This window comes from Saccostrea cucullata, unplaced genomic scaffold (assembly GCF_032062105.1).
Source record: "Saccostrea cucullata isolate Sc308-1 unplaced genomic scaffold, CSIRO_AGI_Scuc_v1 ctg5171, whole genome shotgun sequence".
Classification (NCBI taxonomy): Eukaryota; Metazoa; Mollusca; class Bivalvia; order Ostreida; family Ostreidae; genus Saccostrea; species Saccostrea cuccullata.
This window is the reverse complement of record NW_026936375.1, coordinates 7728-71439: the sequence shown is the minus strand read 5'-3', so window position 1 is coordinate 71439 and position 63712 is coordinate 7728. Positions and strand designations below refer to the sequence as shown.

Genomic DNA, 63712 nt, shown 5'->3' with positions numbered 1-63712 from the left:
GTAGCGTAGATATTAAATTCTTAAAATCATGACCCCCGGGGGTAGGGCGGGGCCCCAATAGGGAATCCAAGTTTTACATTGAAATATATAGAACAAATCTTTAAAAATCTTCTTCTCAAGAACCACGGGGCCAGGAAAGCTGAAACTTATGTGGAAGCATACTTGGGTAGTGTAGTTATTAAATTGTTAAAATCATGACCCCCGGGGGTAGGGCGGGGCCCCAACAGGGAATCCAAGTTTTACATAGAAATATATAAAACAAATCTTCAAAAATCTTCTTCTCAAGAACCACTGGGCCAGGAAAGCTGAAACTTATGTGAAAGCATCCTTGGGTAGCGTAGATATTAAATTGTTAAAATCATGACCCCCGGGGTTGGGCGGTGCCCCAATAGGGAATCCAAGTTTTACATAGAAATATATAGAACAAATCTTTAAAAATTTTCTTCTCAAGAACCACGGAGCCAGGAAAGCTGAAACTTATGTGGAAGCATACTTGGGTAGTGTAGATATTAAAAATTGTTAACATCATTACCCCTGGGGGTAGGGCGGGGCCACATTAAGGAATCCAAATTTTACATAGAAATATACAGTACAGGCAACGCGGATCCCGTATTAGACCGCGTCCCCTCCGCGGTGTATTAATCCTTTCCGCGTTACACCGTCGCGGGTTTTGATCGCGGTGCTACCTGAGACCGTGTTTACACCGCGGCGGGGCCCGCTACCATTATTCTTCAGCTTAGATGTTCTTACCTGTAAAGTATTGTCGATTTTTAATCGTGTCGAAATGAGGGGGGGGGGGGAGGATTACGATCACATTAATATTAACAGATTTATACCATTACATGGATTCTTTAAAAATTCATTTTTAAGTTTTATCAAATTGTTTAATAAAAAAAATCTTTCTTTTTTTTTTACCAAAGGTCACTCAAAATTAATTAATTCTCAAAAACGTCTGTTAACAGTAATACATGTACAGTATAGGATGAAATAAAGTCGAATAATTTATCGAATATATTAACTTAAAGTTTATTTTCAAAATCAATAATTCCATCCCAAATGATCTTCAAATTGCTAAAAAGGTATGATTAAGATTTAAAGAATGCTATGATATCGCTTCTCTTTATATGCACTGTAATCCGGCGTTCACAGCCCGTGCAGTTGCAGTTACATGTACATGTAGCTATGTGTTTATTTATCTGCGAGATTATATCAGTCATTTGGTTTCATTTAGAAAAGTACCGTTACTTCTGTATACATGTCTGTTATAAATAACAGCATGAAAAACGATGATAGATAGTGATACATAATTACGATTAAATTTTAACAAAACACGCCTAAGTGTAGGAATACCGTTGCTCCATTATTATGCGCTACACTGTAACACTATTAACTAAATATTTACGATTTTTTTTTTGTGGAGTGGGGGGGGGGGTTCTTGTTAATAAAATAATCACAGGTATTTCTATTCAGAATATCAATAATATCATAGCTAGTATTTGAATGTATTTCTATTTTCTGCTCTTTTCGAAAATTACTAAAATCATGTTTATGAACATAAACAAATTTCAGATTTCTCCGGTTCAAATAAAACACAAACACAAATATGGGCCCTTAAAATATTTGAACACACAACACAGAAATTAACTTATTTTAATCAGCAAGTTGCCATGCTTCAAGTTTTCAGATGTCTGTGTAACCGTTCGGTTTTCCTCAGGTAAGTTTGGTGTGGAGTGGAGCTTACTCGAAGCGGATGAGAAGCCCCGAGGGAACGACGCTGTCTAGTGTACATACTACCTATATACACAGGATGTTACCTGAGTGTATTACCTGTATGCGTTTTCCTAAGACATTGTAAAACGAAGCCGTTTTTTTTTTTCATGTGTAGCTCATGAATTGAAATGCATGAAATAAAGAATGTTTTTGTTGCAGACAGAATCCTTTATAAATTTTTTGTTTCAAATAAATATTTTCAATAATTCGACAATTTTGATATACTGTGTTTTTCTTAATCAAATTTTATAACAAAAATACATTTTATTTTACCACCAAAATTTGTTGTTGTAATCTGGCGACAAAAAGGGAAGTAATTCAAATTACATGTCATGTACATATGTTAAACGAAAGAAGAAAGTGGATCATAAACAAGTCTCTCGATAAATAACAATAAAACTTAGACAAATTCGACGAATGGTCAATAAACTGATAAATCAGCGGTAGTTTTATTCGCTAGACTTAAGAAATTGATATACTGATCAAAAAGGAGGAAAAACGATCATGCACGTGCCTTAAAATTGTGATTTTTTCTTCTCTCTATCTCCTCTCTCTCTCTCTCTCTCTTTCAATCTTCTAACTGGTACAGATATAAACAGACACGAAATAACATAGTAATGGATCATTATTTGATTTAATTAATATCAAATACTTCATTAATTTATTTTAATAGTTTTTTTTTTACTTTTATTCTTTTTATGCACTCCGTTTAAAAAAAAAAGCAACAATAATTTGACACAAATTCCAAGGCTAAGTCGTATCTGAAAATGATATCGATGAAATAATAATGAAACAATGAATCAAATGTGTTGTTGAATGGCTAGACAACGATGTGCACATCCAGCGAGCGTTACCCAAGGTATACTATAAGACCGGTGTGAAACCCCCAGGGCATGTCGTTTCCTGCTCAGGCACTGCTAATCCCTATACACAGGAAATGATCGCGGCTAATACTTAATACACAAAGAAACAGAATTTGTCAAAGAAAACAAAAATATATGAAGTTTTGCATTGAATATTTATTAATATAAACTATAATTTCGTCTGTGAAGTTTATCATTACACCTGCACATCCTATCTTATCTATTGAACACGAAAATCGAGAAATATTAAAATTAAAAAGAAATACATTGTATTAAAAAGTAAAACATGTTAATGTGAAGGTGATAAACGATATTTTTTCTTGATCTCTTGTATAAAGTTCACGTGCTCAAAGTTAACTCTCGTCATCGAATGCTTTCCGGTCATTTGACAATTTGAGAAAAATGCATGCATATTTATATAAAAGAGGGAAATACATTAAAGAAAATTAATTAATTAAATTAACTTAATTTGGGAACAGAACATAAACGATGAGAAATAAGGAAGAATAGAACTTTTTCTTGATATCTTGGATAAAGAAAATTTAAGTTCACGTGCCCACTACATGTAACTGCAAATGCTCGTCATCGGATGTTTTCCGGTAATTTGACACTTTAAGAAAAAGCCTGTACTTTTTATATACAATAAATCGAAATTAATTAATAAACAATATGAAGATGTACATTTTTTAAAAGATGTACATCTTTTTTTCAAATGAATGCTGAAAATCGTTCATCGAAACTTAAACAGTCTGAGTTCAACATTTATTACAGTTTGCATATAATATGAAGATTAAAAAAAAAACTAATTAAAATTTCTAGTATTTAATTTTGTTTCTTGATAGATTCTTAATAACACAAAATAATTAACCAATTGCGAAGACGTAAAAATTTATTAAAATTTTCTATTCAATTTCAAAGATTGATATGTAATTTTAGAAACAAAAATAAACTTATTTTTTCTTAGTTTAAATTCTATTCATAGCAAAATTTATGAATAAACACACGTTTTTTTTGTTTTTGTTTGTTTGTTTCTTTGTTTTTGTTTTTGTTTTTTTTTTTTGTTACAGGGAAAATTCGCAAATTACAATTCGGGGAGATAACTCCCGTTTGTTTACGATACTAATTGTCAGTAATTGATAGATGATTTAACCGCGGCGGGGACAGGTAAGTGATGAATTTCCCGCGGAGGGAACGCGGTTTACCTGTCTACCCGGCCAAATACCGCGTTGTGATTATACCGCGGCGGGGACGCGGGAAATACTGGATCCGCGTTGCCTGTACTGTATAGAACAAATCTTTAAAAATCCTCTTCTCAAGAACCACTGGGCCAGGAAAGCTGAAACTTATGTGGAAGCATACTTTGGTAGTGTAGATATTAAATTGTTAAAATCATGACCCCTGGGGGTAGGGCGGGGCCACAATAGGGAATCCAAATTTTACATAGAAATATATAGAACAAATCTTTAAAAATCTTCTTCTCAAGAACCACGGGGCCAGGAAAGCTGAAACTTATGTGGAAGCATACTTGGGTAGTGTAGATATTAAAAATTGTTAACATCATGACCCCTGGGGGTAGGGCGGGGCCACAATAAGGAATCCAAATTTTACATAGAAATATATAGAACAAATTTTTAAAAATCTTCTTCTCACGAACCACTGGGCCAGGAAAGCTGAAACTTATGTGGAAGCCTACTTGGGTAGTGTAGATATTAAAAATTGTTAACATCATGACCCCTGGGGGTAGGACGGGGCCACAATAAGGAATCCAAATTTTGCATAGAAATATATAGAACAAATCTTTAAAAATCTTCTTCTCAAGAACCACTGGGCCAGGAAAGCTGAAACTTATGTGGAAGCATACTTGGGTAGTGCAGATATTAAATTGTTAAAATCATGACCTCTGGGGGTAGGGCAGGTGGGGCCACAATAGGGAATCCAAGTTTTACACTGAAATATATACAACATATCTTTAAAAAATCTTCTTCTCAAGAACCACTGGGCCAGGAAAGCTGAAAGTTATGTGGAAGCATCCTGGGGTTAGACTAAGTGTAGATTCTAAGGTTTTTAAATCATAAAAGGGAAGGGGGTAGTGGGGCATGATAGGTATAGCAAGAGGGGGAATCTGGTAAAGAACTGCATCACCCAAGTTACTCAGGTGAGCGATGTGGCCCATGGGCCTCTTGTTTGATAATTAATTCCTTAAAAATCAGTTAACTTCCTGTTTCTTAGCTAATTAGAGCTCATTAATTAGAGTTGAAAATTATTTTTAGTAGATAGCCAAAAACTCCAATATCTCAGCTTTCATTTCATTCCTTTTTTTTCTCAATAATTCACTCATTAATTTTTTTAAAGTTTTGAAATCAATATACTATAGATGAATCTGTACAGAAATTTAGCCTAATTAAAATTCAATAAACTGTTAGGAAGAGTTATCTCCTATTTTTCATCCCTTAAGGACAAGAATGAATTTTTTGGCACTAGCATATGAAAGATAAATAAATATTTGACATTTTCTTCAATTTTCATTTTATTTCATTAACTTTTAATTGTCTTAAAGGTCTTACGCAAGGAAATAGCCAATCAAAATGAACTTAGTCAATTAAAGTTCCATACATATATAGAGACAATTTTTTTCCTTTTTTCATTTTTGGCATTACAGTATTAAATTTGGACTCATGTACTAGGAAAATCATATCTGTAGCAGAATTATCCCACTGAATTAAAAGGAACTCTTTTTTCAGGTACGCATGATGCAACTTCCTGGATGGTGTGTAGGCTATTTGTCAATATGTGAATCCCACATGCATTTCAGGGGTAGGTATGAATACTGTCGATTTTCTTTCTTCAAAGCCGCATAAGGCATATTTTTTCAGATCTCAAATTTTTGTTTAAGTATAAATCTTTATTGTCTCTTTCATGAATTTTCTGCTGAGAGTCTAATTAATTGAATAATTTAATTCAAGCTATATAGTAATATACTGAAAGGAAAAAGAAACGCATAATAGCATAAAAGCGAAAAATATTTAAGTATGTGGCCGAAAATTATGAAAATTGATCAGATGTGTATTTTGGTTACTGTGCACTAAAATCACTGGTCAAAATTACTCAACCATGAAATGTATGGTGTCACGTAGGAGAAGTGATAAAAAGCCAAATACACGTGCATGTTGATGATGACAATGTTGTGATCACATTTTGTAGTGCCAAGAGATGCATTAGAGTTATAAACATCGTTTTCCGATATTTGCAGTCAGTATAAATTTCTTGCAATCATGGTATGGCTGACGGAAGTTACATTGGGTCAAGTAATTGAGCTGCATAAGTGAATAAAAAGGCAACGACATGTTGCTGTGCAGTTTGTTTTTAACTTTTCAATTCAAAAAGTTTTTAGCTCACCTGAGCCGAAGGCTCAAGTGAGCTTTTCTGATCACATTTTGTCCGTCGTCCGTCCGTCTGTCCGTCCGTCCGTCTGTCTGTCCGTCTGTCCATCTGTAAACTTTTCACATTTTCGACTTCTTCTCAAGAACCACTAGGCCAATTTTGACCAAACTTGGTACAAAGCATCCTTGGGTGAAGGGGAATTTAAATTGTTAAAATTAAGGGACATATCCCCTCGCAAGGGGAGATAATCAAGAAAAGGCAAAAATAGGGTTGGGTCATTAAAAAATCTTCTTCTCAAGAACCACTGGGCCAGTAAAGCTGAATCTTATGTGGAAGCATCTTGGGGTAGTGTAGATTCTAAATTGTTCAAATCATGACCCCCGGGGGAAGGGCGGGGCCACAATGGGGAATCAAAGTTTTACATAGAAATATATAGGAAAAATCTTTGAAAATCTTCTTCTCAAGAACCACTGGGCCAGAAAAGCTGAAACTTATGTGGAAGCATCCTGGTATAATGTAGATTCTAAATTGTTCAAATCATGACCCCCGGGGGAAGGGCGGGGCCACAATGGGGAATCAAAGTTTTACATAGAAATATATAGGAAAAATCTTTGAAAATCTTCTTCTCAAGAACCACTGGGCCAGAAAAGCTGAAACTTATGTGGAAGCATCCTGGTATAATGTAGATTCTAAATTGTTCAAATAATGACCCCCGGGGGAAGGGTGGGGCCACAATGGGGAATCAAAGTTTTACATAGAAATATATAGGAAAAATCTTTGAAAGTCTTCTTCTCAAGAACCACTGGGCCAGAAAAAGTGAAGCTTATGTGGAAGCATTCTGGGGTAGTGTAAATTCTAAATTGTAGGAATCATGACCCCCAGGGGAAGGGCGGGGCCATTATAGGGAATCAAAGTTTCACATAGAAATATATAGGAAAAATCTTTGAAAATCTTCTTCTCAGGAACCACTGGGCCAAAAAAGCTGAAACATATGTGCCCATGGAAGGATCATGGGGTAGTGTAGATTTCAAAATGTATAAATTATGATCAGTGGGGTAGGGTGGGGATGCATTATGTATAACAAGGGGGAAATCTGGTAAAGAACAGAATGGTCAACGCTTCTCAGGTGAGCGATGTGGCCCATGGGCCTCTTGTTTTGGTTGTCAGAGAGTAACTAAAAAATTTCCCAATCAACCATGACGGTGACGTTGGCGCGTAGCAACGTCACATTAAGATAAGGCTTTTCATCATGCTACCTCGGTTATTGTCAAGTCATTATCACTGAAACCAATATTTTTACAGCAGGCAATCCTACTCATATTTTCATCCTAATACTGACAGAAACTCTCTGCTCTAATTTGATACGCAAGCTTGGTAACTTTACGTCGATTTTACTCTCACACACGCATCGTATGCGTATTGTTTTTAGCATGTTCACGCTGAGAAAATGTAGCCAGTGTTTGTAGATACTTCCTTACAAACATTCACATGTACCAAATCAGCTAGATTCTGTTAATTCTATCCTAAATCGAAAATACGTGGGATTCATTGGGCGGGGGGATTTGTTAGCTTTGGAATAATACAGCTACTCTCAACACTACTGGACGAAAAAAGTGCTGAGAATCCCAAATTTTACTGATAAAGTTTGATAATTACTGATATGGTGCTGTTGTTGCTGATAAATACTGATATTATATAAATATTGCATGTAGTTGAGTGTAACATTGAAAATTTTCACCCCAAGAAAACCATTGTCAACCGAGGCGCAGCCGAGGGGTGAAAATTTTCAATGTTACACTCAACTACATGAAATATTTATTATATTATACTGAATGTTTTATACAAATACATATTACAGTGAAACGTGCGCGCATAAATTCCGTGCAGTCGCTATTTTTTGTAATACCACCCGTCGTCAAGCAATGTTGACTGTTGCTACGCAAGAGGGCGTGGCTTCATTATTCAGCGGGTAGTAGTGTTTTTTATCAAATGTTTCTCGACGAATCAGATTCAAGTAATTTACATGAAAGTATAATATTTACTGTTATTATTACTGTTGTTGCTGATATTTTTAGCTCACCTGAGCCGAAGGCTCAAGTGAGCTTTTCTGATCACATTTTGTCCGTCCGTCCGTCCGTCTGTCCGTCTGTAAACTTTTCACATTTTCGACTTCTTCTCAAGAACCACTGGGCCAATTTTGACCAAACTTGGTACAAAGCATCCTTGGGTGAAGGGGAATTTAAATTGTTAAAAGGAAGGGCCATGTTCCCTCACAAGGGGAGATAATCAAGAAAAAACAAAAATAGGGTGGGGTCATTAAAAAATCTTCTTCTCAAGAACCACTGGGCCAGAAAAGCTGAAACTTATGTGGAAGCATCCTGGGGTAGTGTAGATTCTAAATTATTCAAATCCTGACCCCCAGTGGTTTGGCGGGGCCACAATAGGGAATCAAATTTTACATAGCAATATGTAGGAAAAATCTTGTAAAAATCTTCTTCTCAAAACAAGAACTACTGGGCCAGAAAAGCTGAAACTTATGTGGAAGCATCCTGGGGTAGTGTAGATTTTAAATTGTCCAAATGATGACCCGGGGGTACGATGGGGTCACAATAGGTATTACAAGGGGAGAATCTGGTTAAGAATAGCATGCTCAAAGTTTCTCAGGTGAGGGATGTGGCCGATGGGCTTCTTGTTTGTTGTTTCTGATAAATACTGATAATTATGTTCCCCAAACGAAGTTGGGGAACATATTGTTTTTACTCTGTTTCTTATTATTATTATTATTTTTCTTCTTCTTCTTCCTGGGTACTTTTTTGTCCGGGAATGATCTCGTAAACTATACATCCGACTAAGGTGAAATGTTTTTAGGGTCAGTAGACATGTTATGTAGATTTGCGGAACGAAGGTCATTTTGCGCGCACGTGCTTGCAAGAGCGTGCACGTGCAACATGTGTAATGACCGATTTAATTGATATAGGCGTAACTTTTTAAGTTTTTGATGAAATGCTTTGAAATTATAATATAAGGATATATTAGTAGCATAGACAATATGACATGGTCGAAATAGCAAGATCTCACGCGCATGCACGTGCGCTTTGCTCTGATTGGCTGAAACTAAAGTCTCAATATCTTTCTTGTTTTTTGACGAAATCCTTTGAAATTTTAAAAATAGCCATGCATTAGGATATCCTACAACATGATATATAGCAATTATCATGAAAACACGTGCATGCACGTGCGCTGCAATCTGATTGGCTTAAACTTTAAATAGCTATAACTCCCTTGATTTTCAACCAAACAGGATGGGATTTGGAACATTGATAGATATACTGGACTACTACAAGAAAATATGGTCACCATGCACATGCATACATGTGCATGTACGTGCACGCAATCTGATTGGCTGAAACTTTAAACAGCTACAACTCCCTTGGTTTTCAACCAAACGGGGTGGGATTTAGAACATAGATAGACGTAACGGACATCTACAAGAAGGTATGGTCACCATGCTAAAGTATGCACGTGCGTGCACGTGAAATGAGCAAAATAAAAAAAAACAATTGAATGAGCGTATCTTTTTAATACTTATAGATTAAATACTTTAATATTAAGTATATTAAAATATATAGATTGTGTAGACAAGATGATATGGTCATTACGCACATGCATTCACATGCGCACGCGTGCAATGCTAAAATTTGAATGAACTTTGTACACTTCTGGGTAAACGTTTTTAAGTCTCAAATGCATAGAGTTTGTCTAATTTAATGAAGCTTCCAGGGAATATGGCACCAAAAGGGAGTTGGGGAGCGTTTGGGGAACATCTGTAACGGTCCCCGTTACAATTAGCACTAGTTACTGTTGACTTTTACTGTTGAGTCTGATAAATACTGATAAATAGTGTTGAGGTACTGTCGTTGCTGAGAATTGCTGATAATTACTGTTGAGGTACTGTCGATGCTGATATTTACTGATAATTACTGTGGTCATTGTTTTTAACCTGGTAATTGGTTTAAAATAAAACAGAGGGCTATAAAAACCTTCAATTATTACTTTCTTTTACTTGAATTATCATGACAAAATTTTCATATTTCTTTAAATGTTCTGCTTGTGACAAAATTACATGACTGTATGTATGTATGCTGATCTCAATTTCTACTATTATCTTTGTGAAAATTTTGACAATAATCAAATGAATTATTAATGGTATGAATATATAGAAATAGAATTAATAAAAAAAAACTGAAGAAAAAAAAATGGAATTTTACTTTTGCATAAGATCTTCTTGAAAAATAATATGTAAATAAAAAGAAAATTATGCTATCTTATAAAAGATCCATCGCCGCCTTTCCCGACTCCAAGAAAATTATGTAGGGAGATCGATGATCTTTTTTTTCAATAATAAGAAAAAAAGTTCTTAATGGGTGGAAAAAAATTGGGATAAAAAAAGTTTCCTGCAGGTTCGAAAAGTTGGATTTGTTCCGTTTTCACTAGGTCAACTGGTCGAGTTTGGACAACATTTTGTTTTTGAAGGCCTTTTTTTCTCGAAAACAATTATATTTATCTTGTTAAATGTTCAGTTTTCTGGTCTCTTTTTGTCGAAATATTTGAAAATTTGCTCGAAAATTAGACATTTTATCCCTTTTAAAAAGTAACTAAGAGGTGAAAACAGGTTTGAATATGTTCAATCTGTGGGCACTGATTTTAATTAATAATTTATGTATTTATTCATTTATTTTAATGTTATGTAGACGTTTGTAGATCGTCCAAGAATTAAACTCCTCCACATGTACATATGTACAAGTACACACTGTATGCATGTGCAACCGGCAAATAGGGCGAGCTGATTAAAAATTAGAGGTTAAGAATCCCTAGTGCAAAGGTACATGTGTTTAGTTTGTCTCTTAAAATTTAAATACAAAATCATTTTTTATTTAATCAGTTTTGAAATGTCATTATTTTTTTTTATTAGATTTTATGGAATGGGAAATAAGAACTGAAATGAGACTTAATTTAATATGTTAGTATTAGTATATGATCAAATTGATCGATTTTAATTTTGCATGGTAAAGAGTTGAAAGGAAAACACCTTTAAATTGATTTCAATTGATCAGAAATCGGTGATCGACCTGTGATTTGGCTGTATTGTGTACATGTCTTCAGCCCCGGGGTAGAACGGGGTACAACTTGTATATTCCATGCAAATTGTAGTGGTCAGCGTAACAATGGCCACTAATTACCTATTGTTCTTCGTCTGCGGCTACCGGTTTTATCAATAAACAAACTACCTACACTGTACATGTACTCGCTACTTTGGAACAATCTTAAAGTTTATGGTCGCACGAAAAAAAAATCCGTAATATTGAATTTGATGACGAATAAAATTGGTAGAAAAAATATTTAGAATAGAACACTTTGGTACTATAATAATAATAAAAAAAAAGATATATACATGTACATCATGTACGTTGTACAGACTTATTTTAATTATTTATTCAATTCTCAAAGATCTACCTTTCTTCAGTATTTAATTTCATTTTTTAGTTTTACGCATATTTCTTCAATCAATCTATCAATCTTTTATTTGAATCTTTTTACCATTTTACATTAGTATACATAGACCATAAAAACGTATAAAATGTAGGTGATTTTATACATAACAGTAGGTCTAAAAGGCATGCGTGAATAAGAAACTAAACAAAAAATTTTTGTAGGTTGCTATAAATGCGAAGTAAGGGAATTTAGGCCGGGGAGTATATTTTGTTTATCAGATAAAAGAATATCCCGTTGGAGGTGGTCACATGTATTTTCAATTCTGAATCTCTGCTAACGATGGTTTGGGACCGGTAAATACATGAAATACGTAGACGAGAAATTGACTTCAATTTTTAATTAAAAAAAAAAGTGTGCAAAATATACAATCATATAAATATAAAGAGAAAGATTGTTTAGTGAAGCACTTTTTTATAATAATATTAGCATTAATTGTACACAATTCAGATGCAGGGAAACTCCACTTCGCTTTATCCGAGAGAAAAAAAACCTTAAATGTATGGATTTTGAATGTAAGAAACACAGAAACATGACGTTGTGTATCGCACTCATGAATAAATGTTACAATTACTTCAGCTCTGAATTTTGTATGGTTCATTGCAATTGATTCTCTAAAATAATTTTATTCATGCATAATCATAAAAAATTCGATAAGTATAATATTATAACTTGCATGACTTTTAAAACACACAACTAAAGAACAGACCTTGCCCTATCGGCTATCACTTAATTGTAAACAGTATTTCACCCCCTCCTTTTTGTGCTACAATCAAGTAAAATCATATAAATAAACACCAAGTCTGTACTGTTCGTTTATACAAAGGTCTCGGACAAAAATGGAATTAAAAAAAAAATTATAATCTCTGCACAAAATTCTAATTTTACAAAAGCGCAATTAACACACTGCTCAACGCGTTATCGGCTACTCGGTTGTTATCGGACACTCGGTGCAAGAAAAGCAATGTTTAGAAAATGTAGGTAATTTTAAAATTCATATTACAACGATAAATATGTATTTCAGCAAAAAAAGTTTGTGATCTATGACAGATAATTGATTATACTTTCAGCAGCAGAAAGCACAAACCAAATCACACTCTTTCAAAAGATCTACAACTCTTTCAAATGATATTTTACAAAAATTTCGGAATATGTCATCACATTTTTACTTCTGTAGAATTCAAAATTAGTTTATTCTATCAAACAAACTAATCTGTTTATTCTATGGACAATCAGATACCTTTAGATCAGCAAACTGAGATTAAAAATCCAAATTAAGGGTTAGTAAACAGTATTTTAAAATGTCTCGTTAGTTGAAAACATGTTATCGTCAACACGGTTGATGTTGCCGGATACTTCGGTTGTAAACGGGTGTATGTTGTCGGAAACTCAGGTTAAAAAGTTTCCTTTAGCTTCATAAATGGATTGGAAAAAGTCCATTATAATCTGCCAATTCTTGAAAACAGCAAACGTAATAGTTTGTTATGAATGTATATAAATAAAATTAATAATTTTAAATTTATAATAGAACTACTCATCTGCTCAATCATTATTCTTGTTTTCCATTCAAGAAAACCTCTTGGAAACCGCTTCAGGCGGTTTCAGACGTAAATATATTATGTTTAAAATTAATCATAACAATTTTGCTTTAATTAGACTTCCAATATACCAGATACGTTATTTAAAAAAAAAACAAGTTCAATTTCCCCCATGATACCCGGGGAACTAATTTTTTTTTTTGTCCAGTAATGTCAATTAATTATCACGTCACAGTTACACATATAGCAGGTATGGCTTAAGTAGGGGTGTACCGTATATGAAACAAGTGCCTGTGATTGTGACGTTAGGACTTATATTGCTCCGCAGAAGAACATTTAACATATTTTTTAGAAGCTTAAAATAAAATCACCCAGTTTATAGGACTTTTTTCTTGATCATGTGATCTTGTGTCAATCAGACAGCTGTCAACATTAAAGAAAAATAATAATTCTTAATTCTTTTTTTATATATACAATGTAACTTGGCTATTTAATAGATTAAAGAGACTATCCTTTAACAAAAAAGCATGGTCCAGAGAGAAAAAAAAATTAAAAAAAATAAAATAAAGGAAGCCGACTAGAATTTTATTGTGTTACATGTACAAACACTTTAATTTAAAAAAAATATATAACTCATTTTCCAACCGTTAAAAATACCTACTAGTATTTAGGAGCAAGGGGTGCTGGTTGCTTCACTTTAATTCCTCGTATGTTTAACTTTTTCTACAAACAGTTATTTGCGTTTTCAATTACAATCGGGGGGGGGGGGGGGGGGGGGGCAGAGATTTTTTGCTTCAGTATAAACATCCAATAGCAATGCAAAATCCATGTCACCCCCCCTCCCTCCATCCGAGCATTTAGCTCTATCTACACATTGAATTTGAGCACACTGTGGGATATGACCGTTCATCAGGGGGTTCTTATTCCTTCTTGGTACGTTAAACAACCTCCAATGTTTAAGAGATCCGTGTTTATGATTTTGTAATTTTTTAAAGTCAACCTCTTTTCTCCTCAAAATTTTGAATTCTATGTCGTATATTTTGGTCTAACTACCTACTAAGTATTTGGAAATTCATCTAACCACCCTTGAGTTTAAATTCTTTAATTGCTTTACATGTACCAGGTATATACCAAACTTATAAATGTATTCGTGTTTGAAAGCTTGTGAGTTTGATTCACGGCGGCGACTGACCTAAGTCGATAAAAATGGGTAGCAACTGTTCCTTTGCCATGCGCTGACAGCACCTTGATTGTATGTTGTTTAACGCCCTCTTGAGAATTTTCCAGTTATATGGAGACGCCATCATTCGCCGGCGGAGAGCTTCAAAATTTGTCATATTCTCAGCACTCAGGGCCATTGAGCAGTGAGGGATCTTTTTGTGCTAGTGCCTACTGCGACGTCCCAATGTGGGATACAAACCCGCGACGTAAGGATCGACTCCTTATACTTGGTGACTCTAGAACAGACACTTTGACCACTGCGCCACGCGGGCAACCTCGGTACCTTGAAATGAAATTTAAAACTTAAACCATATTTTTGAACAGGTCAAGATCATGCAGATTTCAGTGAGAAATGTCAAAAATGCACTCATTTTTTAAAAGTTATGTATTCTTAAAAGAGGCAAATTGTAGCCAAAAATTAGAATTTCGTGCCAGCAACTTTAAATATTTAGATTTCATAGGGATTTCTGTCGTTTCTTCGCATTTTTCCCTAATCTATGACAACCTGTGTTTCCGATAACCAAAACCGAGTTATCCGATAACAAAGTGCATTATTCAACCGTATTTCCGATAACGTACTAAAAGTTAAAATTGGGCAATTTTTGCTCTTTAATTACATATTCGCAAGATTCTGTGGAAGTCTTCTTGTGGACAATCATTAACGCAAGGTAAATATAAGGATTTGGAAGAAAAAAGCTATTTACAACAATGCCAATCGGAGAAAAACTTGCAAAATATAACAAATTTGACTTTTAAAGCCTTCCAAAGGCTAACAAATGCTATACTTATACGTATCGAGGCTTTATTTTGTATCCGTATTAATTTCTGTTCACAAAAAGCACAATGAATATTCTCTGTTTCTATTTTAACAGAGTTTGTTTAAAATAATTTACTAACCTCTCAAAAATTGTTATCAACCGAGTGTCCGATAACAACCGAGTAGCCGATAACGCGTTGAGCAGTGTGATTAAGCCGTAACGATATCCCTATGGCAGAATGTACTAATAATTGACCCGATTCTAAAACGAAAGTAGAACTTTTACACGTGGTTGACATGTATGTTCCAGAACAACAAGCACAAAGTGTGCATTAATGGAAAAAGTTAATTCAAGCTATGATTTATTTTATTTTGTTTTTTAACTGACTGACCGCATATAACATGTTTAAGGAGTGGCGCATAATATTAGAAGCCATATGCCCATAGACTTAAAACAGTATACAATGAAAAAAGAATTAGCCTAAAGAAACATGAGAAAGACATGTATATATTTCATTGACTGAAAATCACACTGCATAAGATTTATGTCATGTACAGTCATTTAGGGTATTCCGAATCACCGTTTACATTTTGACTGCAGATGTTTTTATTAAAAACTTTTCACATGGTTGTTTGGTATCAAAGGAAAGTCAATTTAGTGAAAAATCAGATCTACTTTACAGAACGAGTCTATCTTCAATACAGCGACCTTGACGGGGGTTATATTTGGATCACCTTTTTAGTGTATTGCGAATCACTTCCGGGTATTTCGAATCACCAGGTAAATGGGTTGAAAACGGTCAGATAACATCATCATAATTGATGAACTAGTTAGTATTGTTTATAAAAAGCTCCAAGAATAAAAAGAATTAAAATTTTCTTGATTGTTCTTGTTTATTTGAAAGTTATCAGCACCCCCCTCTTTATTCGCACTAAAAACAGCTTTTCACAGGTCCAGTCCAAAGACTATTTCTACCTACGTAGCTATTAATAGCTACCTAGGTATTAAAAGCTACCAAAAGTAGCTATTTTTACCTACTTTATATAATTTCTGCATTTTGCGACCAAAAGACCAAACGGCGCAACATGGTAAATACCATATTTTTTGATATGGTCACACTAATGGTGAATACGAAAAAAATTTTGCCAAAAAATGATTACTTCCTGAATCGGCAATTTTACATTAGTTTCTATGCAAAATTGATAATATACGAAGTTTTCATTTTTTGGCCAAATTTTTGTCATATTAATCATCAGTTTGACTGTATCAAGAAATCGTGTGCTCACCATGTTGCGCCGTTCCTGCATTTGGCTACAAAATGCAAGTAAAGCAGAAAGTAGGTAAAAATAGCTACTTTGGGTAGCTTTAAATACCTACGTAGCTATTAATACCTACGCAGGTAGAAATAGTTTTTGGACTGGACCTGTTTCAGAGGCGGATCATGCAGAAAAGCAATTATTACCAAGAAAATAGGGGTTTCAGAAATTACATGACTGTAAATTGTTGTCCTGTAAATATAATTATGTCACTTTTTTGCACCTGGGATATTTTTTTCGCTGCATAACAATTAACATTGAAAATATCATAATTCTACGAATCGGCTACGAAAAAAAAATCATACATGTATAGGCCCCTAATGATAATGGTGATAAAAAATGTATGAAAAGGAATAAAAACTAGCTCCTGTTTAGATATATGTATCACAATTATTAAATATGACATAAATCACTGCATATGTGCACAGTGTACATATATGTATGTGTACATGTACATGCGTGCAAGTCCATATTTAAAAATTTATGACAAAAGGATAACCACTGGTCAAGCTACTCATTAACTCTTCACAGCTTTTCCATTTCATAATTTTCATAGGTCCCTTGCATGTAAAGAAAACCGATGTTTTCGAAATATCAGGCATATAACAAGTATGCAGCCTGCAATTTCTTCAGTTGCGGTTATGCACATACGTGATTCGAAATACCCCAAATTATAGGGGGCTACAAATGCGGTTGTAACATACAAATTTTTGAGATGTAATAAAAAATTATTAATGCTCATAAAAGCTCATAAAATTGCCATTGTATCAATACCTAATATGCTAGGTTTCAAACACCACCAACGCCACGACATCGATGAGAAATATTCTGCAACGTTTATACACGAAAATTTTCTTCGAGAAGGAAAGCAAGTTAACGAATGAATTAATTATTTTTTTAATTAACGCATTAAGTTTACCTCTTTATTTATTGTATGTATTAAGCATGAACCATGTTGTTAATGACTATTTAGTTGTCACACGTGTGCATGTCTCGTATAAGATACAGCGATAAGGTAAATTACCGAGTATCGCGAAATGCGGGGTGATTCGGAATACCCTAAATGACTGTAGTGTACAATACTTAAGCCTTAACAAATAATTTAAGAGAGAGAGAGAGAGAGAGAGAGAGAAAGCTAGAAAGCGACACAATGATATAAAATTCGCAGGGAGGACATCGGAGATTTACTAGAGCGCGCTGTCTACATAATATATATAAAAAAAATAATTAAAGGTTCTTCAATTTAATTATTATACCCCCCGCAAACGAAGTTTGGGGGGGTATATAGGAATCACCTTGTCCGTCTGTCTGTCTGTCCGTCTGTCCGTCTGTCCGTCTGTCCGTCTGTCTGTGCAATTGTGTCCGGTCCATATCTTTCTTACAGAGGGACATTAGAATCTACTACTCCACACTAAGATTGCTCATAACCTAAGGGTGTGTCATGACCTTGACCCAAGGTCATTTGGGGAAGTTCAAGGTCACTGGAAGAAAAATTTCATAATTCGTGTCCGGTCAATATCTTTACATAGACATAAATCGAAGGGACTGCCGACTCTCTGTGGCGGGAAAATATCTTCTTCTGTTCGCAGCGCCCTCACCGGGATGCATAGAAAACTTCCGGTTTATGACTCACCATGTCTTCCGAGCAAGATATAGATAATTTTGAGGAGTTGTTTCAGGTATAATTTGACCTTTGCATTTTTGAATTTTATATTACGATTCAGTTCGTAACTTTAGCAATCACTTGTACTACATTTATTATGTGTGCACAGCAGAAATTCTTGTGCAGTAGTGTAAATGTGAACCTTCCATCCTTAAAATGATAATACCCTACGGACCAGTGACGAGATAGTTTGGACTTTAAACGCTAGTTTATAAGTTAAAAGAGGTCTATAGAATCTAATTTTTTAAATGGGGTCTTAGAAATAAACTGGTAAAAATAGAAAAAACATTTTGAACACACTGAATGATAATCAATGAACTCATCTGAGGAACTCGTAGTCGCAGGTCAGGTAATGTACAGGTCCAGTTTCAAATGGCATTTGTAGCTATTCAGAAAACTTACCCCAAAAGCTGCAATGAGAGATCTATCTTTGATTTTGGTTGATGTTTTGATATCCCATTGTACATATATGGAGAGTCAAATATATTATATATCATGTATATATATGCAACTTTTGTTTATTTCTAACAAAAAAAAAACATTTTAAAAAATGCATATACATAGCTTAATAAAGTTTTTTTTAAATTAGCTTAATAAAGCTATATAATTATAGCTATTTTAATGGAAAGATTGCACTGAAATGCACATATCATACTCACACACTGCCTAGTCTATTGACTTGTTTTAATATTTGTTTTTCTCTAAACGAATCATTAGTGTTTTCACTTTAGTTTTGAAGATCTAGACAAGAAATATTATTTTGGATGAATTGATTAACAAAGAAGTTGGCTGGTCGCTGGTCGTTGTCCAACATTTCATCGATGCTGGCTCATCACTATTTATTGCACTGATCATGCTGATATTGGCTAAGTATTTTTTTCCTCTTAATTAACATGCTTAAGCTTCTGAAAATATTCTTGTATAATAGAATACTTGCTTTTGTAGTGCATGGACTAAATAATTGAAATGCTTATAATTTTGTTGGACTTGTTGAATTATTTTTTCTCCAAACAAAGCTTGAGTATTTCTACTTTAGCATGTTTAGTTTTGAAGATCAAGACAAGAAATAATAATTCATTCTCAAAATATTATTCAATTGTCAAACTGCTACTATTATAAGATTCAGTTTGCAATTGTGATATATTATTTTGGATGAATTAATTAACAAACAGAAAAGTTGGCTGGTCGCAGGTCGTTTTCCAACATTTCATCGATGCTGGCTCATCACTATTTATTGCACTGATATTGGCTAAGTATTTTTTTCTCTTCAGCTTCTGAAAATATTCTTGTGTAATACATGTAGAATACAGCCATTTGTAGTACATTTTTTTTGTACAACAACATGGACTTTTAATTAAATTAATTAAAATAATTGAAATGCTAATACATGTACATGTATTTAAAATCTTAGCAATGATATTCAAAATCTTACCATATATTTTTAAGGGGATTCTTTTTATTTAAAAAAACCTTTTATAAATCTCACAATATTGGAACATTTACAGGATATTGAGGAGATTATGGGAGAGGACAGTGATGACTCTGGGGCTATGCCAACTACCCTTAAAAGAAGCGTAAGTCCGGGTAAAGTCGTTACTATAGAAATGATTACGCGAGTTTTAGATGCTATTAAAAGCGACGAAATTTTGCCAACCAGTATGCGGACCGCTGTTTCAAGCACACAAGGTAAATTTATAGTTCTTATTACTATACATACACACTACTATCATGATTATGTTATTAATATACATGTGCATGTACTACATATACATTTGTATTGTGTTACATTTATTTCTTATACGTGTATATAGATCCATTCTCAGGTAAGCTTGAACTTTCATGAAGGTGTGTCATATTCTCAATGCTATGTAATTAGTGTCAAATGGTGAATAGATTCTCATTGGTTTAGGAATTAATAACACAAGGAACTTTAAATTGTTGTTGACAACAATGAGATGACTTAAGCTCCACCTCTTTGCCAAATGAGACAATGTTATTGGTTCTTAAATACACTAATTGACAATTGCCAGAATTTCTATCCCATGTACATGTATATTTCAACAGAGAAAGAAAGCTGTGTAAATTTCAGAAGCTAATTATGTAACGTTGAGAATACCACGCCTTACTGAAAGTCCAAGATAAACTGGATATTGTTACTATGTTTTGCAGTAGACGAACTAACATCAAAGCTGGAACAACTGAATGATATTCTACCAGTACCTGTTGGAAGTGGTATATTTTCATCAGCTGTTAAAGAAAAAGCATGGCATAAGTTTCATTCAATGCTCCCTGCACTTAAGGCAAGTGTGGATGTTTTGTTTGACAATATGCAACTTTCTGCCCTGGTTTGTCTCCGAGCAGCTGAGGAGATGTTGAAAGATGGAACATCAGAACCCCAAAGTTCCAGTAGTGATGCTGCAGAAGGTTTGACATCGAATGAAAGAGATATTATTTCTTATGTTGCAGGGTTTGTACTCTTTCGTTGTCAAAAAAAGTTTGGTGCAATACCTTCAATTATTACATTAATTGAGAAACTGAAAGATAAGGATGGAAATTCAAAACTGATTTCTGTGAAATCAAGAGGTGGTTTAGTGCAGCCAATCTCTGCATTTATAGATTTTGTAATGTTGTTGGAATTTATCTTTAGAAATTTATGTAATGCAGCAACAGTTTTATCTGTTCCTTCACTTCAACAGTTCACTGATTCTGTCTGTCAGAATGAAACTGTTGTCGGCGTATTTTATAAATGCACATACCACACTGACACAGACTCTTCTTCACAAGAGAAATTGATGCTTTTTGTTCTGTCTTTGTTCCATAAGGTAAGGTGTCATGCTAAATGTAGGCAAACCATGGAAAAGTATCTTGTTAAGACAAAAACAGCCAGAAAACAGAAGTCACTTCGTAAGTCTATTGATTAGATAACCATCCTGAGAGATATAATTCTTTGTAACATTTGATACACCAAAAATGATATAATTATTTGAATGATTGTTACATTAGAGGGCTGTATGTTATATGTGTTTCTCTATGAAAGAAAGTAAAAGGAATCTAGACAACAATATTACTTTAATATTTTTTTTTATATTTAGTGCCTTTTAATGCGTTTCAATGGGCTGTTGGATACAACTGTTGGTCTCTTCTCCCCATTTCTGCCAGCTGTATTTCCCTTCGGATTAACAGTAAATGCAAGATCTCTCTGCAATCGCAGTTGGTTTTCTTGATAACTGAAATTATTAATAATTGGTAATAATGATTGATGCTTGGTTTTTTAAATATAATTAGAAGTATAAAGAAATAATATTATTAACTATATTTCTCAATCTTTTTTAAAATCTGATGATGAAAGAATAATAGGGCCAATGTGACTCAGGTAAGCACAATGCCCCATGGTCCTCTTGTAGTGAATAGAATGAAGTTAGTTGTTTTACTCGAACCTGAACTGATGAGCAGTAGGGTTGTCGTGCCGTGATCCAAGGCCACGGTGCCTCCCAAAATGCTCTTCAAGTGGATCCTGGCAGAAGTCGTGGCTTAACACGTATGGTAGTCCTTGGCCTAACAGGTACTTAGTTGCCTCTATGAAAGCATTGACTGTAAATTCCAAAGCATATTCATGATATATTTTTCCTGATTTAAAATTCTGACATTTTTAGTTCTTGAATTTCTTCTTTTTTTCATGAATACAAATTTGAGAACAAGGGTATTTGACTTGGAAATACCATTTTTCATTCATTATGCATGAAAAAGGTAAGTTTTGCTAAATTGATTGTGAAAAGTTATGTAATGACATAGACATAAATCATACTAGTTCTGAACTTCATGTGCTTCACCTGTCATAACAATCCCCTCATATGTTTGATATGAGAGGAACATTTTGTTTTGTTCAGATTTCGAAAATCCTTGTCTGTTTTTTACTGCCGTCATCCACTGCTCCAGATATCCAAGGAATTCTCTTTGCAGGAACTGAATAACAAAATCAATGTTTAAGTTATTGAATAAGTCAACTATAGATTAAAAGTGACCTACATAGCAAGTGAAGTGATACCTGAAATCTTTGATCATTTTGTACTTTGTAAGGAGCCAGATCCGGTTTCCGAACACGGACAGACTCTTGCAGTGAACGGCCATTCAGGCAGTCAAAGAATCTGTCGACCAGGGAGAAGAATTTTGCAGTTTCAGACATCACTGGTCCATAGTATCCTGCCATGACTCTTGAAACAGAGTCACTCAAAACCTAAATTTATCATTACTCAACTCTTATTAACGCAAATCAAACCATTCAACATATTATTAAATGAAAGTTAACCGGTTAAGAACAGTTTTTTAAACCCAATTTTCTCACCTGGGCTGCAAGTCGCACACTCATAGTAGAAGAAGGGGTCAAGTATACATGGTCATACCCCAATTTAGTCCTGTACAGATGCCCTTGAGTATCATCTCTATAAATTTGTTCAACATGAGTCCATAAGATGTTTTTGTTGTTGTTCTGGAATAATAAACAGTATTCCAGTTTTATCTTAGTTAACAATATGACTAACAGACATATGTAGGATTGAACGGCATCCTATTTTGAACATGATTTTTTGTTTTCATTTTGATCAATGATTGGAATTTATTGTGAACAAGATACATATTGTGACATATTGGTAGATCCACAAACCCAAAGATACTTTGTTCCCCCAGGCTTTGATTTGTTGATATTGTTTCTGATAGTTTTGATTAAGTGTGGGGCATCAGAAATGAAATACACGTTTCGACTCTCTGCTGAGAATTGGTTATCGGCTTTGTAGACCACAGCCTCATTCCCTACTCTATGTAGTCTGTAAAGGCGTTGATTTGGTGATGCTTTGTCACTGGTGGATGAAATCACCTATGTCATAGATGCTATTTTAGAAATACAAGTACATAAACCAATGTTACTTTTATGCAAGTTCACATTAAGAAGAGATATACCAGACCTTTAGTCCAGATGTCTCTAGATAAGCAACAGCTCTCCATAAAAGAGGATAAAGGACATCTGCTGTTGCAGTTTTAGTTGGGAAGTGACCAATGGACATCTTGATGTGGGAATTAATGCCCACCACCATGAACACAAGGACATGTGAGGCAATTCTGTTGATTTCATCCTTCAATAAACCATGGAGTACATGTAATTGGTAATTAAAAATCTTGATACATGAAATATCAAATGGTCAGAAGCATACCAAGTATATCATGTTCAGTATGTCAAGGTCATATTATTTACAGATTAACATTATGCTTAAATGTTTGCACAGTTTCTGTACAAGACACACATTTAAATAGACTGATACAATTGTAACTAAAAATTGGTTTGAGCGAGTTGTATGTGAATTTACATATTGAAGTAAACCTTATCAAATTTCCATGAATCTGGGTTTGTAAAGCCTATGACCTGGTCACTTCGTCTATCAAAGACAAGATCTTCTTTTATTTTCATCTCATCATGTAAGAGTGCTACATATCTCTTCTCTGGGGGTAAGTTTTCTGCAATCTTTTTCAACTCCTTGAAAATAATGCTGTTTTTATTCTTATTTTTCCTTTTTTTTTCCAAGAAGGCATTTTACAAAGTTTTCTCTTATAAATTCCTTGCAAATATTGTATTTTAGTGCTACTTCATTTATTAAAATTCTGGAAAATATTTTCATTTAAATATTCTATACCTCAAATGCTTGTGTCTGAAAACCAGACTTGGGTTGAATAAAGTTTGTGTAGTCTCGCAGTGTGGATTTATTTGGGAGGCGCAAAATGCCAGTTTCCTTAAGAGCTTCATATGCCCTTGAACTTTAGTACTGCAGATAGATGGCAAACCTTATAATCATGGGATGCCACCTCATTCCTGATAAAACATTAAATAGATGGATTACGTACATAATTGGCAAGATAAACTTTTGGAAATAATTTTTAAACAGCCTCTTTTATGAAAAAATCCACCTTTCTCCTACAAGACCCTGCTATATGAAAATAATTTCTTGCTTTGAATTTTTCTTTTATCTTCTCAACATGGAAATATGCGCAAGTTACATGTATGTTCATGAAGTTATGCTTTAGTTTCATCTATAGTGAGTTCAAAGAATGCAAAAGACTTAAGACTATGGTATGTCCTTTTCCATGCATAAAATAACATAACAACGTCAGTTTGGGTTAAAAAAAAAATAACTTGAAATTTGTACTGAAAGCACCAAAAATAAGTCTCATATCAAAAAGTGAAATATTAGGTCACATAGGCATTATGTAACAAAGAATCAGTGAAAGTTTCATTTAATTAAATTTCATTTAGTGGCTCAGGAGGAGTTGCAGATAAGAGATGGGTTCTCCTAAAGCATAACAGACAGACGGACGGATGGACACCCTGATCACTATATACCCTCCCACTTTTCAAGCAGTAGTTATAAAAATGTATGTATACATGTACCTTTAGGACTTTTTGAGAAGGCTTTTTTTTGTTCTTTCCAAAACAGATCCATTAGACTGTTGCCTGGCGTTTTTGACTCTAAAGATGCAAAAAGTCCTTCACCTACATCATCTGCCACCACTGCAGTGTCATCCTGTTTTAAAGACTTTAAGACTTTTTGTAATTTTTTGTTCCCCTCCCTTGCAGCTTTTACTTCTTCAATAAGATTACTTTGTGACAGTAAGGCCAAGGGAGTATTGGGATGCAATTGTCTACTATCACATGTTTGTCTCTCTTTAAGATCCTTAAGCAAGTTTTTGCAATTATCACAGAGGCCCAGCTTTGTTGCGCCTGAGCAGCTATGAGCCCGTAAAATGGCAGTGGTAATTGGCTTACCGTCTCTAATGGTGGTTGAAACAAACCTATACCCTTCTGAGCTCCTCAGCTTCTCCTCGGGAAATTCAGAAAGACCAGGGCATTTTACAAGGTCATCGACTTTTTTAAGATAAGATGCCAATGACACTTTCTCCACCGAACTGGCCAAGCCTCGAACACATACCTCTGATAAATAAAAGGAATTTAAATAGAAAAATATGTTATTTATAAAATACATGACATTGTGTGTTTCTAGAAAACTTTTATTTAGTTCATTGGACATGCTCTAGGGCACAGTCAATAATCTAGTAAAACCAAGAAGCATAATTTCTCTTATGCTTAACCATTTATAATAGAATATTACTGATAGAAAGATTATTTATTGATAGACAGAAAGCACCTGCTTTGTGTCTATTGATCATGCTTTAGCCTTTCAATGTTCATCATGAAACTTCCAAGTCAATACTACAGCTTAACTTTGACAGATAAATTATGTGAGAATGAAATATATGTAGGTTAACTGTTGATGGTCCAGCATTAGTCTGACAAGTAGAGAAGTAAATTAGAACTCTTATAGTAAAAATCAAAGTTTTTCATTTAACATAAATTTTCTACACTGAGAATATGATTATATGTCAAGTCAAAAGGCTTAGGGAAAATGTAGAGTAATCATTAATTGGCATTTTGAGAAATTTGAAAATTCCTCAAGTATAAAAAGAAAAATTGTATGACCAATACCTTTATCAACTTACTGATATTGATGTTCCAGCATCTTTTGCCACGTGAATACTAGTGAACCTGCACTCTGATGTAAATTAAATCATCCAAAATAATATAGTTTGAAATTCAAACTGAGAATTTTAAAAAACAGTTTGACAGTCAAATACTATTTTGAGAACGATTTAAAAATTGCTTCTGTTGATGATCCAGCATCACCCTGACCAGCAGAAATGTAAAAAAAAAAAAACACACACACAAAAAACAAAACAAGAGGCCCATGGACCAATGTGCTCACCTAAGTAATCTCGGCTGTAACTCTTCTTGAGAAAAAAATTCACATCAATATTAATTTTCTCTTTTCACGAAAAGTAAATTAGAACTTAAATAGCAATCAGTTTTTCATTTAACATAAATTTTCTACACTGAGAATATGATTATATGTCAAGTCAAAAGGCCCCCAGGAAGATGCAGAGTAATCATTAATTGGCATTTTGAGAAATTTGAAAGTTCCACAAGTATAAAAAGAAAAAAAATGTATGACCAATACCTTTATCAACTTACTGATATTGATGTTCCAGCATCTTTTGCCACATGAATACTAGTGAACCTGCACTCTGATGTAAATTAAATCATCCAAAATAATATAGTTTGAAACTGCAAACTGAGAATTTTTAAAAACAGTTTGACAGTCAAATACTATTTTGTAGGGATGGGTATCGCCAAAAATTTCGTATCGCGATATATCACGATTTTTTCCCCACAATATCACGATAATATTATGATATTCTTAAAAGCAGTTTTTACCGTGATTTTATATGAAAAGTCATTATTTTTCTAAAAAAATATGCTAGAAAAACAAAATATTGCTTTCTTGAAATTTTTATGTATATAAAATCAGTTATGTTTGGACGGTATGATGTCGTTCTTTTCACTTTTTACAACATTTTTTATACTTTCTGTAATTGTAATTTGAAAGATTGAACAAATAAATGAATAATTTCTGGACTTTATAATATGTACCTAAAGACCGGTATTTAGGTCTCCGTATCACGATACGTATCACGCAACAAAAATCGATGATATACAGGTATACCGATAAAATCGCACATCCCTACTATTTTGACAATGATTTAAAAATTATTTCTGTTGATGATCCAGCATCATCCTGACCAGCAGAAATGAAAAAAAAGAAAGAAAAAACAAAACAAGAGGCCCATGGGCCAATGTGCTCACCCAAGTAATCTCGGCTGTAACTGTTCTTGAGAAAAAAATTCAACATCAATATTATTTTCTCTTTTCACATTTTTATCTCAATTCATGCCCCAACCACCCCCTTCTAGCTTCAAGGAATCAGCTAGGTTTAAATTAAATCATTCTTAATTTAATCTTGGGTTGCCAAGATATCATTAGGAATAACATTGCTTGAAAGTGAAGTTTTCTTCATACATGCACTAGGAAAAATTGATCCTGCTTTTATACCCTGCATAACCCCAGGGTCACTAACTTAAAACTGACTATACTTTACCTTGGAATGTTCACTCAATATTAAATTATCTCATTTACTGAATAATCTTATTAATTAGCATGACTCTACTACTATATATATATTGAAGATCAGAAGATGGACAAATTGTGAGTCAAAATCGAGAATACAAATGAAAACATTATTTTTAGTAACACACCTCCAAAAAACACGCTGACTGAAAAGTCATCACTGATGACCACTCTTTTGCAAATCTGTCCCACTGAATGGTCATATTGCCCAAGGACAAGAAGTGACTGATTGTATTTTAACACAATCCAGTCTTCACATTTCTTAGCATCACTACAAACTTCTTCCAAATTGTAGTATACGACTCTCTCTGGTACAACTGGTAATTGACGCTGAGTCTAAATTTCAAGAAAATATCTATGATCATACAAATGCACATTTAACTTACTGAAATTATTCTTTGAAGAACATTCATAAGAAACTAGTCAGTAAAACCTGTTTCATAAAGCATGTGCGTGAAATAGAATTCAGTTGAAACAAGCAAGCAATTTATATTATACATGTATATATACTAACTGGAGCTTTCCTTGGTGGTGGGCAAGGAGTCTCTATTGATTTTTTGGGCATGTTTAGGGTTGGTAAACTTCCAGGAACAAGCTTATATCCTTTCCCTGTTAAAAAAGTCATATGTGATGGTAAAATTCTTGCAACAATCTAAATATAAATAAACTTTCCCTGTTGAAGAAGTAGATAAGACAAGACAGGTCCAGCACAATACTCTGATAAAGGTATATAGCTTGATAAAGCTATATAGCTTTTTCAAGGTATTTAAAATACCTCGATCAAGGTATTTTATGTGATGAAAATTCAAAAAATTCTTTAAAAATTAAATACTGAAAGTCGAGTTTTGAGTTTTTGACATTGTGTCTATTGGTCTATGAAAAACACTCTGGTATCAAAAAGAAGGCATAAAAATAACGTCTCCTCTTACGACACATTTTTCTACCGATTTGTATGTGTTTTAGTACCTTACATGCATGGGTGAATTTACTGACAACAACTCAGAACGCGACTTTCAGTAATTAATTTTTAAAGATTTTTTTTTTAATTTTCATTACATAAAATGCCTTGATCAAGGTATTTTAAATACCTTGATAAAGCTATAAAGCTTTATCAAGCTATATACCTTTATCGGGGTATTTTGCTGGACCTGCAAGAGTTGTGTGATATGTTATAATAACATTGCAGGTAAAGTCTAATAAGTCCAGGTTGATATCCCTTCCTTTCATATCGTTACACCGATTCGCCACCGGAGATAAGATAGACTGTCAACACTGTGTTCTTTCATATTCCAAAAATTGGAGAAGAAATATTTATAGATAATTTCAGTATTAACTACTCTCAGATAAGTTTAACATAGTATACAAACAAATGTACCGTGAAACAACAAACATCTTTCTTCGAAATGTGTAGAGCAAATATGCATAGTATCTGCATTGAAAGACGCATCAGCCCTATTTACAGAGGCTATTAGCCTAGATCTCCATAAGTCCGAGTGGGGGTCTGTTGCTTTTGGGAAGCTGAAATAGCTAACCACTTCATTCGCACCCTTAGTTCTTCCCTGGTAATTGAAACAACCTACTATACAACAATGTTTCCCCACCATTGTACATTGCAAACCGGAAGTTTTCTATGCATCCCGGTGATGGCGCTGCGATCGCAATAAGATCTCTCCAATAGAAATATAGGGATGACGTCACCAGTCGGCAGTCCCTTCGATTTATGTCTATGATCTTTATTATGGATAAACTTGGTAGGTTCTCATTTCACATAAAGATTGCCCATGACCCAAGGGTGTGTCATGACCTTGACCAAAGGTCATTTGGGGAAGTTCAAGGTCACTGGGAGAAAAATTTCAAAATTCATGTTTGACATATATCTTTTATGGATAAACTTGGTAGGTTCTCATTTCATACAAAGATTGCCCATGACCCAAGGGTGTGTCATGACCTTGACCCAAGGTCATTTGGGGAAGTTCAAGGTCACTGGAAGAAAAATTTCATAATTAGTGTCCGGTCTATATCTTTCTTATGGATAAACTTGGTAGGTTTTCATTTCACGTAAAGATTGCCCATGACCCAAGGGTGTGTCATGACCTTGACCCAAGGTCATTTGGAGAAGTTCAAGGTCACTGGTAGAAAAATTTAATAATTCGTGTCCGGTCCATATCTTTCTTAAGGATAAACTTGGTAGGTTCTCATTTCACTGAAAGATTGCCCATGACCCAAGGGTGTGTCATGACCTTGACCCAAGGTCATTTGGGGAAGTTCAAGGTCACTGGAAGAAAAATTTCATAATTCGTGTCCGGTCTATATCTTTCTTATGGATAAACTTGGTAGGTTTTCATTTCACATAAAGATTGCCCATGACCCAAGGGTGTGTCATGACCTTGACCCAAGGTCATTTGGAGAAGTTCAAGGTCACTGGTAGAAAAATTTAATAATTCGTGTCCGGTCCATATCTTTCTTAAAGGTAAACTTGGTAGGTTTTCATTTCACACAAAGATTGCCCATGACCTATGGGTGTGTCATGACCTTGACCCAAGGTCATTTGGGGAAGTTCAAGGTCACTGGAAGAAAAATTTCATAATTTGTGTCCGGTCCATATCTTTCTTATTGATAAACTTGGTAGGTTCTTATTTTACTCAAAGATTGCCTATGACCCAAGGGTGTGTCATGACCTTGACCCAAGGTCATTTGGGAAGTTCAAGGTCACTGGAAGAAAAATTTTATAATTCGTGTTTGATACATATCTTTATTATGCAAAAACTTACTTCTGAAAAACACAGCGGGGGGTATTTTGTCCCAATTGGACAGTTCTAGTTTAACCCTGTCACATTCTTCTATAAAATAACAAAGTGTACGCTTAAGACTAGATTTTATGACAAATATTTAATACTGTCTTGTTAAAATGAGAGCTTAATTTAAAAGTAAATGGAAAGGGGGGGGTGTGTTTTCAACTTAATGTGCTCATGCATTTTCAGTTCTCCACACGGTAAAATAAATTGATATTTACAACCATTGACTGTATCGAAGTATTAAAGATACCTACAAAAAGCTTTTGATGACAGTACACAGACATGTGAGAAAAAATATGAGATGAGATTTTTTTGAACCTTTACGAACAAATATTAAACTTTTTAAAAAAGTACTTGGGAAGAAAAACCACGGAAAATACAATAGATTAATTTTCCTCAGATAATGTCATCTACGTGGAAGGAGAAATATAAAGAAAAAACATTTATGAAAGCTTATATTAACATTATGGTCTAAAAATAATTATAATGAAATTAATAGCTGAAAACTGAAAACAAATTAATAAAACGTGACTTTTTTTATTTAGAATAATTTATTTTGTAATTGACTGTAATGAATTTGTTAAAATACTTTTTTAAAAAAAAACAAATAATCATTTCTCAGGCTATTTTAATCCATTCCCAGGTTAAAAACAATGACCACAGTAATTATCAGTAAATCTCAGCATCGACAGTACCTCAACAGTAATTATCAGTAATTCTCAGCAATGACAGTACCTCAACAGTATTTATCAGCATTTATCAGACTCCACAGTAAAAGACGACAGTAATTATCAGTATTTATCAGCAACAGCTAAAATTATCAGCAACAACAGTAATAATAACAGTAAATATCAGTAATTATCAGCAAGAACAGCACCGTATCAGTAATTATCAAACATTATCAGTAAAATTTGGGATTCTCAGCACTTTTTTCGGCAACCATTAAGACTACCGTCGGAAGCCTTAAATGATAATCCTTGAGAAAGATAAATGATCTGGTGAACTCGATCAATGTCAAGAAAATCAAGGCTATTACTGATGCGCAAAGGAGATGATGAGAATTTTTATTTTAATTTTGGGGGGTATCGACATATCAATTTCAATAACTCGGGAATTATCTGTCAAAGTCACACAAGATTTCGGTTACTTGTTGTTTAAAGTTGAATTAAAATGTTTGATAACAATACTGGAAAACATATTGGAAATAAAAGTTTTAATTTTATTCAAAAGTTTTTTATGCATTTCTTTTTCCTTTCAGTATATATAGTGAAATTATTTCCTTGTGTGAGACCTAAAACCATATCCAACACCAAAAGAGTCCATATAATTGTATGATGTTACTCTCACTTCTGATTTGACTTTCTTCAGGGATGTGGCAAAGACTGATAGAATCAACTTGCTGAGAAAACGACAAATTAATGTTAATTTGCATACCTGCCTGGGTCAACTGTCCATCATCATCATGGTAAATATCAACATTCAAGTTTCACATCTCATTTACTGACACCAAATGCATATTCATAAATATTAATTGATGAGAATATATTTTAATGTTGAATTCTTTCAAAAACATATTTGTTTCATTTAATTATTATTTCAGACTTTTAGTGAAAGCGGTCTGTTGACATGTCAATATTTACAGAACCAAAAATTTGGGGCCATTCCTAAGCGGAAGAATTATGTTTGACCTTGAAACTAGCAGACTTGATGAGTTGCTAAATTAACACCTTTATTTTGACAAAAAAGGTTGTTTTTATAATGGATTAACATTACCTGAAAACTTGTACATGTATGATAAATATCACAGTAAAAAAATAAAATTTTGTGTTTTTACTCACTAAGCTAAGAATATTTACTTTTGACAATATTGAGTTTTTATGCCCCATGATCGAAAGATCCTGGGTATATTGTTTTAGTCCTGTCTGTCTGTTTATCTGTCTGTCTGTTGTCAACTTTAACCTAGCCCATAACTATTTAGTGGGTGAGGCTATAGCTTTCATATTTCACAGGTGTATTCCTTGAGACAAGATCTTTCTTTGGGTTCCATCAAATAAATAAAATACCACACTTTAACTTTAGTTTAAAATATATTTTATTCATATATAGAAATGGATTGAACAGCAGGCATAAATGCCTATGATCGTTCTCTCCATAACTTTAACTTTGGCGATCATTTTTGAACAGTTAGAGCTAGCTAGGGCTTTCATACTTCACATGTTTATTTATTGTGACAAGATAAATTGTTTTGGCCTTTTGACCTTGACCTAAGAGTTTGACCCACTTTTTAAAAACTTTAATTTTGGTCATAACTTTTGAACAGTTAGAACCATCAAGGGCTTTCATAATTCACAGGTATATTCCTTGTCATAAGACCATCCTTTGGGTACCAACACTTTTGACCTTGACCTGTATTTGAGAGAATTCAACCCTTGCCATAAGCTGTTATACGGGGTATCAGTGATTCACAAACACATCTTGTTATTACAGTTATCACAATAAATACACAAAATGCTTGTACTTTAAAATAAATATCTTTAAGTTAGTATTAATGTACTGGTATTATTGAATTTCTATAGCATCAGCCAATGGGAGGCCTGCCTGGTATAACTCAAACAGGAGCTGTGGAGATACGAGTCCAGAGATATGTTCCCTATCATTCCATGTTCTTCTCAACATTTCCATACAGACTGGTGCAGATTGGGAGATATTTTCTCTGTCTTCCTCCAAACATTTCCAACTAGACTCAATGATATTTTCGCTTTAATTCTGTGTTCTTCCAAGAATTTCCATAGAGACTGGAGCTGAGCAAATCACCAGAAAAATCTGTGATTGTACTTCATGGATAACTGACAATTTAAATGTACAAGTTATAACTATAGACTTGACATTTTCTGTGATATACCTGTTATAGGTGTATAGTAATTTCATGTTGTATTGTATAATTTATAATTTCTTTGATATTCATGAATTAGGGGTTACTGGGGCTATAGAAATTTCATGTTGTTTTGTATATTTTATAATTTCTATGATATTCATGTATTAGGGGTTACTTACACTGGGGCTATAGAAATTTCATGTTGTTTTGTATATTTTATAATTTCTATGATATTCATGTATTAGAGGTTACTGGGGTCATAGAAATTTCATGTAGTTTTGTATATTTTATAATTTCTATGATATTCATGTATTAGGGGTTACTGAGGTTATAGAAATTTCATGTAGTTGTTTGTGTACTTTATACTTTCTTTGTTATATCATGGGTTATTGTTTTATGGGAATGTTAATGGCATTGTAAAATATTCTTTAATTTCTGTGATATGTTTGGAATTAAATTTGGGGGGTATTTTGAGAATTTTATGAAGGTAATTTATGTATTCTTTATACGAGTACATGAAATTCTAATACACACAGTAACCCTAGATATCTGATAGAAATTATAAAGTATACAATACTAAATGTAATTCCCTATCCCCATTAATCCCATATAAATGATAGAAACTATAAAGAATACAAAACAACATGAAATTTTAGTACACCTAATAACCCAAGATATATAATAGAAATCATAATTTTTAAAAATTACACTAAATTAAATTTAAATGGGATTTTGGCTGTAGCATCTAATACATCAAATACGTGGCATTTCAGTTATATGTCTGGGTTATAAAAAATCTTTGATATGTAGTATTACACACATAACATTTCTGTAATTTATATGGGGTTAAAGATTTATTGTAGTATTGTACACATTTGTCAAAATTGATCTAGGGCTATACAATGTAATTATAAGGGTATGGTAATTAATTGGCGGTATTACTCACTTAACATTTCTCGCATTATGGGGGCTAGTAATAGTTTTGAACTGCGGATTGATTTCGTGTTGCAGGAATTTTTTGTAGTATTGCATGTCATATTGTCTTATATGAATGTGTGTATGGGGTTATGGGATAAATTTATACCATTTACAATTTAGTTTTGTAATTTGTCTAATTTGTGTGTTTGTGGGAGGGGGGGGGGAATAGAAATAGAAAAACAATGTTATGGATTTTGATTAACATTGTACATGTATATAATTGTATTGTATTGTGTTTAAAAATGTCGCTTTGTTTCCATGTTACATTTAAATACATTTAAATGCATTTACACATTAATGAATTTTGCAGTCATACATAAATGATCAATGTTTGATCTTTTTTAAGTGAACACTTAATTCAGTAAAAGTAATAGTGATATGTGATTAACCAACTTGTTGTAAGTTTGCATCATTGAAGAGAATTAAGTCTTGTTCAAAGATTGAAACTGGTTTGTAAGTAAAGTTTGCAGAGATTTAAAGTATGCTCAGTCATTATGGGTTCTAATTTGTTAATTAAGCTTGGTAAACAATAATGTCTCTCCAGAACTAAACATCTCAATCATTTTACAATCCATCTGTGAATTAATACATGGATGCTTGGATACATGTGCTTTATACATGTGTTCTGTGTGATACAGCTGTATTTCTATGATGTTCTTTAAGCTGTGTATTGAACCAATACTTGCACATATATATGGAGTGCCTACACAGATTAATGCTTTGCATGTATGCTACATCTGACCTAGTATATGATGCAATCTACACTATTTCATAATTACTGGTTTTGTGGCAAGTAAATGAGAACCAGTTTAGCTTTTTGGGTGCATCCACCTTAAGCTTTGTTTTCAGGTGTAAATCCACTTTAAGATTTGTTTTCAGGTTTCATGCAATTGTTAGCTTAATATATTTATATGCTATATGTCATGTATTTATTTGTTATTTTATTGTAAATAAATGTGTATTTATTTGGTAGTTGTGTACTTTTCTGAATGCATCCATTAAGGTAAATGTACATGTAGTCTGTAAATAAGCTGCCTGCACGTGGTTAGAGCCTTTTCTCTAGAGTTGTGGAGAAAAGTGTTGACCCTCGCATCGCAGGTTCAAATCCCACATCGGGATATGGAGACTGGTTATTCGGATGATACCATACCTGTATAAACCAAGTTCTATGTTGCAGTTTGTGTTGGAGAGAAAAAGTTCCCTCACTGCTCAATTGCCCCCAGGTGCCAAGATGTATAGATGAAGGATATAGAGATAATGAACAGTATTCAATCTCAAAGTCCATAAAACAACACAAAATTGGAGCAGAGCAAACACGGACCTCCGAAACATCAGGGGTGGGATCAAGTGCCAAGAAGGAGTGAGCATCCCCTGCTGACCCGCTGTGTGCTCCTTGTCATGATCTAAATTGTGCAGACCCCCTCCAGCAGTGCTTGTGTATTTATATCAGTGAAAAAATCTTGAAAGGGGAGTTAAACATACATGTAAACTAGAACTTTGTTATCTGGAACAAATTTATATCTTGAATACCATGAAAATGTTGACGTGATGTAGAAGTCTACCAGCAACTTTTTCAAGTATTTTACCCTTAAAAATGATTTTTTAAACCTTTGAATTCAATGTTTTTTCTAATCACCCCATTGAGATAAATTAGTAATGAGGTTTGATATACATGTACACATGTATACATTAATGTTCAGGCATGAAATATTTGAATGGAAATACAAGTCTCAAGAATATATTAAATGAAAACAGACTTTAATTTTAAATTTTATAGTCTTGGAGATGTCATAATCTTTTTTGTTAAATTTAAAAAAAAAAAAGGTGTTAATCGCCGATTTAAAAGAAAAGTAGCAATTAAGTTTCATGTTCTGATTGGCAATACATTCATCTGAAATCTACATGTAGCTAAGTCTCATGATTAGATCAGAAATTAAAATAACATTAATTTTCTTGGTAAGATTTAAATTCAAATTATTTTAAATATGTTTTTAAAAAATTGAAAAAGAAGAAAGAAGAACAATGCGAGCACGCCTGGCCCCCTCCGTGGGGGAAATGATACAATATATTTCTTGAATATTCATTTAAGTTTATGGAAAAGTTATGTTTTCTCAGAAAATACATTGTACATGTATGCTGTCAGTAACTAATATGTAATTCTATCATATATGATGGAAAATCCTGGGATTTAAACAAAACAGAAAATATATTAATCATCAACATTTATCAGGCACGTAGCATCGTTTTTGAAAGCGGGGGACCAACCAGAGAAAACATTTTTTTACTTAGCTGTGTTACAACGCGAAATGTAATAACAACGCGAAATGTAATAAACCTTGCTTATTACATTTTGCGGTTTTACATTTTGAGTCGAGATCAACGCAAAATGTAATAACACGATTTTTAGATTATTACATTTATCAGGCACGTAGCATCGTTTTTGAAAGCGGGGGGCCAACCAGTGAAAACATTTTTTACTTAGCTGTGTTACAACGCGAAATGTAATAAGCCCTGCTTATTACATTTTGCGTTATTACATTTTGAGGAGATCAACGCAAAATGTAACAACACGATTTTTAGATTATTACATTTTGCGCTGTTACATTTCGGTTGATCTCGACGCAAAATGTAATAACGTGCTTTTTCCTTGTTACATTTTGTGTTATTTTATTTTTGCACTGAAGACAACGCAAAATATAATAAAACAATATGTAATAAAACAAAATAAAATTATTTTTTTGATTGCGTTTAACAAAAAAGATCATAAAATTGATTCAAATATATACATGTAACGAACATGGGAAAATATTTAGAAGCTGTAAAAATATTTAGAACAAAAACAATGAGACCAACGTTAGGGCTTTAACGGACAGAAATACATCTAAATGTGTCGTTTTTCTGACTCTGATTTTAGTTATATATATTGAATACACTGTACTTAATTTTACATAATTAATTTAACTTTGATTGGCATATTTTTGATAGTCTTATTTAATTTCCAACAAATAACACATATTTAATTCCAAAGAATGACCATAGGTTCATTAAAAGGTTAACAAATTAGAAGTTTTTGTGTGTGTCAAGCGAGGAGGGACAGGGAAGGGGTGGAATGTTTACTTCGTATGTTTATTATTGTCTTGCTGTGGACATGCACATACAATCCATTTTATTATAGGATGGAAAGAAAGAGAGAGACATATTTTGTTTTTCGTTGTCTACAATGCTTGAGATTTGCATGGAACAGTATGGTACCATTATTGTCAATAAACCCCTTCATACTATATCTTTACATCTGCCAGTACAAATGAATTCTTTTTTTAAAGATTCATTACATTTGTCTAAAAAAGCCAAAGCACACTGGCCAACCCCCCCTCCCCCCCCCCCCCCCCACACACACACAACAACAACAACCCAATGGCTACCAACCGATGCACGTTTCTAATTTGCAACACCTATAATTTGTATACATTTCTTAAACTGATTTTAAATAAAGGTAGCTAATTAAATCAATATTATAAAATTTATTAATTGTAAGAAACTGCATATATCTTTTTTCCCCTGTTGTATTATTTTCTTTTCGTCGGCCACTACACTATTGAAAATGTTACTCAATCTGGTGATGAAAAAAACATTTTGTGTCCCTGTCACTAGATAAATTTTATAAAATGTTTTACACGATGAAAGGGAAGTAACTCTTATAACATCAATAAGTAGAAATACTTTTCACAATCGCGAAGAGTTATCTTTCTTATATAACAAATAAAATAATGAGACCAAGGACATCTTTTAATATTGTAGGTGTTCAAATATGATAAAATCCTTTTGTCAGTAATAAAAAATAAATTACTAAAGATAAATGTGTCTGCTGTTCGCGTTTACAAATCCATAAGATCTGTATATGCCTTTTTCTTTGTTCAGGAATTTGTCAAAATTATATAAATTGCTGAAATTATCAGATAGTATCGTTATAAATATGGGAGAAGACTATCATGCGTCCATAGCAACCAATTTTAAATTTCTGTATAGCTAGAAAAACTTCATATTCAAATTTTATCCCATTTTACTATGAATAGAGAGAATAGTATATAAATTTCTGCATCAGTTAAATGTAATCTGTTCATAAAACTAAACGAGGTCTTTGATAAGTAACAGAGCTTTTGATAAAAATTCAGTATTTCTCTAATTTCATTAAATAGTCATTCCTTGTCCAATGGAAAGCGTCAATTTATTTCCATCTGTTTCTTTACAGGGATAAGTCCAAATATAACAGCATTCCAAGAAATCTCTAGTCCCATCTCTGTCATGTATGTGTCCTGACTCTATGGTGACCATGGTAACCACAAACTCCCAAGTAACCCAGACTGTTGTGTACATAAAAACAAGAATATTTTTAATATTCACTCAAAGTACATTTTCAATAAATAAACAAAGATTGGTAGATCTCGGAGGATAAAGTTTTTTCATTGACCACTTTTAATGCATTAATATTAAACTATTATCATGCATCATTTTCATTCCTTATAATAATTTTTTAGAAAACTTCTACATGTATCTGTAGACATTTCCCGGCCGTGATTATAAATACTCGACATTACAAGATGAGGAAAAGAGGCATAAATGTTTATTTTTGATAGATTATATTTTCAGAACTAAATTAAGTAATATGCTGTGATAGTTTTTATTGAACATATAAATGTATGCGTGTGTGAAGAAGAAAGAGAGAGGAGGGGGATTTTAGCCCCCCCCCTCCTTTCTCAGATATCTGAATCAAATATAAATTCTGATTATTTTTCTGCGCCCGAATCGAAAGATCCGAGGCGTATATTGTTTTTGTCCTGTCTCTCTGTCTGTTTGTGTGCAAACTTTAACCTTCGCCATAAGTTTTGAACCATGAATGAAAGAGACTTCATATTTGGTATGTATACTCCACTAATTAAGCTCTTTTAAATGACACCATGGTCAATGACCTTGTGATCTTGACTAAGATCTATACGCTAAAAATAGCCTTTTTGTCGGCAAACTTTAACCTTCACCATAACTTTTGAACGAAGAAAGATAGAGACTTCATATTTGGCATGCACACTTCACCAATTAAGCCCTTTCACACGACACCAAGGTCAATGACCATGTAACCTTGACTGTGTTGCTATATGCTAAAAATAGCTTTTTCGAACCTTCGCCACAAGTTTTGAAACATGAGAAATAGAAACTTCATTTTTGGTATGCATACTTCAATAATCAAGTTCTTTCAAATGACACCAAGATCAATGACCTTGTGACCTTGACTGTGACCTATAAGCTAAAAATATGTTTTTAACTTTGTTGCCGCCGGGCGCATAGCGTTTCACAAACACATCTTGTTTCTAAATAATCCAGGCGGTGAAAGTAATCATTTTTTTTGTGAAAATTAACAAATCCATTTGGCAGTCATCATTGGATTTTATTTTCCTTTTTCAAATTCACACAGTTCATATGAAGACCACGGGCTTGTTCTGTCCATAAAACTTATTCGATACAGTGCAGGTGTGAAAATCTCGTTACACCGAAGGCAAAGAGTTACTTAGTATTTCAAAGAAGTTTAACATTTTCCCTATCATTTCCAGATCGGATTTCCACATTACTGAAGAAAACAAGTTAATAAACAAGATGTGTTTGTGAAACACTGATGCCCCCGTATGGCAACATAGCGAAGGTTAAGCTTTCTCAAATGCAGATCATATATTTTGGTACCAAAAGAAAGGCCTTTTCACAAGAAATACGAAATATAAAACACTAGCTACACCTGTTCCAGGGTTATGATAAAGGTTAACATTTTATAAGATCGGGACAAACTCGGGGTCAAGGTCAAAGGGTCAATGTTTGTTTGTTTATAAAGAAAGGCTTTATCTCAAAGATTATGTATGGGAAGTATGAAAGCGCTGGTCCTTACCGTTCAAAAGTCATGGCCAATGTTAAAGTTTGTAAAAAGTAGATCAAACTCTAGGTCAAGGTCAATGATTCTTGATATCCAATGAAAGATCTTGTCACAAGGATTACACATATGAAATATGAAAGCTCTAACCCCTACTCTTCAAAAGTTAAGGTCAAGATTAAGATTTGTAAAAAGTAGGTCAAAATCCAAGGTCAAGGTCAAAGGGTCAATGTTATTGATATCAAATGAAAGATCTTGTCACAAGGATTAAATTCCTGAAGTATGGATGTCCTAGTCCTTACCCTTCAAAAATTATGGTCAAGGTTGTATTTTTAAAGTATGTCAAACTCCAAGATCCAGTGAAAAGGACTTTTCACAAGAATTATACCTGTATATGTGAAGCATAAAAGCCCTAGTATTTATTGTTCAAAAGTTGTATCTAAAGTTTTTTCATAGGTATGGGAATCTCCAAGGTCAAAACGTCAAGGTTGGTGGTATCTAATGAAAGGTCTTGCCACAAAGAATGCAATGTACATATGTCAAGTATAAATGTCCTGGTATCTTTTACTCAAAAGATATGGCCAAAGTAAAAGTTCAAAATTTTTGTGTTAAAGTGGGTCAAACTCCAAGGTCAAAAGGTCAAAATTTGTGGTACTCTACAAAGGTCCTGTCACAAGGAATACACTTGTGAAATATGAATATCATGGCTCCACTAAATCAAAAGTTATAGGCAAGGTAAACTTCGTTTACGGGGGCATAAAAAACGAAAGTGTGTGCATGTAAACAATTGCGTCTAAATAAATTCCGAAATCCAGATTGAGTATGTAATCAATATTGTATAGATATAACCAGATAGAATATTAAATTAAACCAGGGATCTATATACTAGTATATTTAATTGTTGTTATGCCGCCTTAAACGAAGTTTCGGGGGTATATAGTTTTTTTCGTGTCCGTCCGTCTGTCTGTCTGTCTAGCTGTCTGTCTGATTGTCTGTTTGTCCGCAAAATCTTTAACCTTGCCCGTAACTTTTGATTTAGTGAACTTATGACTTTCATATTTCACATGTGTATTCCTTGCGACAAGACATTTCTATGGGCACCACCAAATTTGACCTTTTGACCTTGACCTTAAAGCTTGGAGTTTGACCCACTTCAACACAAAAATTTCAAACTATTACTTGGCTATATCTTTTGAACAGTAGATACCAGGACATTCATACATGTACTTAACATATGTATTCTTTGTTGAAAGACCTTTCATATGATACCAGCTACCTTGACCTTTTGAACTTGACCTTTGAGATACACCATTCATACCGCAGAATGAGAAAAATGTCCAAACAACCCAGGGTATCCGATCCATATATTTAATAGCCTATATTATAATAGCCGATATTTAATATAATAGCCGGGGATTCAATGAATTTGAATGCATAACAGATATATATTGGCTGAATACTCAGTAGTATGTAGAAATAATCTTCATGTTTTAGTTTCAATATGTCATAGGGGAATGTGTCCTTTTTTTTTACCTTGACCTGTACGTTTCTTAAATCAACAAAATTTATTTTTAAAAAATCTATCTGGTGAAAAATAATTTTTTAATCGCTTACTATTCTTTTTTGACCTTTACATGAAATAATGTTCATTAGGCAATAATTCATAAGATGTTATACACGAGGAAAACAATTTGAGAATAAAAACAAATACAGAACATTAAGATAAAATTTATTTTGATGACATTCAAATTTTTCTGTTCTCATTATGATGGTAATAAAAAGTTAATTTTCTTATCCATATGAAACAGTATCATTATGATTCAGTGTAAAAGGTTTTCTTCAGGAGTCTTAAATGATAAAATCGAACAATCATTCACACAACAATAAAATAGTTTATCAACGTTTGAACAAGCGGCGTAATCTGCTCAGAAATCCAGTTTTCTCCTTCTTCTCTTTCTTCTCCTAAAAATGAAAGGTGTACAAAGTCAAATGTATGTAAAAATCCTGCATTACATACAAAATCAAGTTTGATAAAATCAGAATTCTTAAAGGAAAAAAATTGAAAATGAAATTGAAATGAAAAGGAGTGGATGTTTACCTGTTTTTTCTGTGGTTTGCCGGCACAACATAAAAATCTTCTCCAATCTGTCGGCACGGGATCGGCCTCCTACAAGTCAAAATGTATTCACATTACTACAAATGTTGTTGTTGGGGGGGGGGGGGGGGGTCGTTTAACTATTAAAAAAAACAATAAATTATGTTACAAATGCGTTAATATGTCAAATAGGTACCATTTCATTGCTGATATCTGGTTCTGGGAAAGTCACAGTGCTATAAATAAAAATATTAAAAAAATCACATATTAAATTATACTTTTGTTTGGATTTCCTTTTACAATTATTAAAAACACCAAATATTATGTATATCGTTTCACCTGATATGTTTACTATTATACAAGCTGCTGTAGCAGCCAAATAGGAGACAATTACAAATTAAGGAAATGATTGACAATAATTTTAAAACTGTCTATTGTTTTTCAGTCTGTCATGGTTTGAAGACTACTATATAAAACAATAACGCTACAGATCTGCAGCTAGGCAGTTTCAAGACACGCATACATACCCAGGAATATCACTGTCCGGTGAAGCCCGGATCATAGGAACATGAACAATTTTCTCTGGAGCTTTGTCCACTGGCTTTCAATGAAAAAAGAATAGTGTAATCTCTATAAGCAAACTTTATTATCTTTAAATCCTTTGCATGAAATTAATCGGAATATCCGAGCAATGATCATGAGGGTAAAAATATAAAGAACAAGATGTGTTTGTAAAACACTGATGCCCCCGTATGGCAACATAGCAAAGATTAAGCTTTTCTTAAATGCAAATTTCATTAATTGGTACCAAAAGTAGGGTATTCTCCCTGGAAGACAATTATGAAATTTGAAAGTAAGCTAATGTTAATTTTTTTAATAAGTACAAAAATCTCCAAGGTTAAGGTCAAAAGGTCAATGTAATTAGTATCAAATGAAAGGTCTTGCCACATAAAGTACTTAAATAGAGCATGAAATCCCTAACCCTAACCATTGAGAAGTTATGGCCGACGTTCAATTTCTTAAAAAGTAGGTCAAACTCCAAGGTCAAGGTCAAAGGGTCAAAGTTATTGTTACAGTCCCTGAAACGTTCTACTTTCCCATTTTTCCGTTCGCTCACCGTTCGTTCACCGTTCGTTCAGCGTTCGTTCACCGTTCGTTCAGTGTGCGTTCACCGTTCGCTCTTCGTTCACAGTATTGCGTTCACCGTTCACCGTGCGCTCGCGTTCACCGTTCACAAAACGTTCACCGTTCGCTCTTCGTTCCGTTTACTTTGCGTTCACCGTTCACTTATATCGTTCAGTCTTCATTGTCATTCGGAACTCCAAAGTGAAAGGACTTATCTTTTTGATGGTAAGGATATACATGTTTTTTAATTAAATAACTTATTTATCGTGTTTAAAGAATAATTGCTTCATTGCAAAAATTATCTATGATATTTATATTTCTATTATTATAACTCAGCTGTTCCTTATTTCATGAATTTTCCCTGGAAAATAATTAATACATTAAGTACCTACATATATGTAGATTGATGCTAAAATATTAAATTCAAAAAAGGACAATGTACAAATGCTTCACGCACGGCATCAATTTGACGTAATTTTAAAGAGGACAAATTATTCATGGATGTATAATAATTAATCCAAGTCTTTTACAGGACAAGAATACATAAAAAAATATTCCTACAGTAACACGTATTTAAACTACATGTAGGTATGAGAATTATGAACAGTAATGCAAATATTCAGTTAATTAAATATGTTTAGAGCTAATTAAATTGATGGTGTGGTTTTAAAATTTTAGAAATGACCAACTGTCTAAAATAGTCTATTATTAGAGAAAAAAATTCCTTCCTTCTCCGTTCCTAAACATGTTTAAAAAAATCTTTTTTGCTATTCAGTATAATTAAGACCCCCCCCCCCCCTCCCCCCCGGTGCCTTTTCTCCCGAAATAAAATTCTTATTGAGTTCTTTCAGTATATTTTAATTAATATTTAATTTTTATTGTAACACAAGAAAATCAGTCTTAAAACCAACATCAAACAGTCATTAAACAATAGTATTTTAGTATAAACTTGTGCCGACAGTAGTATTTTAAATTGGCAGGGAATATGTTTCGCATTTAATTTTAAACTTAATCCTTCCAAGTATATATTCGAATTATTTTTTTTCTGCAGGAATGCAAAAATCAGATCTAGAATGATAGGGAAAAATATTAAAATTCCTTGGAATACTAAGTGACTCCTTGCCTTCGGCATGTTCGGTGAAACGCGATTTCAACACCTCCACTGACTGTGTCGAATTATTTTGATTGACAGCACAAGCACGCTACTACAAATATAGCACGGACTTCCTGTGAACTGTGTGAACTTGATGATGGAAAATAAAAGCCAATGATTACTGCCAAATGTTAATCTAAAAAAAAAGATTACCTTTATTACCTTTATTGCTTGGAATATTTAGGAAAAAATAATTAGAATTTTTATTGATACTACATATATCTGAGAATCGAGGGGGTTATCTCTCTCTCTCTCTCTCTCTCTCTCTCTCGTACATTTCTCTGTTCAATAAAAACTATGACAACACATTACTTATTTAGTTTTGAAAATTTAATCTAAACATGTATTACAAATAATTTGAATGCCTCTTTCCAACATCTTGACCGAGTATAATCACGGCCGGGAAATGTCTACAGATACATGAAGAAGTTAGCTAAAATAATCGTCATAAAAGAATAAAAAGGCACATAAATATAGAATATTTTGCAGTAGAATTTCAATAAAACGAGAATTTTTATGCAGTACGATAACAGTCAATGTCAAAGATAATTGTGAATTAAAAAAAAAATCCGTTATTTTACTCAGAATCGCTTTGACACGGAAATACATGCACGGTTGTTTCAACCGCGTACAATGTAATTAATTCATTCTATAAGTAGCAGTTTTATCTTCAGAAGTCCACATTATTTTTTTATTGAAAAGAATAAGCATAATTATTTACTATATAAGTAGATTAATTTATTTTTAAAGTACACGCGGTAACAAATACACGTTTGACGGCGATTAAAATCATGTTATTAAAATATCGATTTAAACATAGGTATGTGTCGATTTTTTTTTTTTTTTTTTAATATTTATTTATTTATTTATCTATTTATTTCTCTTTTGTTTATCTATTGTGTATTTATATTTATTTTTGACATTTGAATTATGGAATAAAAAAATGATTTCAATACAAGGAAAACACCGAAGGCATTCCGAATAAATCGTTCATCTTGCGTTCACCGTTCGTTCACCGTTCACTTTGCGCTCGCGTTCGCGCTCCGTTCGCGTTCTGCGTTCACTCACCGTTCACCGTTCACACATCGTTCACCAAGTTGCGTTCACCGTTCGCACATCGTTCACTCACCGTTCGCTCTGCGTTCGTTCACCGTTCAGGAGGGAAAGTAGAACGTTTCAGGGACTGTATCAAATGAAAGGTCTTGTCATAAGGGTAAAATATGTAAAGTATGAAAGCACTAGCCCTAACTCTTTAAAAGTTATGGTCAATGTTTGCTTTTTTAAAGTAGGTCAATCTCAAAGGTCAAGGTCAAAGGGTAAAAATTCTTGGTATCCAATGAAGGGTCTTTTCACAAGGATTACATATATGAAGTATGGAAGCCCTATCCCTTACTGTTCAAAAGTTATGGCCAAGGTTTAAGTTTTTTCAGAAGTAAGGAAATCTACAAGGTGAAGGTCAAAGGGTCAAGGTTGTTGGTATCCAGTGAAAGGTCTTCTAACAAACATTACATATGTGAAGTATTAATGTCCTGGTGTGTACTGTTCAAAAGATATGGCCAAAGTAAAATTTTAAAATTTTCACGTAAAAGTAGGTCAAACTCCAAGGTCAAGGTCCTTCTGGTAATCTAATAAAGGTCCTGTCACAAGGAATACACATAAGAAATATGAAAGTCATAGCTCCACTAAATCAAAAGTTATGGGTAAGGTTAAAGTTTTTGCAGACAAACATAGAGACAGACAAACAGACAGAGAGAGAGAGACAGACAGATGGACACGACAAAAACTATATACCCCGAAACTTCGTTTATGGGGGCATAAAAAATATGGTTGGGACAGTTAACTGACTTCAGCATATCTCTGATATTCGAGATATGGGTGATTCGATATAACACAATTCGAGATAATGGATTCTAACTGTATAATTTATAGATGCATACGTAAATTACATTTATTAGTATATATTTTAGATATTTACGTACATAAATGATAAGAGTAGAATAAATTATATTTTAGAAGAATACACGCCGGCCTTCCAAGAACTTTTATACCTTTGGAGTTATTTTCCTGTGGTCTTCAAGAGCCCTCTGCATCCCCATGCACGCTACTTCAGCACATTTTGCAGGTCTGGTCGAAAGGGTGAGGGAATAATGAACAATCTCAGAGCCAATGATGACCTTGACCTACAGAAAGTTCAAACAAAATATCATTATTAGGGAAAACAATAGTCAGAGATGGTACGACTAGTATACAAAATATAATATGAAATATATTATGTATTTGAAATAAAAATCTCTGTTCAACAGATACCTTCTTTTGTATTTTCAATTTCTGTGTGTTGTAATTTGTAAATCTGTACGGGGGAATAGCTGACTGTCCTTTTTCTTGGCTAAAAACAAAACAAAACAAAATAATATTTCAACATGCTTTGAAAATATATGATATTAACAATGTTTTCCATCTATACATATATGCTCTTGAAATGTTGGAATGGTATATTGTTGGCTTAGAATGGCAAAAGAGAGATCACTTGATTTAAAGAATGTAACATGTTCAATTACAAATCATTTACCTTGAGATAGCCTGTCTGGTCGCAAGAATAATCAAATCCCGTACGGTTTCCCGTGCAACTCTGCGGAATATCTGTTGATTAATAATTAATTACAATTAATTCAATTGTGCTCCTCCAAACTCAAAGATTTTAAAAAGTGAATTGTGCTTTTTCCTAATTAAAGAAATTATTAAAGCAATGGTCAAGGAATTGCATGCTTACAAATGTAAACCACTATTTGTTAAACTTTAAAGTTCACATATTTACAGAGAGGATTTAACTTTGGTATATAATTATATATTTTCACTTGCAAAGGATGTGTGCAGAAAAAACAGCTTCGTGAAAATTTTATCTTGCTGATAAACACCGAAAAACGAAAAAAAGTTGTCGCGAAAATTCATGTCATGTACATTGATCTCCATTTTACATAAACATTATTTTTTACCTTCTTTGCTGTTATTCTTTGCTCCTGGTACAAATCTCTTTGTGCTTTGATTCTTTCGTCTGAAGTTTGCAGTAGAACTGACTGTTCTTTGCCAAATATGATTTCTTTCGTTTGAGGAACGAATTAGACAGAAATCAATTTCTACTCGGTGTGATAATAAATTACTTTTTTGGAATTACAAGGTTTTCATTCGAATACCTGGTGTATATCACGTGGTTCGTTAGAACCGGTCTCGTTAGCAAGGCTATATAAGAGGTGAATAGTGTTTTAAATACCAGTTTAGGACGACACGTAGAGCACGATAAAGTTTAAATCTCAGATACAGAACGAAGTGGCGTAGGGCGTGGTTCATCGACATGTTTAGCCATTGTAGATGATATGAAATCACAGAAAATAGAGTTGGAGAGAGATTTGACAGTGTGGAAAACGAGGTCATCAAAGAAAAGCCATCCTACATCTTGTTTTTACAAGATAAGTATTCATTTGAGAATACAATTGATCAGTTTTTGAATAAGTAATAAATAATTGATAACAAGGTTTGTAATAGAGAGAATTTGAAAACAAATACATGATTGTATTAGATTATGAGATTCGTTAATTCTAGTCAGTATATGATAATAGAAGTTATTTCCAGAAATAGATAATTTGTTTTGTATAAAGATGGATTTGTTAAAGGAAGAAAACTGGTGTTTCTGAAAAGCAAAACAAATACGTTACGTTAATTTATTTTTCAATTAAAACAAGTGTAGAATTTATAAGATATTATATTTGCACTTATATCCAATTAAATATATTTGTTTATCATTTTAAAACGTACTAAATGCATCAGCATTATAACAAGGGAATTTCCTGAGTATAGAAAATATCGATAAATTAAAATTGTTTGAATTTTTCAATTTCAGTTTCTTGCCATTTTGTCAAATGTGCTACTGAAATGAAAAGTTTTAAATATATTGAAAAGAGTATATTCTTATGTTTCAGGTAGTTACATGTTGGGGTTGGTATCACGATAAGTATAATGAAGAAGGTGTTTTTAAGATCTCTAGAGAAGTACGGTAGATTTTTTCTTTGCGTTTTATGCCAATTAAAAGTTAAATTTCATGCGGACTCCATCACAATGGAAAAGAGAAGCATTTCATATTTGATTTTTGAGTATAAAAATTCGTTTTTCGATTGATTTTAGATCATTCAATCATGAATCCTTATAGTAGAGTATGGGGCATAGATAATTTTTGTTTGGTATCAAGTAAACCAAGTATATGTATTAATGACATATAAATTATATAGAAGAAAACGAGTTCTACTTGTCTTATGATTAATGCTGGACAGGTACGGCTTTGTGAAAGAGAATTAAAGGTTTAGAATATTTGCATTTAGATTTACATTGTAGTTAAACTAAGGTCTCCTTTGAATTATCTACTTAAAATTGAAATTTATCAATGGAGTATTAATTTTTTTTAAAAAAAAGAAGAAGATTAAGATGGTATAAAATATTTATAGGAATGATAATTTTGCAGTATTTGCAGAGTGTTGTTAATTGGCTTGATTGAGTTTTCTAGAAAAAGAGATCTAAGTATTTAGTTTCAATTCTAAAAAGTTTTCATAACAGAAACTGAATTTTGTCGGTTTTGATTTCTAGTAAAAAGGACATTTTGTCTATGAATTCTAATTCTAAAAATGATTCACTAAAATTGAATTAAATCTTTTCTGAATGTTAATTTCATGAGCTGTTTTGCACAATATTCGTGTTTGGTAGTGTTTGGAAGATTTGAATTTTGAAAACGTCGATATATTTCATTTTATAATGAAATGATATAACTCATTCAAGGAATGTTTATTAATTGGCAACAATTTTTGGAGTATTTACTTTTATTGAAATTAGTTTTCACTGGAAAGTGATTTTTATAATACTGTAGCTATTTAAAAGCTGTTATTTTTTAATTTTAAACAAAAATAGAATTTGAAGGGAATTCCAACTCTAACCCAGCTTAGCATAAAATACTTTATGGATGTTTATCATAACGCATCTATCCTGTTTGGTTTTTTGGCGGGATTGATTTCAGTAGACAATGAGAAATAGTCTAATGAAAATTAATATTTCCGTTTGAAATAATATTGAGTTGGGTTTGAATATGAATAACTTTGGCACAATATAGCATATCATGCTTTTACGTGTTTTCCAACCATGTATATGGTATTGTCATTTGGCAATCTATTAAAGATTGTTTTCATTATATTGCTGATACTATGAAATAGAAATTGAATGGATTCGAATGCTTTGCACATTTTATCATAATATGATATGTTATAGATGTTTATCCAACTACATTTGTGGTGTTGCCATTTGGCGAGTTGGTTAAAGTAGAAGTGGGTTCTTAATCATACGAGTTTGAATTTATGGATGTTTGTCCAACCACATTTGTGATGAAGCCATTTAGTAAGACTGGTTTCCGTAGAAAGTGCTTCTTGGTAATATGTTAAAGTAAAAGTTTATAATTTTCATGAAATCAAAGAAAAATTTTGATTCGAACTTGAAGTTTTTGATAAATTTTTCACATAGTATGAATTTATGGATGTTTTTTGAACCGTATTGTGGTGATGCCATTTGGCGAGTTGGTTATAGTAAAAAGTATTTCTACATATAAAGTACAGTAAAAGTTGATAATTCTGATGAAAATAAAGTAAAATTTAATTGGAATTTGAACTTTTTGATCAATTATATCATAAAATGAATGTATGGATTTGTATCTAACCATATTTGTGGTGATGCCATTTGGCGAGATTTGTTATTGTAGAAAGTTTTTCTGCATAAGTAGTAAAGTAAAGGTTGATAATTTATTAATGAAAATAAAGTAAAATTTGATTGGAATTTGAACTTTTGATAAATTATATCATAAAATGAATGCATGGATTTGTATCCAACCACTTTTGTTGTGATGCCATTTGGGGAGAATTGTTTGTGTAGAAGGTATTTCTACATAAGTAGTAAAAGTAAAGGTTGATAATTCTGATGAAAATAAAGAAAAATTTTATTGGAATTTGAACTTTTGATAAATTATATCATAAAATGATTTTATGGATGTTTATCCAACCACATTGGTTTTGATGCCATTTGGTGAGATTGTTTTCAGTAGGAAGTATTTCTTCAAATAGTAAAGTAAATGTTGATTATTCTGATGAAAATAAGGTTTTCATAACTTGATAATCAAATGGATGTTTATACAAACACTTTCATGTTTTTCTTAATTTAAAAAAAAAATGATCAGTACAATTCATAAATTTTGAACTTAATGGTGGAATTTTGATTCATTTTATCATTTAATGATAGTATGCATGTTTTGCTAGCCACAATGATGATGACTTTGATTTTTTTAATATAGATTAAGAGAGAGAGAAAAAGAGATCCTATACATATTTACTAATATCAGAGTTACAAGATATATGTATCTATCAGTTTTCTAACATTGAATTTGTTTTTCCAGGTATTATTGGTTATTTTCTTCTTACGTTTAATTCAAGGACCATGAGGTATTAATCGGTGTACCAATAATGAGTTTCAAAGAGGCACATATCCAAGGAATTGAGATGGGATTCAAGATGTTTCACAGGAATGTGTATTTTGTGTTATTTTGATATTGGATGATGAATATACTTCTATGTATAACTGTGTCGAATTCATTTGATATATTTGAAGTCTTCTTCCCTGGGACAATACGATAAATCGTATGGTTTGAGTTGAGTTTGACTTGAAACTATACTCAAAATTCAAGTGCAGCAAGCATTTATCGATGTATGGATAGGATGTGTGCATATCATCAGGACTTTTACAATCAGACTCACATGGTGAAATGCGTTATGGATTTTCAAAAGACGACGGTATATTGAATTCTTTTTTAGGATGGATATACATGTATTGATATTTTCCCGCGTTTGGCTAGTATAGTGAGAAAATGTTGTATTAATGACAAGATATTTATACGCATGTTGTGTGGATTGGTCAGAGAGTGACCGATAGAAATTGATTTTAAGGTGTAGTAGAGAACTGTTTTTTTTTAAGGTTGGTCACTTCTAGCCGCCGACTTAAGCGAGCAACAGCTAAATTTTTTAAATTTATGTATAAAGGGTATAAGTGAAGAAATTTATATACATATATTTGATTTTTTAAGGGTTTTATTGGTAGGTTGTGAGGTCCGTCGCAGCATTTTTTGCATCCAGCGGCACTTGGCAACGGACACAGGTTTCTAGAGTTTTTTAAAAATTATTTTTATCTCTAGTTTTTCCTGGCCGGCCCTGATGCTTTTCATGTTTATCACAAAGAATATATTAGAAGTATAATAGATGCAGCAGTTTTGAGGGATTCATACACAATGTTCTATATATGTATATTTATGTACTGTTAATAAAATACAGCGTCCAGCGCACGCACCACTGGCTGTCATGCATAGAATGTTGTTGTTTGTTTGTATAAAAGTAATGGAGTGAATACATGTATTTTATTTGGTGATTATTAAATTGTTTTCAAAACATTTTATTGGAAAATTTCTGTAAAAGTTTATGTATTTATTGTTTGAAATATTGAATGACTTATAATTTATATGAATTTTGTTGGATTGAATTTAAAATCAATGATTTTATACTTTTATTTCCCCGTTCTTTGTATTTAGAGCTACTGCGTGTCGTTGCTATGTCCAAATGGTGTGTTTGTTGTTTATTGTACTTTCATTTGAAAGTAATGAATGGATTTAGAGTAGAAATATGATTTCTTTCGTTTGAGGAACGAATTAGACAGAAATCAATTTCTACTCGGTGTGATAATAAATTACTTTTTTGGAATTACAAGGTTTTCATTCGAATACCTGGTGTATATCACGTGGTTCTTTAGAACCGGTCTCGTTAGCAAGGCTATATAAGAGGTGAATAGTGTTTTAAATACCAGTTTAGGACGACACGTAGAGCACGATAAAGTTTAAAATTTTATCATGATTAATTCAATCCAACATAGACTTGTATATACAAATTGATTTTCATATTTTGCATATTTTATGTACACTGCAAAAATAAAGCTACTGCGTGTCGTTGCTATGTCCAAATGGTGTGTTTGTTGTTTATTGTACTTTCATTTGAAAGTAATGAATGGATTTAGAGTAGAACTCTGAGAGAAATAAGAAACAACAAGATGTGTTTATGAAACACTATGCGCCCGGCATCAACAAAGTTCGAAAAAGATATTTTTAGTATAAAGGTCACAATCAATGTCACAAGTTCATTAACCTTGGTGTTGTTTGAAAGAACTTTACTAGTGGAGTATGCATACTAAATATGAAGTCCCTATCTCTTATGGTTCAAAAGTTATGGCAAACAGTGGAAAAGGCTATTTTTAGCATATAGGTCACAGTCAAGGTCATTGACCTTGGTGATGTTAGAACTTTATTAGCGGAGTATGCATACTAAATATGAAGTCCCTACCTCCTATGGTTCAAAAGTTATGGCAAAAAGTGGAAAAAGCTATTTTTAGCATATAGGTCACAGTCAAGGTCACAAGGTCATTGAACTTGATGTCATTTGAAAGACCTTTATTAGTGGAGTATGAAAACCAAATATAAAGTCCCTATCTTTTATGGTTCAAAACTTATGACAAACAGTTGAAAAAATCTTTTTTTAGCATAAAGGTCACAGTCATAGTCACAAGGTCATTGACCTTGATGTCATTTGAAAAAAAAAACTTTATTAGTGGCGTATGCATACCAAATATAAAGCCTCTATCTCTTATGGTTCAAAAGTTATGGCGAAGGTTAAAGTTGACAACAGACAAACAGACAAACAGATAAAAGAACAAACAGACAGGACAAAAACAATATACGCCCCGGATCTTTCGATTCGGGCGCATATAAAAAAAAAAAACTTATACATTTCCGGAAATATGTATACACGATATGTTAGCATTGGCGTAAAATTTGTAAAAGTTGCATGTTAATAACAATAAAAATAATTTTAGTGTCTTTATAATATTTATCACATACCTCTGCTCAGTAGCATTAATATTTCTGCAAACCTTGACCAAGATACAATCAAGGATGCTTCGCACTATCTAAAACATAATTAAATGTAAAATGTATATAATATTCGGCTCAGGCGGTAAATATATAGATATATTTGAAAGGTCATACAAGTTTCGATAAAAATACAGTCATGTATATGAAGCAATGTTATTTTTTACCATTTCTGATCCCTGGTAGTCCAGGTCCCTGAGACTTTCGAATTCCCTCAGCTTGTCAGAGTTCTACGATTAAAATACAAAAAAGTCAGTTAGACTCATTTATCTTATTATACTGGTATATTTAAAAAAAAAGATTATATTAGGTCGGTTAAATTATTAAAGGGTTAAGTGAGTGTTTTAAAACTTTTAACATAACTTACCTCTGATGAACTTGCCATCATAATGTTCAACGAACAGTGAAAGACAACTAAACGGTAACCAACAATAATGCAAAAAGCATTATGACGACCTTGATATTGTGACGTCATTGGTATTATGACGTCAAACAATCGAAAACCTAAATATTTATGTCTCAACATAAACTCGATTTCTTCTGGTTACCTTTACAAAGAGATGCGAGCGTACCCCAGTAACTTTGTCTGAGTATTTATAATTTATAAACTATAAGTATTTGATAAAGATAAAAAAAACCCTACCTCTCCTCCTTTTACTTCCATTTTCCACAAAAAAATTTGGACTGAATTTTCGCTGTGCGCACAAACAATGTCGACTGATATCTAATTATGACGTTAGTGGCTTTGTGACGGCAGTTGGACAATGATGTCATCGGCATTTGTACGAGAGAGAGAGAGAGAGAGAGAGAGAGAGAGAGAGAGAGAGAGAGAGAGATATTTTAAAATGCTTTATTGTGTTTCATAATGTTTTTTCGACTTCTGTTGGAGTGAATCAAAGTATCCCATATGAGGTTTTCTCCCTTTTTCATGTTAATTAGCCAGGCTGGTAAAATGAAGTTATGCACAAAAATCCAAAATGATACTTTTTAAGTTTTAATCATGTCAAATTTCATACTTGTACATTTAAATCAATAAAACAAATAAATAAAAAAACAATTGGCAGCTGAATCTATTTCATGTATTTGTAAAATTTTTGTGGCAATTTTACAATAGCTATGAAGATTAATTTTCTTAAATTAGAAATGAAAATAATATTTTAAATATCCCGGGCATGTTGTCTAGAAAAAGAAAAGCGTTTTTAATTGATTAGTAAATGTTTCAAAGTGCATGCGCAGATATAGAGGGGGGCAGGGCTCTGAAATTTGCAAGGTTATTAAATTTTTATACTAAAGCAAGAAAAAGGTTACCTTGGACCCTCCTTCGGAAAATGCAAACCACTCTGGTAAACCGGAATTTGTATTAAATTGGTATGAAAACTAAAAGGTTTGAAACATCAGAAGTCATCGACTACCCCCGAAATTGTAGGTTTTTGAAGTTTGGGCGAGTTTACGGGTTTTTTTTTTTGTTTGTCCAGAAATTACTGGGTTCGATTTTTTAGGTCTAGGATGGACCATCCGCCTGGAAAAATTTCTGGATCCGCGCCTGAAGTGTGACAGTTTACAGTTAATTAAAGTATATCATTGAAGGAGTCAGCAAGATTCTAGTTCCCCAAATTCAAGTCTATTTCCTGAGGTGCTTGCGCCGAATTTATGCCGAATTCAGCTTCCAGAGACATCCAGTGTATTTTTCTTTAAGTAGGCCCTTGAAGATTGGTTGTTTCTTTGCTTTTAATCCCTTCGAGATTTGTTGGGACGACATTTGCAGATTTCCCATTGCTCCAAATTTATACGTACTACGCACTTTTTGCCATTAAGCAGTGGGGATCTTTTTTGAGCCAGCATCTTCTGCGACACTGGACATATGTTTTATGGTCCCTTTTGAAGGACAGTTTTCAACATTCCTCATTGGTATTGGAACCTGCGACTTAAAATGAGCCACTTACGTCTTAACTCCGAAGCAAAATGTTCTAGAACCACTGCAAATCTCTTGGCCCTAAAAAAAGTACATTGTCTATAAGGACTGGAGGCTGATTGAAGGTTTGAAAAAATGTCCAATGTACTCGGATGTCCAGTCTTTGCGTATTTGAGAATCTTGTCTTTTTTATTCGATTTCTATAAATGTACTCTGGCTTGAGATATTTCACAAGTTCATCAAAATCACAGTTTGAATTAATTAATCATGAATTTTGCTTTTAAACGGCATATGTATGATACTAAGCATTTTGTTCACAAATCACTTTCTTTTGTACTTTTCTTATTTATAAATGTAATTTTCCATTAAATTTTAGAAAGTATTTTCAAAGCTGCTGTCAGAAAATAAAAATGTTTACCTACCAACCGACCCAACTTGAGAATTTAGGGTCGGGTTAGGGGAAACAAAGATTTTTTAATTCCGGCCTAAGGATAAGTGTTTGAAAAGTAGGTCAAACTCATGGGTCAAAGGGTCAAAGTTGATGGTTTCTTAAGAAAAGTTTAATGTAACAAGGATTACATTTGTGAAGTATGAGAGTACTAGTATCTACCGTTTAAAAGTTTAGCCAAAGTAAATGAAATAAAAATTTGGCATTTTTTGTGTAAAATGGGACAAACTCCTAGGTAAAGGTCAAAAGGTCAAATTATTTGGTGGTACCCAAAGTAAGGTCTTGTCTAAAGGAATGCACACATATTGAATATGAAAGACAAAGCTACAATAAATGAAAAGTTATGGTAAAGGTTAAAGATTTTGCGGAGAAACAGACCGGCAGATAGACAGACAGACATACAGACGGACACGATAAAACTATATACCCCCGAATCTTCTATTACAGGGACATAAAAAGAAATGGTCTTCAATTAACTTTTCATATTATGATACAGTATAAAGAAGACGTTACAAAAATGAAAATGTTTGTTCCGATTTTCATATTAAATTCTCTGAAAAATATACTCAGAACTTGGTAAAATCGTGGAGTAAAACAAGAATTAAGAAATGTAATGAATACTGTGAGCTTAATCAAAAGGTTATGTCTATATGTATAGTTTTTGCATTAGAATGTGTATTTTACACTAGCCCATAGCTTTACAGAGCATATTTTAGGTTTTATACCCATCCTACCCCCTTACTTATTTAGGAGGAAGTTGATTATCAACTAAAGCAACAAAAAAAAAAAAAAACAAAAAACTACCCTACCTTTATTTTACTATAAGGAGGGACTAAAAATAAGCTTAAAATAATCTACTATTCTACTAATTTTCAACTGTTACTCTGCCACAATACTTTCAAGAATACCCCCACCAACATTTAAAGTATGCTTTAATCATGGCGAAGTAAATTATGATATGATTGAACTTGTGTGAAGGCTCAACTTCATTTCAATATTTTATCTAGAGCCTCTTTCGGTATTATTGAAAGGTATAAAGTTTTATCTATATTTTTGCTTTTCATTTATTTTTTGTTTGTTCTGATTTAACGTTTTTTTTTTTTTTTTTTGGGGGGGGGGTTAAAAATTTCCTCCTCTTTCATTGTCAAATAGGATTTGCCAAACTTATTCAAGGTAAAAGTTGAAATGAAGGAAAAATTAATTTTTCTATTAAAGAGTATTGGAACCTGATTGTTGCATGGTTTGATTTTTAAAAACAAGCGGAATATCATTCTATAAGCAAACATTATAAGGAGGAATATTAAAAAGATATATTATTCAATTGACAATTAAAGAATCTCTTCTCATGCACTTTAAAGGGGGTAATTTTTCAATAGGGGTCAATTTTTTATAGGACTAACATATAAAATATTGACCCCTAGAACACTTTTTCTACAAAAAATGATTTTTTTCTACGGGTAGGGGGGTCATTTTCTGTCGTTGAAAAATGACCCCCGGTCATTATTCGATGGGGGTCATTATTCGTCTTTACACCGGCACTCTTTCATAATTTTGCAACTCTTTTTAAAAAATTATTTTTGCAAACATTACAGTGAAAAGCTAATATATGGTGCATCCCTAGTCTCTAAAATTATTTTTTTCTTGTTTAGGTCTTCTGTAAGGCTATACCCACCTGATCCCTACATTGACCAAAATCCCATGGATTAAATAACAGTCTCTGTCCCGGCCCCTAAGAATTTTAAATATTCGATTTCATTTGTAGAAATTATATATTTATATATGTCTAAGTCTTCTCTCAAAACAAAAAATATCATACAGATTTCTTTACATTTTTCAAGTTCGGAAGTTTTCGTGAATTTCCGACTTCCGAGTCTACTGGCCACACTTCATGTTTTTCACGCACGAGCGCCTTTGCACACAGTCCTGTAAAAATAGCTTTAACAACAGGGTACAGGGAATGTTCGATTCAATACGCTGGGATTTTTTCATGTCCACGTGAAGTTGTACAAGTGAGAAGCCGCTCGTTCACCGGTCAACAGAAATTCAGATATAGACAAGTGAGTATTGTACAATATATTATACAAATGTACGTACAGTCCATTGAAAATAGCTTCAACTACATAACAGGGTATACGGAATGTTCGATTCAGATTGCTCGAGAGTGAGTCGTTTTTCATGTCCATGTAAATTGTACGGAAACACTCCTCCACCTGTCAATAGAAATTCAGGTAGACGGCAGATGAGTACTGTACAATTTATACATAATTAACTTTATTAAACTTTGTAATCAGTGAAAACAGTTTTTGGCTAATGAAAGGAAGAAAGAATTGAAATGGCCTAAGGAAAAAATTAACTTTAATTTTGTTTTATTTGTTTTAAGTGTTTTCTCTTGTCCAAGAAATTCCTATTCCTGGTAAATTTGTTAAGTTAGTGTATAGGTGGACTGCTAGATCTCACCTTTGAAATTTTTTTTAGATCCGCGCACGATGTAGAGATTTTTGTCTATTGTCTGTCTAAACATTTATCTGTACATGTATAATATCAATACTTGTACATGTTTTCAGTTTATTCTTACATTATGAATAACATTATGTTAAACATATCAATGAAGGTAAATTTTTGAATTAACAAAAAAAAAAATACAAATGTGGAGAAAAAATATGCAAAACATGACTTGGCAGAGATAATTTGAAAGAAAGACTTGTATGAGGGAATGATTTTTTTGTTTACTCTGTATACAGATTATATATTTGATGGTTGATCGTGGGGCCAATGTCCGGTGTGAAATAGCATCGGGATCGTAATACTGGAACGCCATTTTTGTGACGTCCGTGGCGGGAAATGAGAGGATGATCAGAGGGCCAGTGAGACGATGTTTAATTTGCCACATGATACTATTTAAAGGTAAAATCTGTTTTTATTTTAAAAAGCTCAAGCAAAATGAATTTTTAGCTCTACTTGTCCGAGATCAGAAGCGCTCATCGCCTTGTGTGATACTTTGACGTTTACAAGATTCATCATTGTTTTTTTTGTCTGTCTGTAAACAAAATTACAAAATGCCTTTTTCTTATTCTTAACGTTACAGTTTTCATTTTTTAATGTGTCCAACTTCTGGACTCTTTTGGAGTGTCTGTTCATCTTCTTGCCTGTAAAATACATTATTTAGGGACATTTTTTATTTTTTCTTCATTGAACATTGTTGAAAAGTTCAAAATTGAATAAGAAAAATATATAGCTGTTCACCCTCATTTTTCACTTTTAATATGTTGACGGTGTGACCGTAGGTGCGAGCACAGATACTTATCATTTTCATTAAGATCGGACTCATCAAACCGCACGTGACATTCGCTGCATGCAAGACTGATGTCACATGACGTCGTATGCATGTTGCTTTACCAAAACCTGAACAGGGATGATTTTAATTTAGCTGCAGATCTGTAGCTCTCCGAAAAAATATATTGATAGACCGGAGAGCTTCAGTGCCACCCCTTGAAAAAACTGTATATTTATTGCGCACAAAAAAGTGCGCTCGTTTCTTGATTATTTCTTCCAAATTCTTACCTCAATTGCAAAAAAAGGTAGATTTTAAAGATTCCTTTCTCCTCTATCAAGTACTCTCGTAGTTGACATCTGAACGAAGCATATTGGACCGAATTATCTTTGAAACCAAAATGGCAGTTTATAAATAGGCGAAATGTTCTATGATTACAATATCAGGGTCAGGAGGACTATTAACAACAATTATGAGGAATGTTTAGTTGCGAAAACAGCGAAAGAATATATTCGGAACACACAGTTAATAATGTTTTGAGATCACAGTTTAAAAATATGGAGATAATAAATCGAGAACCGAGCGCACTTTTTTGTGCGCAATAAATATACAGTTTTTTCAACAGGTGGCACTGTAGCTCTCCGGTCTATCAGTATATTTTTTCAGAGAGCTACAGATCTGCAGCTAATTTTAATGAAAAACTGTTTATTGTCATGACCATTTTTCAGCAACAAATTCTCATAAATTCAAGGCAAGTTTATCATTTTATTTAACTTTTGTTCTTATTCTCGCGAGAACGTTGCTTTAGCATTTTGTACAAAGCGATGCAAAATTATTGCCAAAAAATTCTATCGAATGTGCAGTAGTCCAAATTTTCTTTTCGCCCAGGCGTTGTCGTTAGAGCTCGCAGTTACGAGCATCGCTTCGTGACGCTTGCTGTGCTCGCTTTAAAAGTAGGTCACAGTTTTTAGCTCACCTGAGCCCAAGGCTCAAGTAAGCTTTTCTGATCACATTTTGTCCGTCGTCCGTCCGTCTGTCCGTCTGTAAACTTTTCACATTTTCGACTTCTTCTCAAGAACCGCTGGGCCAATTTTGACCAAACTTGGTTCAAAGCAACTGTGGGTAAAGGGAAATTTAAATTGTTAAAATGTAGGGCCAAGTCCCCTCACAAGGGGAGATAATCAAGAAAAGACAAAAATAGGGTGGGGTCATTAAAAAATCTTCTTCTCAAGAACCACTGGGCCAGATAAGCTGAAACTTAGGTGGAAGCATCCTGGGGTAGTGTAGAATCTAAATTGTTCAAATCATGACCCCCGGGGGTAGGGCGGGGCCACAATGGGGAATCCAATTTTTACATAGAAATATATAGGAAAAATCTTTGAAAATCTTCTTCTCGAGAACCACTGGGCCCTTAGAGCTGAAACTTATGTGGAAGCATCCTGGGGTAGTGTAGATTCTAAATTGTTCAATTCATGACCCCTGGGGGTAGGGCGGGGCCACAATGGGGAATCCAATTTTTACATAGAAATATATAGGAAAAATCTTTGAAAATCTTCTTCTCGAGAACCACTGGGCCAGAAAAGCTGAAACTTATGTGGAAGCATCCTGGGGTAGTGTAGATTCTAAATTGTTTAAATCATGACCCCCGGGGGTAGGGCGGGGCCACAATGGGGAATCAAAGTTTTACATAGAAATATATAGGAAAAATCTTTAAAAATCTTCTTCTCAAGAACCACTGGGCCCTTAGAGCTGAAACTTATGTGGAAGCATCCTGGGGTAGTGTAGATTGTAAATAGTTCAAATCATGACCCCTGGGGGTAGGGCAGGGCCACAATGGGGAATCCAAGTTTCACATAGAAATATAAAGTAAAAATCTTTGAAAATCTTCTTCTCAAGAACCACTGGGCCCTTAGAGCTGAAACTTATGTGGAAGCATCCTGGGGTAGTGTAGATTCTAAATTGTTCAATTCATGACTCCCGGGGGTAGGGTGGGGCCACAATGGGAAATCCAAGTTTAACATAGAAGTATATAGGAAAAATCTTTGAAAATCTTCTTCTCAAGAACCACTGGGCCAGAAAAGCTAAAACTTAAGTGCACATGGAAGCATCCTGGGGTAGTGTAGATTTCAAAATGTCTAAATTATGATCAGTGGGGTAGGGTGAGGTCAGAGTGTGTATTTAAAAGGGGAAATCTGGTAAAGAACAGAATGGTCAAAGCTTCTCAGGTGAGCGATGTGGCCCATGGGCCTCTTGTTTAAGCATTTGATTTCTATGAAATATTTAAGTCTCAGTATACCCAGTGTTGAAATAACCATGCACCCAAGGCGTGGATCTTTATATTTTTTCCCAAAGGGAGGGGGATGTTCCAACCCAGTCAAGGTGACGAGCAAAAAAAAAAAAATTTTTTTAATGAAATTTTAGTCAGTGTTTTTGATTGAAACTGTAAATCCTCTTTTGGTAAAAGTATTATTTCAAAGCACACATGATTTTATATAGGGGGTGTCATTGACTTTTCAAAGTTCTTACCAGTGACTTTTCATTCCACACAGATCTGTTTCTTACGAATTTTTTCCAGCAGTCAGCCCTGCATGCATGTCTAGCTTACATGTATTATTTTATGATTTTATTTTACCCGTCTTATTCAAATCTTCTGAATGAAAGGACATTTTTTTTTCAGCAGAGCATGATGTATCTTCCTGTCTTCCTGTCAACATGTGAAACCCATGTGAATTTTAGGATAGGTATGTCTATAACACATTTTATTTTAGCTCACCTGGAGTGAGCTTTCTGATTAAAATTTTTCCGTTGTCTGTGGTTTTTTATCATTGATAATGTCCTTAACTTTTGTGTTCATATTTTCAACTTCTCAAGAACCACTGAGTCAGTTTTTACCAAACTTAAGTACAAAGTAACCATGGATGAAGGCAATTCTCATTTATTCAAACAAAGGTTAACTCCATCTTCCTGGGATTAAAAAATTGATGGTATCTTTTACATTTCTTCTCAAGAACCATTTAGGCCGAAAAAAATTTAAACGTGGAACCTTCTCATAATAATGTAGACTCAGATATATGTATATTCAAATCATGACTCCCTGGGTTAGGTCTGGCAACAAGGGGGATAAAAGTTTTACTTGGAAATACATAGGAAAAAATCTTAGAAATTTTCTTCACAAGAGCAGCAAAGCTTTATGCCATGTTTCATCATATTTATATTGATTTATAAAATAATTATTAAAATTTTCTTCTCAAGAACATCAAAGTCAATCTTATTAATTAGAAGCAATCACAGATAGAGTCATTTCAGATGTGTTGCTTTCATGTCCCAGGAGCTAGAGCAAGGCCTCAATAAAAGATCAAATGTCAGATGAACATTATGTCATTTATATCTTAACTCATCAATTCTGAACAGATTTCAGGTGGGCAGTGTTGCCCATAGGCCGCCTCTATAGTTTTTAATATCAATATTATTTTGATTTATTTTTAAAATAATTATCTGACGAAATACTTGTTCCTAATTAAAACTTATCAAAGCTATACATTTACAAATAATACAGTAAAACAGATTTATACAATAAAACTTGGTTATAACGAAGTCGTTGGGACCTGTGAAATTATTTCGTTATATCCATAATTCGTTTTATTTGTATAAGAAATTCATTAATTTTATATAGCCGGGGATCCAAGATGACTTTGCTTTATCTGTGAATTCGCAAATCATTATATCCGTGTTCGTACTAAACCAGATTTACTGTAGAAAGTACCAGGGACAGATGATTTTGATTCTTTATTGTTCATTATAAATGTATCTGTTAAGTGTACAATATATTTTAAGGTCAGAGCTCCAAAATCATGTGTTTTGTACATCTTAATAATGTGTGAAAAATATACAAAATTTTAATTACTTTCTGATCTCTAAACCTAATATAATCAGTTTCGAATTGTTTTTAAAATGTGAAACATTAAAAATGAAATTTTTGGCATACATTTTTTTTTCCTAAAGGATTATATAAGTAATGCTATCAGTCCATGCGAAAGACATCGGACCGTCAGACCTGACCAATGTGCAGTGCCTCTGGTCCGATGCTTCTTTTGTTTTCACCAGACCGGAATGTCCAGTGTCTCAGAGTAAAAAAATAAATGTTGCCGACATTGCTGACAAAAAATAACTTGTCAGACTTAAATTTTATTACCAAAATCCAAGTGCAAGGGCTTTAAAAGTAGTGATGAATGTTTAAAACATCGAAGGAATCACTGCCATGTTTATTTTACCGCCATAATTGAATGTAGGGTCAGACTAATAGCAGGAAACAGACAATATTATGAGGTTTTACTATACAAAGGAAAACATTTAAGTCTAGACAATATGTAAACATTACTATAATCAAGAATACAAGTCTAATCTCTGGATAACTTCTTTTAAACTTTGTAATCCCAAGAAATAAACACATGTAATGAGAGGTGGGACTAATTTCAGTAATATACCCATTGAATGGAATTTTTAAAAAATTAATATCCATTCTGTTTCAATATATTGATTTTGTTTAAAGTAATGAAATATTATTTTCCACTTCTTAAAAAAGAAAAAGTAAATTTTTTTAAATATTATATTTAATTTGGTAAATTATTTTGTTTTGTTCAAGTCTTACTGATATTTGAAAAACATTTATTAATTGATTAAGCCCAGCCGATTATCACCGATGATAAATTCTAATTTCATTTCCGATTTTCCATCACTAATTTTCACGTGTTTCATGTGTTAATACATTATGTTTTTTGGTCTGACAAAATTTGATTTGGTCCTGTGTGTTGATTGATTACACAGGACCGAATGTCCTGTATGGTAAAAAAAAAGTTTTGCATAGACTGTGCTATCCTCTGGTATCTTGCACTGATGCCTGGTAAGGTATCTCAATTTTTTGTGAGTAAACATGTTAAAGTAGTAGTTTTTCAATGACAAAATATTAGAAAAAATTATATATTATT

General features: G+C 33.2%; 2 protein-coding genes and 3 long non-coding RNA genes across 5 annotated transcripts in view; 2 read left to right on the top strand and 3 right to left on the bottom strand.

The window, feature by feature from the left end:
* The first annotated feature begins 5347 nt into the window (after window positions 1-5347).
* On the top strand, window positions 5348-33917 carry LOC134245407 (uncharacterized). Its single transcript, XR_009987415.1, has 4 exons — window positions 5348-5447; window positions 31285-31381; window positions 31517-31662; window positions 32493-33917. It is a non-coding gene; the product is annotated as an uncharacterized LOC134245407 (long non-coding RNA).
* LOC134245410 (uncharacterized) lies at window positions 21149-22267 on the bottom strand. Its single transcript, XM_062727698.1, has 4 exons — window positions 22106-22267; window positions 21891-22023; window positions 21498-21651; window positions 21149-21287 (listed from the first exon to the last, which is right to left on the bottom strand). The coding sequence occupies exons 1-4, from the start codon at window positions 22265-22267 to the stop codon at window positions 21149-21151; spliced, it is 588 nt and encodes a 195-aa protein (XP_062583682.1).
* Window positions 33918-41423: 7506 nt separating the features above from the next.
* Window positions 41424-47414, bottom strand: LOC134245405 (uncharacterized). Its single transcript, XM_062727697.1, has 9 exons — window positions 47375-47414; window positions 47047-47150; window positions 46623-46693; window positions 46361-46439; window positions 46102-46233; window positions 42303-42376; window positions 41972-42011; window positions 41779-41847; window positions 41424-41642 (listed from the first exon to the last, which is right to left on the bottom strand). The coding sequence occupies exons 1-9, from the start codon at window positions 47412-47414 to the stop codon at window positions 41577-41579; spliced, it is 675 nt and encodes a 224-aa protein (XP_062583681.1). The 3' UTR covers window positions 41424-41576.
* Window positions 47415-53066: 5652 nt separating this feature from the next.
* On the bottom strand, window positions 53067-53823 carry LOC134245409 (uncharacterized). Its single transcript, XR_009987417.1, has 3 exons — window positions 53740-53823; window positions 53264-53326; window positions 53067-53134 (listed from the first exon to the last, which is right to left on the bottom strand). It is a non-coding gene; the product is annotated as an uncharacterized LOC134245409 (long non-coding RNA).
* Window positions 53824-57439: 3616 nt separating this feature from the next.
* LOC134245408 (uncharacterized) overlaps window positions 57440-63712 on the top strand; it is an 8959-nt gene continuing 2686 nt past the window's right edge. Inside the window, exons 1-3 of the long non-coding RNA XR_009987416.1 lie at window positions 57440-57513; window positions 58198-58360; window positions 61405-61468. This is a non-coding gene — a long non-coding RNA (uncharacterized LOC134245408). The remainder of the gene's footprint in view (window positions 57514-58197; window positions 58361-61404; window positions 61469-63712) is intronic.

What these genes read in the sequence shown, in the direction of transcription:
- LOC134245405 (XM_062727697.1), bottom strand. Translation starts at nt 47,414, where the DNA reads ATGGCTAAACATGTCGATGAACCACGCCCTACGCCACTTC. An exon ending in AAAGAATAACAGCAAAGAAG is followed by an intron (nt 46,694 to 47,046) that starts GTAAAAAATAAT and finishes ATTAATCAACAG; the next exon opens with ATATTCCGCAGAGTTGCACG. An exon ending in GCAAACCACAGAAAAAACAG is followed by an intron (nt 41,643 to 41,778) that starts GTAAACATCCAC and finishes TTTCATTTTTAG; the next exon opens with GAGAAGAAAGAGAAGAAGGA.
- LOC134245410 (XM_062727698.1), bottom strand. Translation starts at nt 22,267, where the DNA reads ATGGCAGGATACTATGGACCAGTGATGTCTGAAACTGCAAAATTCTTC. An exon ending in AAAATGATCAAAGATTTCAG is followed by an intron (nt 22,024 to 22,105) that starts GTATCACTTCAC and finishes TTTGTTATTCAG; the next exon opens with TTCCTGCAAAGAGAATTCCT. An exon ending in CCTACTGCTCATCAGTTCAG is followed by an intron (nt 21,288 to 21,497) that starts GTTCGAGTAAAA and finishes TAATAATTTCAG; the next exon opens with TTATCAAGAAAACCAACTGC.